Consider the following 54,179-nt stretch of genomic DNA (forward strand, 5'->3'; position numbering starts at 1 on the left):
TCTTCTAACATAGTTATGATGGTCTTGTGTCTTGCAGCCAAGATCCAAGCATTAAAGCTCTCAGCCATATTATTGTCAATGATGTCACACTTAATTTCAGTATTAAAGTGTACCTTACAGAAAGTGTGTTCCTTGTAGTAGAGTAAATCCTAAACAATCTTCTTACCCCAAAGCAGCTCTAATTTTCTCCTTAAATCTGCCTCAAATGTGCTTCTAGCACTGTCACACCCCATTTTAACTGGGTTGAATTTAGGAGTATGACGTATTGGTGATTCCTATTTGTTTTATTTAAGGAGTCGCCACCTAATTAATTTAACGGTGAATTAGGACACCTAGAGGTTAACTAAGGCAAAGTTAAAACTAAACCTCAATTAATAGTCTGCTTAACCAATGTGATTCTAGGTAAGAGCTCTATATTATCCTAAAGGGAAGGGGTTAGGCATCGTTTAGAATCCGTTAACTTACGGTTATCCGACCAAACTTAGGTTAATTAATTAAGATTAAATACGGTGCTTAAATTTTAAGAAAATGACTTATAATGCTACTAATGTTTCAAAAAGGAAAATATAAGTTGTTTAAAATAAGACTTATACATATTGCTAAGGCTTTAAATAATAAGGCTATTAAAATAAAATTAATACTTTGCATAAAAAATCTTAGAATATTATTTGAAATAAAGTTTACAAACGTTACTAATAGTTTAAATGAAAGCAGGATAACGAAAATGAAATTTACGAAATTACATATAAGTGGAAGAAGATGCAAGTTTATGCAATATTTTAATAAATATTTAAAACGAACTAAACGATGAGGTATTAATTGACTTTAAGTTTTAGAAGTGTGAACGAGATTTTGCTCCGTTGACTGCCTTTCGACCAAAAATATGCATAATTTGGATAAAACCTTAAAAGATTCTACAAAATATTCTTTAGTTCTTATTTGCGTGCCAGTGGTGTTTTAAAATCCCCAAGATAATAAAACATAATTCCTTTAACTCAAAATATGAATTTCATGCTATTGAAAATCAATTATTCTACAAAGTATATATTATAAATACTACAAATAGCTTTAGTATAAAGATAGAAAATGAAACTTACGGGAACTGATTATTAGTTTTCCTTGGATTAACTAACCGTTATTAAACTAAACCCCACTAAATCTCCTATAATTCGTCTAAGCTAAGAGACCAATAAAATAAAGTGTTAGTCAAAACAACATAAGTTAAATGCGATAAATGCAGAATAAAAATAAAATAGAAGCCCAAGAAATATAAATAAATGGGTTCCGCCCCATTTGGAGCTGCTTCGGTCCGCTCGCTGCTGTTGGGTCTCGGCCCAGCGGAAATCTTAGAAACTGCTGCGGATGCTGCTACTGTTCCTGTCTATTGGGCTTTGGCCCAGAATGTGTTTCTATTTTTTCGCTGCGGATAGATGGGCTGGACACAGGGAGAGTAATTCACATTGGGCTTTTAGCCCAAACCGAATGTTGGGGGGAAATGAGTCCCCCGGACTTGTAGCGACGATCATGCATAAAACAAGAGAAAAAGAATTAATATCTAATCGAGGGGTAAGGTCAAACACACAAAATGAGACTCAAAATAGATCAGCGGGTGAGTATATGCCGTGTATATCCAAAAATGAAATAGAGACACAGAGAAAGAGAATGGCTTAACGACCAAATAAATAAGGATACTAGGAAGGTAACTACAAAGAAATAATCAAACATGTTCAAATGTGTTTCTACACTTGCTGAACCAATCTATTATGAAACAAAGTGTGGCAAACCCAAATTCGACTGGCTGGGATGAGTAAGAGATGAAGGAAGAATGCCAAACATAGACGTATGATTAAACAGGGAAACCAATTAGCCTTAGTTCAAACCAGTATATTCATTTTTCAATATCCAAACAAATGAGTGAACCAAACTGCCCCCAGATCTAATTCATTATTTAGTTGGAACCCTTCTGACAAAAAAAAAAGATTTACCATAACAGGAGGGAAACGACTTGAATATAGAAAGGAACTTATACATGGTCATTAGCTAAAAATGGTAAATATACAGAATCAAAGTAATTTAGGCACCACACCACAATACAAGAAACCACTTATGATTGAAATCATGACTCAACTACTCGCATTTTAACCAGTCCTCCATTATTCCCTACTGATTCAGACATTATATTTCACCAATTTCTCCTATCTTTCAAATGATGGCCATACAGATCAACCTTAACATGCTCATTTCAGATTCTTACAACATACCAAGTAAAAAAAAACACTTAACTGATTTCATACAAACTCAGGAAGGTAACATCATGCATGAAAACCATAGCAAATAAGTTTCTTTCGAATCAGTGGAATGACCAGGTCATGGTAAGAAGACAAAACTCAACAAATTTGACACTTCCTTCTTTTAAATATAGAATCCAGACAAAAGGGACAGAACTGAGTTTAAATACTTGTATCCCTTTAAAGAAACATATTATGAGATTTTCATATACTAAAACCAATAGTGAATTAACAACATAGATCACTGACACTGACTAGACTGAAATCATCCAAAACAAGACTTTAATAAACCTGAATGACCTAGACAGGTTCATGTTGATTCAAGTTGGACTCAATTGAACAAACATAAACAATTAGAAGACAACAAGTGGTTATACATGCTTAACTGATCATTAACCAAATTAATTAGGAATGAAAACCTAGAATGAACCTATAAATGCTTCTAGCATGATTCCCACATATAAACCAGATGCAACAGATTCACAATTCATACAGATTTTAAAATGAACATCTCCTAAAGGTATATACTCATATGATTCACAACAATGCTCATAAATGAGCTGAAACAGATTAGACTCAGCAGGATTAGTGACTGAACATCAATGAATGCAATGAAACAGAACACTTTCAAACAGGACAGATTCATATAGATTCAGATTCCTAGGAAACAACACTTAAACAGGTTCTAATTTTCTAATAACTAATCATTCAGATTTATACAGCAGTACGCAACTTGAACAACTAGCATGCTTAACTCACACATTTGAATTAGATTAAAACCAAACTGCCATACCTAACATGCATAATTGTATAAATAGAATTTATTTAACAACTAAACCATCACAAATAGGAACTAAAACATAATCAACCAAACGAATCACATGAGTAGTTTAAAACACTCAAACAACTGCTGAAAATAATTTAAGGGAAGGAAATTTACCTTCTTCGGGTGTAGCGAAGTGAGGCGAAGGTCTCGATATCCCTCGAACACTTCAAAACTTAGTTCCCAGAAATAAAAGAGATGGATAAAAATCAAAATTTTGGCTTAGAGTATGTTTAGCAACAAAACGAACACCTTCCGTTTTCTATGGAATTTTAGGCTAAAAGACTTAAATTTTTCAAAAGGGTTATTGTGCGGCTGAGAGCTTAATTCTTAGGGGGATTTCCTGAATTCCAAAATCCTCAGTGAAATAAATACTCTTATTCAATGATGCAAAGATAAATGAAATGCGTGTGCGTAAGCTGGTAAAATACTGAAATGATAAAAGTTGTGAACTATAATAATAATAATAGTAATAATAATAATAATAATAGTAATAATAATAATAGTAATAATAATAATAATGATAGTAACTGTAATAGAATAATGAAGTGCCGGTATTGATAAGAGGCTAATAATTTAGTACAAAAATAAATATATGTATTTTTAATTTTCTAAAAAAAATATTAGAAGCGCAAATAGGTATTTCGGAGGAGAGGCGGGACAAAATTGGGTGTCAACAAGCACATCTCCAGAAAATCAGCCTCCTTTCAAGGCCTCCCCAATCTTTTGACTTGTTTGCAAGGATGTGTCTAGCACATTGCCTCTGCTCCACTTTGTCGCACCCCATTTTAACCGGTGTCAAAGTTAGGAGTATGACATTTTGGTGATTCCTATTTTTGTTGTTTTAAGGAGTCGCCACCTAATTAATTTAACGGTGAATTAGGACACCTAGAGGTTAACTAACGCAAAGTTAAAACTAAACCTCAATTAATAGTCTCCTTAACCAGTATGATTCTAGGTAAGGGCTCTATATTATCCTAAAAGGAAGGGGTTAGGCATCTGTTATAGCCCGTACTTTGTACGTTTGGATAATTCAGAGTCGTCGTGGGAAGTTAAGGGCGAAACCAATTTCAAAATTATATTAATGCACAAGTTGTTATAAATATTATTTATGACTGTTATTAGTATGGAAATATTGTGAGAGGCTAAGGACAAGAAGAGAAATTTGCAAAATGGCCTATGGAAATATTGCGGAAAGAATAGGGGCAAAATGGGAATTTTGCAAGGTCCAAGAAGTTCATGAAATGGCCATGTTGGCTGTGTGACATGCATGGTGCATGTCCAAATTTTATTAACTATAAAGGCTATTTGTGAATTAAAGAGAAGAAGGGGTCAAAACTTGCTTAAGAAGACAAATGGTCTTCCTTGACCAACTTTAAAGGAAAATTCAAAAAAAAAAATGAAAATGAAAGAAACCTCTAGAGAGGGGCATGTGCCCCTCACATGTTGGGACCTTACATATATATATATGATTAAGTCTTGAAAGGAAGGCAAAATTTTCATTTTAATTCTAGAATTTTCAAGAAAAAGGAAACAAAGAAAGAAGGGGAGCCACCACCATGGCCATTTCGGCCAAGCTCTCCAATTTTTGCCCCTTGAAATTTTGCTCCTAAAATTATTTTCTTGTGGTATTCCTACTAATTCAAGGGTCCTCTACAACGTGGTATAATTGTTTCGGAAGATAGGCCATCCGTTTCATTGTTTTCTGCACTTTGGTTGAGTAAAGAAGTTGGGAGGAAAAGGTAAGAATTAATCCTCTTTTATATGTTATAAATGGTTTGTGTATGTTGTGGTATGTGGAAATGGAAGAGAAGCATGAAAACATGCATGTTGGAGGCTTGGCCGTGTGTGTACATGTTGTGTAGGAAACAAAAATGGAATAATTTTTATATGGTAATATGATTGTTGTTGATAAGTATCCTATGATGAAAATGAGAACTTGATGATTCGAGTTGGAGTTGAGATTAGTGTGTGTAGCCGTGTGTGTGTGTGATGTGTAGAAATGATGAATTAAGTGTATTTAGCATGATTATGTGTTGTTGTGATGTGCAAAAAAATGGATGAAAATTATGGAATGTGTGTGTTGAAGGGCTGGCCGAAAATGGACTGTTTTGCATGTCAAAGAATGAACTAATTTTATTTAGTATGTTTGGGTTGTTGTGTTGTGGATTATGTGATGTAAATGAGAGCTTAATGATCTAAGATGGTGTCGTAATTGTTGCGGGCTGTTTTTGGAAGCCAATTTGAATCAAATGTAGTTTCTTGTAATCATGATAATAATGTTGTTAAAGTGTGGTTTGTTGGTGTAGTTTGTGAAGTTTGAAGAAAGAAATGTGTTGTGATGGTTCCTATGGAAGTTGGAAGATTTCGGGTTCCATGGTGCATTGTTGGGTTGTTTGAAAAATTGTGTCAATTGTTTAATGCATTCGTGAATATTGTTTGAATGGTCTTGGATTAGTAATCGAATGCATAAACGTTGATATTAGTTGGAATATTGTGAACGTTGTCGGATTATGTAAAAAGAGCGTTTAATGTTAGAATGTATTCTTGAGTTGATTATTGATGCCATAGCTTGGTTGTTGGTTGGGTTGTTGTTGAATTGGGCCGAGCCATATTCTCGGGGTTGGAACATTTACAGGGGAGATGCTGCCGAAATTTCGGCAGAATATAAATGAATGTATTGAAAGGGTGAGGCAAGTACTTGACGAAGGAACTAATGAATGGATGAACTCTCTTGCATGTAGGCAAACAAGTTGGATGCACAAGCGTAACTAGTTGGTCGCGGCACAGGTATGTAAGGCTTACCCTTTCTTTCTTTGGCATGTCCTAGAGCCAAGTAAGGTATAATGTGATATGCTGCCTTGGGGTAACTCTGTTCTGTGATGCTGAGTCTGATTATGATTCTAATTCACTTCTTGACCTGAGTTTGTGATCCTAGTTCATCCTTTGATATAAGTATTTCATATAAGTATTTTGATATAAGTATTTTGGTACAAGTATTCTGATATACGTATTTTGATATAAGTATTCTGATATAAGTATTTTGATATAAGTGTCTTGATATAAGCATTTTGATATCAGTCTTCTGATATAAGTGTGTCGATATGAGTATTTTGATATAAGTATTCTGATGTAAGTATGCTGATATAAGTATTCCGATATAAGTATCCTGATATGAGAATTCCGAAATCAGTATCCTGATAAGAGCATTCTGATATGTTTATTCTGGTTCGAGAACTTCTGTAAGATTTAATGTCCCTAACTTCCGTATACGATCTCGGATTGCTCTGAAATGTTCGAAGAGGTTTCTGTATCAAGACGTCTATAATTTTCTTATACGTAAGTATGGTTCCAAAATCTCTATTTGATCTAATTCGTAAGGACATCTGAAGGTGTCTGATATGACTATGATTCTGATTCCCCGAAAAAGGCTTCTGAAACGCTTATAAAGCGTTCTGTACTTCGAACACACGTAACTTTCTCATACTACGTCGGATTGACCTGAAATCTGTTCCGAGCCCCCAGGTATCGGTAAGTATACTGGTCTGTCGAGTCTTGATTCCTATGCATGTGGTTTCTCACGACTCTGCTCGTGCATGACTCAATGTATCTTTCACTGCGTCCCGGGCCAGGTTCTGTTATGTCCTCGTGTGTCCGCTACGATATGATTCACTGCGTCCCGGGCCAGGTTCTGTTGTTGTGCGCATTCCTCTGCATTGTTCACCCCGTCCCTCATAGGCGGGCCGGGCTCTGTTATATGGTATGATGATATGGGGTGGTGGCCAGGATGGCATATGATCTGTCTGTTCACCGCGTCCCGTACTAGAGGGGTCGGGCTCTGTTACCGCACCCCTCACTGGAGGGTCTGGTTCTGATATATGCATATATGATACATGAATTTGATATATGATGATTCTGTTTACCGCGTCCCTTATCACAGGGCCGGGTTCTGTTATACGCATATGTGACATACGATTCTGAGTATTCTGTATGTTCTGACATCATCTGAGTATTCTGTATGTTCTGCATTCCGTCCGATATATGACATCATCTGTACGTTCTGTATTCCGTCCGATATATGACATCATTTGTGCGCTCTGTATTCCGTCCGATATATGACATCATCTGTACGTTCTGTATTCCGTCCGATATATGACATCATCTGAGTAATTTGTACGTTCTGTATTTCGTCCGGTATATGACATCATCTGAGTAATCTATACGTTCTGTATACCATCCGATATATGACATCATCTGAGTATTCAGTACGTTCCGTACTCCGTCTGACGTATGACCTTATCTGTGCGTTCGGTACGTGCCACACTCCTTCTGACATCTGGTATCGGTATGTGCGATCTATGTCAGGAAAGTAAGTATGTCGGCATTCGGTATGCTCTGTATGATTTTCTTATGCTCTGTATGATTTGTACGGTCTGTATGATCTGTATTGGTCGGTATGGTCTGTGTCGGTCTGTATGGTCGGTATTGGTCTGTATGATCTGTGCCTGAGAAGTAAGTAATTCGGCAATCTGGATAATATGCTCACCCTTGGTACTGTTTGTTTCAATTATGGTTCTGTTTTCTGCATTCCATGCCTTACATACTCAGTACATATTCCGTACTGACCCCTGTTCTTTGGGGGCTGCGTTTCATGCCGCGCAGGTACTCCCGGACGAGATAAGGACACTATAAAAGATATTTCAGCAATGGTGGCGAACTCCATTTGCTCCTGCAGGACTGCCAAGTCAGGGTATAGTATATGTGTTATGGTTTCTGTATGATGTTAGAGGCTTTGCAGACAGCGTCGTGGGTATGGTGTGTCAGTCTGTAAGCGGCTCCATCAGCCGATATGTTGGTCTGTGTTGTGTATTGAATTGTGTATGACTACAGATTTGTTCGCTTGGAAGATTCGAGAAGGAAAATTTCTGAAAAGAATATTTCTGAAAAAAAAAAATTGCTATGTATTTTATCTGCTTTGATTTAAAAGTTTGGCGTAACTTTATGTGCAGCAAGAGTCTGAGGGTTCGCTCGGCCCTAAGTAAGGGTCGGGTGCCCATCACACCCTAGTAAGGTCGGGGTGTGACAGCATCCTTTAGAATCCGTTAACTTACGGTTATCCGACCAAACTTAGGTTAATTAATTAAGATGGAAATTCATATAAAAGAGGACTTTGAATGCCATTTTAAATAAACTCGTAAATATTACTAAGGCTTTAAATCAAATGCTATTTAGAAATAAAACTTATAAAAGATAGTTTGCATAAAAGAGGATTTTAGAGGCTATTTAAATAAAGCTTAAAATGTTGCTAAGACTTCATGTGAAAGTAATAATGCTGTCGTTTGAAATAATACTTGTAGAAAATATGATGCGTTACATACAAGAAGATTTTAAAGGCTATTTAAAATAAGACTCGAACATGCTAAAACCTTGAATGAAAAATGTAATAATGTTCTTAAAAAATAGGACTTGCAAAAATATAACAACTCGTCTATAGCAAAATGTGAACTTTAGACAAAATTTTGTATTATATCAATATGGTGATGTAAAAATACCTAAACTTATTTTTCTTTAAAATGTGATGGATAGGGTATGAGTTTTCATTCTTTTATATTAACTATACTTGGATAAAAGAAGTGTATTATTGGATAAACTTTGAAAAATTATTCATAGAATGTATTTGAACTTATATTTGCATATTAATGACGTTTTGAAATGTTTAGATAGTAAGAATAAAATATGACTCCATTAACTCAAAGTATATCGTCATGCTATTTGCAAATTAATAAATAAAATAAATAAAATAAATATTAGATGCTATAATATAGTTTTGACATAAAAGAAAAATGAAGCTTATGGAATTAACGGGTCTTTCTTAAGTTAACTACCCTTTCACTAAAAAACTAAGTCTCATATTAATATAGTAAGGTTCATTTGACTAAGGAAACGAACAAGTAAAGTGTTAGTTGCACAAATACAAATCAAAACATGAAATGAAATAAAGGGGCGGCAAATGATATTAAAATGGGCTCAGCCCACTTTAGGCATGCTGAGAAACTGTCACGCTATTGGGCCTTAGCCCAGAATTTTTGTTTCTTTTGTTTTGCTGCGGACTGGCTGGACGCGGAAAAGATTTCGTTGGGGTTTTAGCCCAACACCGGATGTGGAGGAAGAACGAGCCCCTCGGACTCGTATATGACGGTCATGCATAAAAATGAAAGGGAAAGGATAGATTTCATGCTTTAATTTATGCAACAACCAATCTGAAACCATAGCTAAAAAACGAAATTAATTCACGCACCAGTAGATCACTGAACTAGGGAAACATCAAAGTCAAAAAGAACAGAACTGAAGTAAAAGGAGAAGGAGAATTACAGACCCACAATCAATGATCTAAAAAAAAGACTAAGCCAATCATAGTGAACTCTTAACAGATCCAAGCTAATCCCGAAACAATGAAAGGAACCAATAGTTGCGTGAATGAATAGGATTCAAAATTCTCTATTTATGACTGAGCCTAGATATGTGCATACAACCAATATGTCAATTTTGGCAAAGAGAATGTCATTTTAGGCAACAAAGCAGGGAGAGGATGATCTTCCATGTTAAGCAAGAAAACAACACATTCTGGTTCAAAGCACTACATGATCGACAACCCATAATCTTTTGGAATAAGTTTATCCACTTAAACTAAACTCATTTTAAACTTATATGGATTATTAAGAAAAATCCATAAACTATTCGTGCTTCGCAGGAAAAGGCCAAGATTCAGCTAGAAATAACTATAGAACAAGACTAATTCATGCTGAAGCTAAACAAATAAACCATAACTAAAAATGCTGGAATTAAAACAGGAAACTGAACTGCACAGAACATGGCTTAAACTGTATAAAATGAATCAACATAACGCAGAAGCATATCTAACTAAACATGACTCTAACTTAACCTATAAACACACGACCACACATTAAATCGTTAAAACTGAAATCCACTAAAGGAAGAGTAGCTCACGTACTTAAGCAAACTAAACTACATTATCATACTTAAACACGCTTAATCGCACAAACAGACCAGGCTAAGACATAGTCATGATAAACAAACTGAATACCTTAAATCTACTGAACAACAAATGATACCAATAAAATCAATTACCAAATCTGGAAACTAAACCACATTAAACATGAATATCTAAACAATTTAACTACTTAAACGAAACCAAACTAACTAGAACAGGAATATGTGTAATGCTACCAAGCCAAGCTAAGCTGAAAATAAGCCACTGAGATAGCAATCATGAATGAATACATAAACACCTACTGAGCTACCAGACTGAAATTAATTGACTAAAGAAAGTGGTTTTCATGCTTAAACAAACTAAACTAAACAATCATACCTAAACATGCTTGACCACGTAAACATGCTAACACAGAAACAGATTTATTTATCGAACTAAAATAACTTAACTAAAACTAATATACTTGAATTATGGAACAATAAACCAAAAAATAACACAGAACAACAAAGACGCAACAGAAAATAAAAAAAAAGAATGGAGAATTACCTTCTTCGGGCGCAGCGAAGTGAGGCGAAGGTCTCGAACTACCTCGAACAACAAAAACTTCGAATTCGCATAGATTCGAACCAATATCCGGGGTAAAGGAAACCAAAAAAAAAAAAAAGAATTTAGATCTTTTCGACTCGATATTTAAAAAAAAATACTGCAACTTCCAATGGAGCTAATATTTTAGGGATTTTATGGAAAATGGAACACCTATTCTTTTCAAAGGATTTCGGGTTTCAAGACTTAATCCCTTCCCGATTTCTGCGATTTCAAGCCTTAATTTTCAGGGGGTTTCTCCGTCTAAACAAGCTGTTCTTGGGGACCTTTTGAATCAAAGATCCTTTCTTTCTTACGGTAATTTCCTCAATCAAAATACGGACTGAGTGCAAGAAATAGTTTGGCTTCTAAGTTTGAATAAAAAAAAAAACTCATTTTAATTAACGATATACCGAGGGTGCTTAATACAAAAATGTGTGATTATTAGGACTCGGGTAATAAAATTATATGATGCTATAATAGCCGTGCAATAATATTTTTGAAAATCCACCGTAAAATAAATACTATTATTTAATTATGCAAAGATAAATGCGATGTGTGTGCGTAAGCTGGTACAATGTAAAAAAATTATGAATTATAATAATAGTAATAAATAATAATAATAATAATAATAATAATAATAATAGTAACTGTAATAGAATAATGAAGTGCCGGTATTGATAAGAGGCTAATAATTTAGTAAAAAATAAATATATATATATTTTTAATTTTCTAAAAATTTTAGAAGCGTAAATAGGTATTTTGGAGGAGAGACGGGACAAAATTGGGTGTCAACACACTTCTGGTAGCATCTCTTTTATAGTGGCAAGAAGCCCCTGAAAAGGAACAGTTTAAATCAGCAAAGTGTAACAACAAATAATAACATAAACAATATAAATCAAGAGTTTAGTACCTTCTGCATAAATGAAATGACTGTGTAACCAGTCCCATCCCCTAAGTTCATGTCTTCAATCAATAGTTTCATAAATCATGCCCATGTGGTTTTGTTCTCATACTCCACAATAGCCCAAGCAATTGGCAACATCTGGTTGTTGCCATCCTTAGCCATAGCTAGGAGTGGGCATGGTATGGTATATACCGATTACCATATCGAAACCAAACTTTTTTATACCGTTGTTTTGGTATTATGGTGTTTGGTACGGGATTTGGTATGCATTTTTAAAAAGTTCGGTATTCGGTATTTATAAATAATATACCAAAATACCGAATACCATACCGAGGTATATAGTTACATATACAAGTCATATATATTAGTATTTTAATACTAAAAAATATATAAATAAGTATTAGTACAAAATTAATTGTTTAAACGTTGAAATTTTGATTAATCTATGTTAATTGAAATGCCCTTTTGTGTAATTGATTTACGAAGGGGATTAGTTGTGCTTCTTTTGAATATATTTACATGTGTAAGGTGTTGGTACAATATAATTGAGACGTTTCTTGAATAGCCGAAGTCGTAATTATCTATTATATAAGTATATGTAGGTCGAAATCGAACAAACTATGATTACCAATTTACCGTACCGAAAAATATCGAAACCGAACTTAAAAATACCGAACCATACCGAATTAATTTGGTATGATAATGGTATAGTATTTTTAAAAATCAAAAACCAAAATTACCGTACCGAACCCCTAGCCATAACAACTAGCAGTTGCCTTTGCTACAACCCTTTAAGAAACAACCATCTAACCCAATGCATTTTCTACAACCACTCAAAAATGACCTTTTCAAGGCATCAAAATAGATGTAGAGACCTAAGAAGCAAGGCCTATCATCTTCAGCAAATTCTGTAGTAGACACTTCCACCACACAAGTACTTCCAGGATTTGTTCTCAACACTTCATCTCTGTAATCAAGTATTTTTCCAAACTCTTTTACATGATCACCCATGATCTCTAGTAAAACCTTAGCTCTAGCTCTCCTAACAGTGAACCTGCCAACATGTACACTAAGTTCTTTCCTAATTGCCTCTTGGAGTTTACAAATTCTGATGTTTGGTTGTTCAGTAATTCTATCTTTGTAGTGGCTGGCTAGGTACTTAGAATTGCACATATAGTTCCTTGTTGTTAGAACACATTTATGTTTAGGATGATATGTTTTGATTTGAAAATTCTTGGTTGAATTGTCCAGTTTAGCATAAATTAACCAAGGACAACCATCCCTACATGTGACCCTCACCCTTGTAGGCTCATTGACAAACTTATCTAGCTGAATATGCTTTTGAAGTGAATATATAGTCATAGCATCTCTAAACTCATTAATACTCTGAAAAATCATACCAAGCTGCCATACTACCTTCTTACATGAAAGGTCAAACCTTATGTATTTACTTTCCCTTTCTAGGTTTTAAGGTTACCCCCTCCTCAACATCATCCTCATCAGATGTACAACTATATGCATCAGAATTAAAGTAAAAAGGTTCATCACCACCTACCCTTCCTTCCAAACCTCTATTGTTAGGTTCTGTTTCATTAAATCCTATGTCTTGTTCAACTTCACCTAAAGGTACATCATTAGGGTTAGGTTGCCCCATTTTCTCTCTTCTAGTCCTTCTCTTATAAGCCCTCCTTTCAACCCTAAATGTTCTAACTTCCTCATGTACATCAGATCCATCATCACCATCTGGACCATCAAATACTGCCACATGGTTAGATTCTACATCAGATTCAAAATTAGAATCTGTTGAGTCAGATTCATCATCAACATGGTCACTACTTACTTGATTTGCATTTTCACCATCTACAGGTTCAGTTTGTTAGGGTGAATTTTCAGCAGCTTCAGTTTGTGGCGTTGAAGAATTAGTGTGAAATTGAGAGGGTGAAGTAGTAGTGGCTGGAGTTTCAAGTGGTGTATTTTCAGTGGCTGGGATCTCATTAGGGTTGCTTTGAGAACCATTTGGTTCACATTGGATACCCTCACCAACTTTATTAAAAGCATCACTTTTTGTTTGGTTGTTGGGAACAATATATTCCAATGGCAATGAAGGCACATGTGGTTCATCTACCATGTGGCAGACATAAACCTCCACAATGTCCCCATCTTTCAAACTTAGGGAAAGGTCAAAAATATCCTTGTCACTAAGTATATCTAGAAGAATGTCACTACCAGGGGGCTTCACCTTAAAAGCACAACTTGGACTATATCCTAATTCCTTTATGTAGTCCCTAAGCTCAAAATATGACAACCTATCAACATCAACATCTAAGAATTCTCTACAATTACCACCCTCATATCTTGGCACACTACTAAAATCAAATACCCCACCATAAAACCATCTCAAAGTAACATAAATAAAGTCAGTCATACCTGAAAGTTACAAAGCAACAATATTTAACAAAACCCCTAGCAAGCAAACTATATTAGTAGAGAAATATACTAAAAAATACACAAAAGAAAAAAACCCTAACCTGCAAAATCGCGACTGATACCTTTCTTTCGACTGATACCTTTCTTGAGAAAATCAAACTTCACCCAAACTTGAGAATGCAAAAACGACCCTAGAATTCACTAAGTATTACGCGAATTAGTGTAAATGGTGGAAGATCGATTGAAAATCGATGACAGAGAGGAGTGAAATAATATTTTGGTTTAAGTTTAGGTGGGTAAACGGTAAAAGGAGTGTAAAATGATGATTTGGAATTTTAAAAAGCGTGTTTATACACTTCAGTTTAAAAAAATGGGGGTCACTAAATAATACCCTCTTAATGGTCACTAAAATACTGAAAAAATAAGACGGGGGGGGGGGGGGGGGGGTTATAGGTCACCCGTAAAGGTTGTGTGCGTCATAATTAATCCGACTAAACGTTGAGGGGCATTTGACGATTTTCTCATATAAAGACTACAAGCATTAAATTTGAAATCTTTACAAGAAATAGAAGCAATAATGAAAAATGGATTAGAATCACCAGCTGAAAAACACCAATGCATGTCCTAGCCTACAAATTAGATTAATAGGAGTAACTTAGTTATCTAAGAGTGGATTAGCAGTCCTTTAAGAAGGGAAGAAAAGGACCATTTTTGGGATTTAATTATGCTAGTGATAATCCTCATTCTTCAATTATTATCTCGAGGTTTTCTTATTAACAACAGACAATACTTTGCACTAAACGATATAAGTAGGAATTAAAAATGCTATTGATCGATGATCTTGCTAATTCTTCAATTATTCACTACAAGATAGAAGACATTTGGTAACAATTTTTTTTTTGTTGCCATAGATAGGTTATTGTTGCAAAAAATACTTTTGGCAATAACATTTTTTTTTTGTTGCATAAACTTTTTCCAACGGCTATTATTGCAACAACTTTTTTTTAGCGGCAAAAAGTACTTTTTGGAACAATAGTTAATATTATATGACAACAAAAAAAAAATCATTTTTAAAAGATTCATCATATATGCCAACAATAAAATTAAGTTGTTGCCAAATATTGACTTTTACCAACTATATTATTTTTATTGCCACAAGAGGTGTTGCAATTTCTATACTTTCTTGTAGCGATTATCTTGAGGTTTTATTATTAACAAAGACAGTACTTTGCACTAAATTATATAAGTAGGAATTAAAAGTATGCTACAATTTTATTCCCCAAAGTTAGTTACTTAGTCTTAGTCTTTCATTATACTCCCTAAATACTTTATTTAGTCTTAGTCTTTCATTATCATTTAGCAGGTCGGTGAATTGTTTATTACAAACTGCATTAAATTATATACCCTTACTACTTAGTTTCTAGTTTTATTTAGCAGGTTCATAAGTAATTTATCAAATTAAAATAAGATGAGTTTGAGCTTGTAATGTTTACTTTTGGTAATAAATGAAGTCAGTTACCCAAAAAAAAAAAAAAAAAGAGTTTGAAGAAATCAATATAGACAAAAAGATGGGTATGAATTGCTTATTACATACTTTCTAAAAATATATTCCCAAATTACTTTAACTAGTCTTGGTCTTTCATTATTGTTTAGCATGTCTGATGAATTGTTTATTACAAACTGCATTATACTGCTCAGTGGTTGTCTTTATTTACTTTTAGCAGTAGGTTGACAAATAATTGATCTTATTAAAATGAGATTAGAGTTTGAATAGATCGATATAGACAGGAAGATTCATGCGGTACACTTACTTATTTGAGTTTGGGTCGTAAACATTACTTTGAGCCTGTTTGGATTGGCTTATAAGTTGGCTTATAAGCTGTTTTTAGTTTTTTTGAGTGTTTGGCTGGCCAGCTTAAAGTCATTTTATGCTTAAAATAAGCTCAAAAAAATAATTGGACTCATTTGACTTAGTTTATCTAAAGCAGCTTATAAGCTGAAAACAGCTTATAAGCCAAAAAAAATAAGTTTAACTACCCCAACTTATTTTTTTCAGCTGGTGCAAACAGCTTTAAGCTGTAAGCCAATCCAAACGGGCTCTTTGTCAATGATGAATTGTTTATTATGGTTCACGCTTTATAAGAAGTTGACCAATAAACAGGCCTCAACAGTAAATACATATCGCGACAATCAACTTTTCTTCAGTACATCTCACCTTCTCATTATCACTCACATCTCATCAATACTTAGCAGCCTTTTCCATTCACAAATATCACTCAAAAAATACTTTGTAACAATGGCTGGCTCACAGGAACTTCATATTGGTCTTCTCGTAAGTCCAGGTTTGGGCCATATCATCCCCGCACTAGCCCTCAGCAACCGCCTCGTCACCCGCCATAACGTCTCTGTCACCATTTTCGCTATCACCTTCGGTAGCTCTCCAGCGGAAACAGAGATTCTCACATCCGCCAAAAAGTCAAAGGTGATTGATATAGTTGAAATACCAGCTGTAGATATCTCGCACCTTATTGATTCCAAAACAAAATTGATTACTCAAATTTGCATTCTTGTACGCGAAACTTTACCTGTTGTTAAGACTGTGATATTTCCTAAGAAGCATACTCTGGATGCTCTTGTCGTTGATGTTTTTTGCCCTGAAGCTTTGCCTATTGCAAAAGAATTTGGGTTACCCAACTATGTATTTATTCCAACGAATGCTTGGTTTACTGCTTTGACCGTATACTGTCCTGTTCTTGACAAAGAAATTGAGGGACAATATGTAGATCAGGACGAACTGTTGAAAATCCCAGGTTGCAAACCGGTTCGACCTGAAGACGTGGTTGATCCCATGGTGGACCGGAACGATCAGGATTATCAAGAATACCTGAAAGTACATGGGAAAGGGTTCTGTTTGTCGGACGGGATCTTGATGAACACTTGGGAAGATGCGGAGACCCGTTCACTCAAAGCGCTTAGAGAAAATGAAATATTGAAAGCAATCGTGAATTCACCGGTTTATCCAATTGGACCGTTAACGAGACACGACCAACAAATCATAGAAGGGAGTGCTGATGATAGGAGTTTTGTGCTAAAATGGTTGGATCAACAAACTCCTGATTCAGTGCTATATGTATCTTTCGGGAGTGGTGGGACCATGTCGTCAAAACAAATAACTGAGTTAGCTTTTGGATTGGAGTTAAGTCAACAGAAGTTCATTTGGATAGTGAGGCCACCGTCGGAGCATCGTGCAAACGAGTCGTTTTGCACGACAGGAAAAGGGGATGACGGCACTCCTGAGTACTTGCCTGAAGGTTTTCTAACACGTACAAAAGATTTTGGGTTGGTGATTCAGATGTGGACGGATCAAGCGGAAATTTTGAGCCACCCATCAGTTGGGGGATTTGTGACACACTGTGGATGGAATTCAATTATTGAGAGTATAACAAATGGTGTGCCAATGATTGCGTGGCCGTTATACTGTGAACAGCAACTAAATGCCACTATGCTCACGGAGGAACTTGGAGTTTCTGTCAGGCCAAAGGTGCTGCCAACAAAGAAAGTTGTGGAAAGGGATGAAGTAGAGAAATTGGTGAGAACGGTAATGATGCAATGTGAAGAAGGAAATGAATTGAGGGAAAATGTGAAGAAACTGAAGATGAGTGCAGAGAAAGCAATAAGTGTAGGAGGCTCCTCTCACAATTCAATGTGTGAATTCCTCAAAGACATTGAGAAGAAAATTCATGGTTACAAGGAAAACATGTCTGAGGAAACTTCCTAAAAAGGGTAAGCAAGCATGGTCAAGCTGCTTAAGTTCATTAATGTTGTATTTTTCACTTTCTTTTGAATAAGCAGGCAAGAGATGATTGGTAATGGCTATATCTTTGCGGTGGATATTGGTCTATGTTAAGCTTTATATGTGATGTAATTTACACTGTGGGCTTCTCTTAATATTTGTAATAAACCAAACTCATTGCTTGTAATGATATTTCTCCATTCACCCTTTCTAAGCAATATACTATATCTTTATAATTAATGCATATTTGTATGCGGTAAAAGAAAATTAAAGAACTATAAGCACTATTACTGTCTAATTAATGTATGTAATGATCTTGAGACAACATGAATGACTAAAATCAGCAAAAGATTACAGAATTTTGAGTGCTTAATTAGCATATAGCATGAAGTCGGCAGCCATTTTGTAATTCTTAGAAGATTTAACTTATATATATTGATAATATAAAAAAGCTTTCCATTGTCAGTAAATTTTAGAATGTTGTAATAGGTAATATATATTATTTTCATTCTACATAGAAACTTCAAACTGTACATTAGATTTCAATGCGCTTTAACTAATTTGAGTACTTAACAGCGGTGAGTTCATAAGAAGCACAGGAATTGTTCAAACTGGTTGGTACTAGGACATAAGCGTACATGGCATATAGAAAGGGCCCCAGTATGATACTCCTCCTGTCACGTTATTTGATTGACCGCGTAGTTTAAGAAAGAAAAGAACGACTGAGTATTGAAATTTAGGATCTAAAACAAGTTATATATTTATTAAAAGTAATAGAGGATTTTAAAATTAAAATTATTTCTAAATTAAGTGTGTCAGAGACGGAATGTTGCCAGCGTCAAAGAAGCTCCTTTGACACAAGAAACAAACAAATTAGAGCGCATGAAGTGGTGTAGCATCTTAAAGTATGATGGGAAAAGGGTCAAATATACCCCTAAACTTTGCGAAAAATGTCTAGATATGCCCTCCGTTTAAAGTTTGGCTCATTTGTGCCTCTGCCGTCCAAGTTTTGGCACATATATACCCCCGAAGACGTTAAATGCCTTGTTGGAATTTCCCAACCAGTTAATTATTATTTTTAAAAAAATCTGAAATAGCCACATGGCATTTAAATTTAAAAGACCCTCCCATTTAACCCACCCCTCCAATACCCGACCCATAAAATAACCCGACATCGCTGGGTGAACCACCGTTTCTCCGCTCCTCCACCACATCGCCGACATCTCACCTTCCTCAATCAAGTTTCAGCCATAGAATCACCACAAAAACATAGCAAAACCACCGCCAAAAATAGCCACCAATGACGGCCGATTCTCCATCACCACCTGAAACCTCCATTGACACAGTCGTCAATTTTATTCTCCGGTTAAATTAGAGGTATTTCTAGTCAATTGATTCAACAGAAAACTACACCAATCCATTTCAATCAAACAAAAAATCTCAACAATCAATTATCCATAGAAATCAAGTGAAGCATGACTTGAAATAGTGAGAAGGGTAGAGATGGACCTCAAGTTGCTTGTTACTTTGCTTCAGTGAACTAGGACCGTAGCTCGACTAGAAATACCTCTACCTTAACCGGAGAAGAAAATTGACGACTGTGTCAATGGAGGTTTCAGGTGGTGATGGAGAATCGACCGTCATTGGTGGCTGTTTTTGGCGGTGGTTTTGCTTTTTTTTTTGGTGATTCTATGGCTGAAACTTGATCGAGGAAGGTGAGATGCCAGCGATGTGGTGGAGGAGCGGAGAAACGGTGGTTCACCCGGTGATGTCGGGTTATTTTGTGGGTCGGGTATTGGAGGGTTGGGTTAAATTGGAGGGTCTTTTAAATTTAAATGCCATGTGGCAATTACAATGCCATGTGGCTATTTCAGATTTAAAAAAAAAAAAAAAAACAATTAACTAGTTGGGAAATTCCAGCAAGGCATTTAACGTCTTCGGGGGTATATATGTGCCAAAAGTTAGACGGCAGGGGCACAAATGAGTCAAACTTTAAACAGAGGGCATATCTAGGCATTTTCGCAAAGTTCAGGGGTATATTTGACCCTTTTTCCAAGTATGATTGAAAAACAACTAGATACAGACATACATTGCACAGAAAGAACCAGCCTTCAATGAAAGGTCCCTTTCATACTTAGATTCCCACCTCCAAGTTGACAACTCAAGCAGCCTTAAAAGTCAGTTCCAGTGAGAGCAAATTCTGCAGGTCTTGCTGGACTCCAAATATGGCACTCCGTATAAAGCAATATAAGCTCGATTGAATTGATGAAATAAAAAAATAAGCTAAGCTCTAAATTGTATTTATGTTTCGATAATTTCACACTGATACAATTTTCATATGAGGAGCTAGCAGAGCTTGCCAAATGCAGATAAACAGGTTCCATTGGTTTTTTGACTATGTCACATTCTGGATTTGTATGGCTCCAAAGCAGCTCTCAATAATCAACTCAATCATAACTTCATTTTAATGATCACTTGAGCATAGAAATGTACAGCTGAGTCAATAAGAAGCTCCTAAAATTGAGTTCTCATTTATAGAATTTACAAGTGACATCCAAGTAGTATGGCGCAATGCGGCCTATCTTACACACAAGAGTTGATGTGATGACTGGACCATAACTGGGAACTTCCCGGATATGAAGATATAAGAATTCATACATATTCCTAATCCTTCATCTAACTTTAATCTCATCAATAGCTCAAGCACGTGCTGCTTTTTTGCTCCCAAGAGTGAGCTCTAGGTCATCTACCGCAATTTCATATACTCTCTCACCTTCCCATGCCATAACTTTGCCACATCCAAAATCAAATTCACAGCCACGCATCCTTTTAGCTGATTCTCCACAGCCAAACTCTACATGCCCATTCAAGGCGTTTAGGAGAACATTCTGTTGAGAAACCGGTTTAACAAGGTTAAAAGTAGGCGAAGTTAGAGCCACCATCCGGGAGCTAACCCAGTGAGCAAAATCAACAGGGGAGGCATCAGACTCGTCACATTCCGGAATTGTAGCCGGTTTAGATTGTTGGCGCCGGGTAGGACTTGATGGTGCAGAAGCAGCAAACATTGGATGACAGAAAGAATGCAATGCACTCGCTGATAGAGATTCCCAGAGTGGTTTAGGCTTTGATCTCTGAGTAGGAGAAGAAAGAGGGGGGTGACAGGGGCACTGCTAGAAGAGGGGATGGCAGCTAAATTACGGAGAAAAGGGAGTATATATGATGGGGGATTTCCCTCACACCTAGAGGGACTCGGAAATGAAGATGATGTAGGGCTGACATGGTAAGAAGGTGCTGGACTGGGGAAGGAGGATGACATGGGGCTAGGCTGAACTGAAGAACATGCACTGATATTCATCGAGGCACCAGCAATCTCGGAAGGTGGAGGCTTGCAGCCCTGAGTTTGAGAATATTAACAGAAATTAGCATATAGTCGGAGTAAATGGTTAGAGCAACATTCCAATTATATTAGTAACATTCTTTCATCTAGATAGTTCAGTCCACAATTGATGGTATACACAAACATAAAATCAGAACAGATGTACAGAAAATCTATTGAAGCTGGAAAAGATTAAAGTCTTAAACTAGAGATCTGAGCAGAAATTTCAGCACTTAATGGGAAGCTAAGAATCACAGCAAATTGGGAAAGATATGCATTTCTCTAGCTCCACACTAGGGCAAATAGAAAAAAAAAACTTCAGTAGACTTGTTAAACTACTGTACAGCTCAAAGACATACCAAAACACAAATCAAAACATACATATACATAAAAGTTGGAAGTGGCAGATCCAAGATTTCACTCAAATGGTTCGGAGAAACAACAAAAGCTGAATATAAAAAACAACCCGCAAGGGTGGCTCAGTTGGTTGAGCATGTGGCTTTCATAATGGAGGTCTTAAGTTCGAAACCTTCTGCCTACGACAACAACGGATTTGCCTTCTGGGTCGAGCTCGTCGCACCGGGCTTACCTAGTGCGGGTTACCTCTCCTGTGTGGTTTGCGAGCTATTGCACAGGAGCTGGGTTTACCCTGTGCGCACCCGAAGGGTAGCGGCTGCGGGTTCCCATGTCATCAAAAAAAAAAATGTTGTCCCTGGGAATCGAACCTAGGACACTTCCTGGATCGCTTGAGCTAACCTTTTACATTTGTTCGAGGTATTAAAAAGTGATTATGTGTATATAAACAAAGAAAATATACCCTATATATACAATGTAATTTTTTGCCGAACACCCTCCCACCCTTTAAATCCACCCCTGAAAGTTGGAACCTAGAACAGAAACACAGCAAATCTTCAACAAAGAAATCTCACCCAGCAGATCGATCCTCGAAGTTATATAATAGAATTTCAATCAAACAGTAGAGAGAAAATAAAAATATCTAAGACCAGATTACCAAACTTTTTGTAACAAGACTCAATTCTTCATGTACTTGATTTAAAAGATTACTACTACTTTTTATTTCACCATTGTAAATCCACCACACAAACCAACATAAAAATGTAAATCGGGAATGAAAAACTAAGAACATCACTAAAAAGTTAAAGATGTCACCTTGCGATAAGTAGTGCCATCTTCTTCAACAACCCAACCAGCTTGCATGCAAAGAGCTTTCAAAACCTCATTATTATCACACTGTTTGGGAAGTTTAATGTTACCTGAGCTCTCAGACCAGCAAATATTTTGGCGGCTATAGCCCTTCTTCTTCTCTCTCTTCTCTTATTGTTTTCCCTCTCCTTCCACGACGGTAACCTCCCTGATGATCCGCCGGAGGCCGTCATTCCGATTCTTTACCGGCGACAGCTCTTCTTTGTAGTATTTTTACGAAGAGAAGAAGAAATGGGAAAAGGGAGAGAATGGTCACTAGGAGAAGAAAGATTTGTTTATTGGAAATGTGGAAGAGAGGATTGTACTACTTGCCTGGATTCTCTTTTCTTTCTCTCTTTCGTGTAGTTGACCATTAATAAAAGAGTTCTCTGTTCACCATGGACGATATAGGGATGATTGCACTACAGTATTATGAGAAATCTGTGAGCAAAATATTTCATATTTACATCAAATCTAAAATATTTAGGACTGGTTGGCCAGGTGAATTATTCACTTTTATTCGAATTTTTTTTTCATATTATTTGAAAATCAACAGTTGCTTATTAAAATTATATTTGAAATTTGAAAGACATCTAAAGTCCTATTTTCACCTCTCTTTTTTTCACTTTTAGTTTTAAACCATTACGTTTATTTTTCTTATTCAAATTTTATCCTAAATATTTTATTTTTATAAAAATGACCCCATTTATATCAGCCACCAAACTGTTGCATGCTTTGCTACCCATTACCAATATTCTGAACTTCATAGAACAAAACTTGACACTCTTTGGGGTTGATCAATTTGAAAGAAAAATAAAATAAAATAATAAAGATTAGAGTTGACGAATGTGATTTGGATAGAGGAAGAAAATTATAAGGATGACAAATTCGGACAAATTAGTCAAATTTGGGTAATTTACTAGTTTTAAAAATTCGGGGGTATAAATCATATTTCATATTTTTTTTAGAAAAAATACATTCAAACTATTAAATATTATTTACAAAAACTATTATCAAACACAAATCCGTCTTCAACTCCAATAACAACAACAACAACAACAAACCCAGTATGATCCATCTTCGACTTCAATTTCAACTTCAACTTTTAAATTTTTAAAAATATTTGGTTCTATGGCCAAACGCCTACTTAATACCTACACAACTCTATAAATACAAAATATTTTTATGTATATTGTTTTTGTAGATTTTTTTATAAATTATTTATAGTAAAATGTTTTGTCTCATCATTTTAGTTCTTTGTTTTGGGTCGTTCGGGCGGTGCAAGGATGATTAATCCAACTTAAAGTTTTGACTCTGAAAAAGCATCTAACAAGTACCAGAATGGCATCTTCTATATCCATTTATAATTTGAGTATAACAAAATAATTTAATTCAAGAATTATATGAATTAATATGATTAAGATAACATTAAGAATGAACTACTAGATAAAATTATAAACCTCCGCTCTTACAGGTGGCTTTCACACGTGCAACATAAAGAGCTTAGGAGAAAGAAAGGGATAGGGACAACTTGCGTTGTTAGTAACAGCTAACACGTGAATTTGGTCTCACTCACCTCATTATTTTAGAATTTACCACTAGCACGCCGCTCCACCCCACAGGTCACTAATCACCATTGTTGTACCTATAGGTTGAAATCCACTTCATTATTAAAAGTTGGCACGATCGAAAACATCGTCTAGTTGTCTAGTAATAGACGAATGAATGATTAATTCAGATACGATTATTGATTTCTCACATAATGTTTTATATTCTCGTCGGGAGAACTTTGAACACAATTATCCTTCATCAATTATGGGTGCTCGCAAAAATTCATACCACTAAAAGACTTGTACATCTATAATCAATTTGAGATAGTAAAGAGTTGATGCTTCCCATTAGATTATTCCAACTCCAATGGACCATAGCCAATACCAGTATATTATTTCACGTGTGGCTTAGTGTGGTAAAATTTCACGGATATCTTATTTGGACATGGTTATACTTTTATGTGGTACGAATTAACTTGAATGGTGATTTCGAAATCCGCAATTATTGTCTTCTTTTTACCTTGATAGGAATGTACACCGCCACGTGGGTCACTATAATTTAATACTCCTTCTCTTCAATTTTACTTGTTCACGAGGGATTTTGTATTCATTAAAAAGCAATATTAATGATGTATAGATTTAATGAACTTGAAAATGAATTGATGAATGAGTAGTTAATGTTAAGGGTAAAACAAAAATAAATAAAAAAATATCTTTTTCTTGATATATTAAAGTGGACAAATAAAAGTGAAAATATATCTTTAGTAGACAAGTAAAAGTGAACGGAAGGAGTATAAGAATATTGTGTCTAAGCCCAAAAGCTGTTGTTTCCATTCGAGCCATTTCAACTTTTCTCTTGTTCTTCATTACCAGCAGAGCCACATGCAGAGTTGAAAGTTGAGATCGTGATATAACTAGATTGTCATATATGAAAGTCAAGCTCGGAAATCAGTTTATTGAAAGAAGAAAAATATCTCTTCTTGCGTCAATTTATGGACCATTTAAGACGTTGACGGACTTTAATTTTATGTTGGCTGAATTGCATATTGAGCAAATGAAAGTTAAGAGTAGAATTTCTCCAAAAGGATATCAAATTCGAATTTGAGCTAATGTGACGGAGCTCGATCCATACTTAATAAAGACTCTCAAAGATGGAGACGAATGACGATACACAAAATTGGTCCGTAATGATTGGTGTATATTCAAGATGATATCTTAAATATATTGCTTATTGAGTGATTTTGGTCCTTTTATTAGTTTATAATAAATGAGTATTTTTTGTCTCTATCAAATATTTAATATTTTCTTTTTGTTAGATTTAACGAGAATGGTCAAAAGAAAAAGGATTTAACATGAACTCACATTTGGGGTGCAATTTTTTGAGTTTCTAATATGGTCTATGTCTAGGGTCTAATGCAACTTTTTGAGGTATTAAAAATTGGTGTATGGTGGAGTGTGATGTTGTGATTTTTGAAATTTGACAAGAATTTTCTACTTTTTCCAGTTAAACCTTCTTTCCCTACAGTTCTCGCTTTCTGCCGGCCAGAGTTTTGTCGGAGTATAACAGGGCTTACTTTCGACAAACTTAGAGCGCAAAATTTCTCAAGAGTATATTTCAGAGGCCATTTTGAACTTACTCCTAACGATAAGGGACCTTTTTGTTATTTTATCCAAAGATGTGATTACTGAAATCAATAACCAAAAAGCTTCAGAGAAGCCTAAAATGTTGGCATAAATTCGTAATATCTCCTTACAAGCAGAAACAGAAAAATATTTTTCAGAGATAAAATTAGCTTTATTAAAAAAAATTAAATTTGTCAATTATCCATTTTTAATTTAACCCATTTCTCTCTCACGCTCTTCTTTCTTAATCCTATTATGAGATACATAATGTTTGGCCCAATGCACTAACTGTATAAAAAAAAATCCTGATAACAATTTAAAATCATTTATCTTTTTACATTATATTAGACGCAAAGTTAATTTTCTGTCTCTTTATATAATTTGACATATAAAAACACTTTTTTAAAAAGTATTGGTTGTACATAAGCTGTTAATCTAGTACTAACAAAAAGATTTTTAAATGATGTCACCAAACACAACAGGGATTGCTCCAAAGTACTTCATTTGAGAAGGAAAAAAACATTTCAAAACCTGGTATCTGCAAGCCTTGAAGATATTTTAACTTATGTTAAGGACCTAAACATTGCATTGCAAATCTGGGATCTTTAATTGAATGCTTATTACTACTATATATATATATATATATATATATATATATATATAAGCAAACTTAGGGACTTTTGTAGTCCTCACAAGAATTTTTATTTTTTTAAAACTTTTTAATTAATTACTTTTAGGTCCTAATCTTATTTATTTAAGTCATTTTTTTTTTGTTTTTTGTTTTTAAGGTCTACTTTTCAAAAGCTATCGAACCTCCTACCTCATTTTCCATGTTCTTTGGTTTTCTGTTTGGTGCTCGATATCCGCATTTGAGCCTAATTAATCCAGATAATTCGCACTGTATCGCGCCTATTCGGGGGAAGCACTCCCTCCAAAGATTTTTTTCATATCCATGTTCGAACCCTTAATTCCTAATTAAGGGAGGAGCAGTTTCATCCGCTGCACAAGTTAAATTATGTATTTGTCTTAAAAGTTCATTAACTATGTATAAATTATTTATTTAGAACTAAATAACTTCAGAAAATTATGATACATAACTTATAAATGTCAAATTCTGGCTCCACATTTGATTTGAAGTAAATAATTTCATCAAAATGGAAGTTAAAATATTAAAGGAGTGGAATGAAAATTTTGCTTTCATGTATTGAAAATATACTTATATGAAATTTAATTATTACTAACGTAATTACCCACTTGTGGGACTACAATGGGTATATCATGATTGTTGTTGTTGTATACTTGTACTAACACAAATTATATTTCTTTAATGAAAATATCTATTTTTATATTTTGAATTTGAGTCCGGGCTTAGCACTGACCTCACATAACTAGTAATATTATAAATATCAATTAATGTGACGTTATTATTCCAAGGTTTAATTTTTGCAATGCGGTTGGAAGCCTCCAAATGTCAACTAAGAAGTAGACGCGCAGTTAACTTATTACACGTCAGGTTTTGACTTTGTGAAAAAACACTCCAATTTTTGTCTTAAAAGATTTGCGTAATCTCAATCCGTTACCAGTTCCAATCCAATCTCACCAAACTCACCCACTAAAACATCCTTACTTCTTTCTTGCTTTCCAAATTTATACTCATAAGATAAAGAAATAAAAAATAAAAAAATTTGCCCTGTCCTTTTCCTGAATCCTTTACGTATTCTTATCAGATATTTACGTTTGATGGATGTACATATAGTACTATATAATACTATATCTATGTACTGTTTTATTTGATTATTGAATATTGTATGGTAAGTAGATCTCAAATCTTCATTTGGGGTTGTCCATCCAAAGATGGAATATTGCAGCAAATAAATAGTCATTAACTTTGGTATTAATTGATGGGGTTAAGCGCTAGAGCTTCCAGATTTCGGAATTCTGTTTTTCCAACTAAATCTCTGCTCCCCAGGCACCTTTCCACCATGAGGTCAGATTTCATTCTTTATTTGCATATTTATTCTACTTGTTTGTGTTTATGTTTCAAACGGGTTTAAATGGGATGAAACCATTATTGGCCATTGCATAAACGATCCAAACTAGTTTGTTTTTCTGTTCCACTATGTGGTTGTTGTTTAGTTGAGATTATTAATTTCTTTATGGTTTTCGAATTCATTATGCATGTCCATACATTGTTACTTCCTCTGTTTCAATTATGTAGCGGTTTGACTGAGTTTTGAGTTTTAAGGGAGAATTAATGACTTTATTATGGACTTATGAACCTTAGAACTTTTGGTCTTAAACATATGTAGTGACATGACTATGGCGATCAGAGGATGTTATTAAGAATAAAATGAAAAGTTTAAAGCTAAAAGAGTTTCAAAATATAGAAATATATCACTCTTTTAGGAAATAAATTAAAAGAAAGAGTGTTATGTAACACATGGAGTATTTATTTATCACGTTGGACCTTACTCTCCTCTGTCAGCTTTTGTTTGGGGGATTCAGATATTTCTTCCGATTATAGTATTGGATTAGTTGTTCCATTAAGGTTGCTGCTTCCTGTTATTTTCTTTTAGGTGTTAATAAGAGTTGATCCTTGGATGTTGTCCACGAGGTCTCTCAAGAATTGGAAGTTTTGGATGAGAGGATTTCGCTCAGTCAGTGAGACACTCTCTTTTAGTTGATAGATTGAAAGATTTGTATGTGAGATACCAGTGTTGATCCTTAGAGTAAGGGGTGCGAATGAAAACAAAGGTAAAAGTTTTAATTGATCATTAAGTCTGGAGTTGATGAAGTTAATTGCTACCTAGGAAAAACAATTATCTCTTCATTAGTGTTTATATGGCAGAGGGAGTATGGAAGTAAAGCAAGTGATACTGGGATCAGCAGATAAGTAGCTTGCAAAAGAGGAAGAAAAGCTCTTACTTAGGTTTACCTGCCAAAGGGAAAGTTTCAACTCCATTTGAGTTGAAGTAGATGCAATTGAATTACCCAACTTTTTAAAGACAAAAGTGATCTAATTTGTGAAATTCGGACAAACTTGTAAAACTAAAACACAAAATGAGTTTTAAACTGAAGGTAATTTGTCTTCAGGTGAGGAACACAATGCTGCTGCTTTGCTTGGTTAGTCACCATGTATCTTTCCTGTATCTGTTGAATGTTATAATCTTTCATACCACTGCTCCTCTGGGTCTTCTCATCAAGGGTAGAACATATTGCACTGTGATCCTGTAGGTAATCTGGTTTGATGTTTTTCAATGAGAAGTCAATGCAACATCTCCTTTGATGGAATTTATGGGATTGATTCACCTTCAGTATGCTGTTATAGAAAGTTCATCCGCTTTGAACGACATTGAGAAGGACAACCTCTTGATGTGTAGCTGAAACTGTGACTTTGGACCAATTTGAAAACCCCTTTATCCCCGAAAGAAATAAAGTTCATCCCTTTCAATCCATTTGATTTCTGGGAGAAGATTCTTCTTATACATTTTAGTGTAGCATCTGCATTTCTACTTTAGATTTTAATATGTTGGCCCATTACAGAACAAGGACAATTTTTGGGTTTTCTCTTTCCCTGATCATCATCAACATGGCTGCTATAATGGAGCGTGCTGATGAGAATCTCCTTCCAGCTGTTTACAAAGAAGTCAGTGAAGCTTTTACAGCAGGACCATCTGATCTTGGGTATCTCACATTCGTAAGGAACTTTGTGCAGGGGATTGCATCTCCAGTGGCAGGTATTTTAGTTTTAAATTATGACCGCCCCACGGTTCTTGCAATTGGTATCCTCTGCTGGGCCCTATCAACTGGAGCAGTGGGTGCAAGCAAGTATTTTATGCAGGTTGCCTTCTGGAGAGCAGTAAATGGCTTCGGTCTGGCTATCGTGATACCTGCTTTGCAGTCCTTCATAGCTGATAGCTATAAGGATGAAGTCAGAGGGACAGGATTTGGGTTTCTTAATCTAGTTGGTACTGTGGGTGGGATAGGAGGCGGAGCTATAGCTACAGTTATGGCTGGTCATGAATTCTGGGGCATACCAGGATGGCGCTTTGCCTTTGTCGTGATGGCAACTTTGAGTACTTTGATAGGATTCCTTGTTTTCTCTTTTGTTGTTGACCCAAGGAAAAAAGCCAGCGTCCAGCATGACAGGTAGTTGCTTATACCTTTTGTTGGTGTTTCTACTCTTTGGTTTTATTTTTGAGTTTTCATTTCTCATGCTAGGGAAGAATTGAGAGAGAAAGGCCGCTCAAATATCAATTCAATGTCAATTTGGATGGAGTCCTGGACAACCATGAAAACTGTCATCAAACTCCAAACGTTTCAGTTCATTGTTCTGCAGGGTCTAGTTGGATCCCTACCTTGGACAGCCTTTGTTTTCTTTACATTATGGTTTGAATTAATTGGTAAGTGGCCGGTTTTCAAGAATTAGTATGTCACATTTTCTTGTGCTGATAGACATGTTGTTGATTCTTTGATGGGTGTTAACTGCATCAATGGTGATCATGAACTTATGATGCAGGTTTTGATCATAATAGTGCAGCAGCACTTGTCGGTCTATTTGCCGCTGGATGTGCATTAGGATCCTTTTTCGGAGGAGTACTTGCAGACAAAATGTCTCGAATATACCCTCATTCAGGGCGTGTCATGTGTGCTCAATTTAGTTCTTTTATGGGCATCCCGTTCTCATGGTTCCTTCTTCGAGTTATTCCCCCGTCTGTAAGCAGCTATTCCACATTTGCTGTGACTTTATTCATAATGGGCCTCACAATCAGCTGGTGTGCGACTGCTACAAATGGTCCCATGTTTGCAGAAGTGGTGCCTTCGAAACACCGCACCATGATTTATGCTTTTGATCGTGCGTTTGAGGGTTCATTTTCTTCTTTTGCTGCTCCAATTGTAGGGATTCTCGCTGAGAAAATGTATGGTTATGATGCCAAGTCTGTTGATCCAATATTAGGGTCTGCAAGAGAGGCTTTAGCACTGTCAAAAGGCCTCTTTTCAATGATGGCTGTGCCTTTTGGTTTATGTTGCTTGTTTTACACCCCTTTGTATTGGACATTCAAGCAGGACCGTGAGGATGCAAGACTTGCTGCTGCAAAAGAAACAGAGATGATATGACAATCCCACGCTTTTCATTTCTTTGTTAATTCTTTCTTCTTGGATTCATTGGGCCCATCTGGCAAGTTCAGTTCATTTGGATTTGGAGTTTCTCTCTGTGACCACTTTGATGAAATGCTGCTGCACTACTGTAGGCCAAAACAACAGTGTTCCCATCTAATTTTGCAGAGGTGTCATCGGTGGCAACACCAGGACAACAGATTAAGTCTCCATTTCACTAATCTCACCTAACAGATCATACTCAAAAGTCAAAAATGTATTGGTGCTGAAACAAGCAGACGACTTTGCCGTACAAAGATATGCCAGCCATCAGGTAGTCCAACACTGAAGTAGCTGCTTCTGCAATGACAGGCTAGAATAGAGCGATGAGGGACAGGGTTTGCCTGTTTGTCTATGATACATGTAAATCCTTCCATTTTTTGAAGTTAGAAGAAAGCGACAGAACTATACGATCCTGTTGGTGTTACATCTAGATATTGAAGTTGAAAATTTTGATATAAATACTAAGCTCTGACATGGCATGTTACGCTCTTGCAATTTAAACGGAAGTTAGATAGTTAAGTTTGTTCCAACTTCTCTTCTACATGGCATAGCAAAGTTCTCTCTTCTTAGACGCTGCATTTGTCGTCCATATTGTCTTTCCATTGGTCTTCTTTGTGTTCATGACATGCTGTTCAGCAACATAACAACCATTTCTTTTTCCAGATGGAAATGAGAAGAACTTCCAACTTGAGTACTAATCAATTAGTATATCTTTCTTTGGTGTCCGTGACCGGACCAACGTGCACTTTTGATGGATATCTGTTACGATCAAGATACAGATAAAACTTTATAATCTTTGTTAGGTACATCGCTGGCTAGTTTTCTCATTGGAGCAATTCACTTCCTATTATATGTTCAATTAGTAATGTAAATTTATCGTTCAGCCAAGAAGCAGCACCAAGCAGACATCAAGAATGAGAAAAAAAAAAAAAAAAAAGGAGAGCAGATTTTCCAAATACCTAAATAATGCAATTTATTTAAAGAATATTCGCATATGGATCCATGTCGAAGAAGTTATAGCTAAAATTATATACTCCATGAAAATCAAACACTCAATAAGATGGCACAGCAAGTTTGCGGACACAATATACAACCCAGCAAGCCTCAAAATGATACAGCATCTGATCCAAAACACTATTGCCAGCATCAGGACAGCAGGCTATACGCATCGCGTGAAGCTTATATTGCCCACAGTTCCACCATGCATAGCCTTTTTCACATTTGATTTAAACAACTCAGGAGTATCTCTCAACACAGCAGCAGCCTCGAGATTAAGGGGATCCTCATGGTTTGGTTCCTGTACAGGTGTTGAACGGGATAAGTTGACTTTATATTTGTTGTATATATATGTGACAAACTAAGATGTTGCAGAGAAGCATAAATACCGTGAAAAGAAGATATAATCCGTAGATAATCGTGTTAATGTTGAGAACAGGCTTCCAATCTTCTCTAAGTACGTTGAGGCATACATTACCCTCCAAATCGATATTAGGATGGTATACCTGCATCTCACACAGAAAGCTCATGAGAATATTGTCTCTGGTGCATGTCAAAAAATATATAAGTGGAAAAGGAGGAAATATAGCTGTACCTTGGTCTTGCACTTGACTTTTGGTGGTTCATGTGGATAGATTGATGGAACCTGGAAAGAGAATAAAAAATTTCCTCCACTGCAACAACAAAACCAGGTTGTTTGGATGAGAATCAACATGATTGTGCAGTAATTACATTAACTGGAAACTGAGAATGCAGCCGCATGAAACAACTATGCTTAACACATACAAGTTCCAAACTCTATATTAAGGGGGGGGGGGGGGGGGGGGGGGGGGGGAGTATCAGCCATGCAATAGGAATTACTTACACATAGTATCCACCATCTGGCTGAATTTTAATCTCAAAGTTCATCAGCTTATCCTTCCCACCTGGAAATGATATTGTACAAGAACGGGGCAGGTTCAGCTCGGTAATGTCTGCAAAAAGTGAGTTGAAGTGGGTAAGTCTCAAGTGAGAGTGCTTTACCATAAAAAAGATTGAAAGGAAGTTTCATATCCCTATGGTTTCAAGAACTATGTGCCAACTAATAGAGCATCTAGCAAATCTTTCAATAGGGTGTTTCTATTGGATCTCCTAAAAGGTCTTGTCTGATTTAGTACATCTAGACTAGGTCTAGCCACTAAACTATCAATTGTCATAATTTTTCCAATTGAACAATGTATGGAGTTCCTTTTCTCCTCTGAGAAAATTTTCAAATTCATTTATATGTTCTTTCATCCTAATGTTCATGTTAATATCACCCAGTTTCTAGGTACTTCCATGCTGATTGCTGCATCAAATGCCATGTTGCTCCAATTGCTGATTTTAATTTTCAACAGAACCAATGCATGATGCTCAAATAAATTACTCCAAACAAAATTGCAAAAGATATTGCAGAAACAACATAAAAGAGTAAATAGACCAAGCAAAAAGATAATGTGATCAAAACCTTTGCGTAGACGCAGTTCTCCAGCAGTCTGCTTGTTACCAGGACCCGCACCATTGCCATTCGCATTGTCCTCTTTTTGCTTCTCTTTTACTTTGAACAATCTGATCATTTTTCCTAAAACAAATAACAATCAGTTCCATGAGCATATTTTTCCAGAAATAACTTGAATAGTGGAAAAGGAGTTCACACACTGTATTTTTGCAATGGATATATAAACAATGGCAATGATGAAAAGTTAAAGATGTCCAATTTTGTGTAGACCGCCATCTCTACTTAGGCAAAGTAGGGAATATATACCCGTCATGAATAACTTGTCGAAACCCCTTCAAAAGAAAAATAATGGAAAGGACTCCTACACGAAGAGCAATGTACTTCTAAGCATTTGTTACTCTTTTACTCTTCTAGTAATATAATGCTTAGGCGATTGAAACAACAGTATATTAACTTAACATGAACAAGTTCATGGTTTCGTATATACCTTTCCCGAATATATGATTGGGGAGACTCCTACAGCATAATTCAATGTACACACTTATTAGGGCAAACTTCTTAACTTTGTTTACAAATCAAGGTTCAATTTTTTCTCAAAATTTCCACTCATGGCGGTAAAGATCAATGTGGCTATCAACAAAACCATTACTAGAGTCCTAAATTATGTGGAAAAGGGATTAAAAATTAAACAGATAATTAAAAACTCAGTCTGATGTCAACAACATAAAACAAAGAACCAGTAAAGAAACCAAAACTTTTTCTATAAATATCCCCAATTCAGTATTCAGTTAATTATCTAAGAAAGAAACTAACCCTACCCCCCACCCCCACCAAAAAAAAAAAAAAAAGACATGTACACAACATAAAGGGTGGCTAAAAGTTCAATCTTTAAAAACAAGAACATAACGATGAAGCCTAACAGTAAAAGGGGGCGAATGTTAGTGACATGCAAAGAAAATTCCAGTTATCAAGACTTGGCAATGGTGAAAAAAAGAAGACACAAATCAAAAACCCTTAAATCCAAGAAACTAAACAGTGAGATCACAAACACAACTGGAACATAAAAGAAAAAGAAAAGAGATGAGTGATGGTACCTTTTGATTTTTGAAGAAAGCGCAGAGAGAAGTGAAAAACCTGAAACGGAGAAAAGTTGTTTTAGGGGAAGTAGAAACTCTCCATATATATAGCACACTGGTTTCTTTTATTCCCACAATCCCAAGGACACTCAACAACTTGTAGCCTTAGGCTTTGGTTATACAGACGTTTTCAGACCTCAAGGAGAAATATGAGTTATGTTCCATGTTGGAAAAGGAATATTATTACTGTTGGGAAATTTCAAAGGTTGAAAAGATTATTGGTATTTACTCCCTCCGTCTAAAAATACTTGTCGTGTTTTGTTTCTTGAGAGTCAAGCTGTTTGAAATTTAATTAATATTTTAAGATGTATTTTTTCACCATATTGATATGAGAAGAATTATAATTTATTTTGGAGTAGTTTTTTTAATCTTTTAATTATAATTTTAAAATATTAAATTAACATGATCCAAGTTAGCTTTGAAAATTAGTTAAATTAACTCTAGAAAAGTGAAACGTAATACTCACAATGTCTCAATTTATGTGATAGAATTCAGATTTCGAGAGTCAATAAGAAAATCTTTGACCGTGATTTATTCGTATGTCCTTTAAATATTTTAAATTGTTAATTATTGTGATTTATATTATTTTTTATGTAGTTTATAAATATGTAAATTATTTTTTAAAAAGTTTAAGGATTGTATGTCTGAATTCACGATCAAAATAAAGAAATTTAACTTTCGAAATCCGAACTGTATCATATAAATGGATATACGGAGTAAATACACTGGTACGGAAGAAGTAGCATGTTTTAATCCTTTTTAAAGTAGAACGGTAAAATCAGATCTTGTTTCCGCACCTTTTGATGACTTTTTATCATATATTTAGATGAAGATCAATTCCCGATGAAAATCGAAAATGATTTCTTCTCATTTCAACGGTATTGTTGCATGTTTCTTCCCTTGAGCAACGTATATTAGAATACATGAGCACAATATTTTCAAAAGGACTGTATAAATATTATTTAAAAAAATAAGTTGAAGAAAAAAAAATTATGAATGTTGATCATATATAGCTAATAATGTTGATCATATATAGCTAATTAAATAAAGGAAGTCTGTCTCACAGAAGTCATTTCTCTCATTGGGATTTTGATATATAGTTATGTCACTTTGCTCATAGTATATATCCTACATAACACCAAAAGCCTATATTGCCCACAGGTCCTAATTAATTTTGACTAGGTTAAGAAAAAAGCTCTCGGTGCACGTTAAGCAGGATAGCTAACGTACGCCAAAAGCTTCAATGGCACGAGGGAGGAAAAAGAATCCACCACCACCACCACCGCCGGAACCCACCTCGCCGAGAGATCCCACACCCACACCAATGAGAGATAAGAGCGACCGTACTGTTACGCCTGAATCGGGAGTTCCTCAAGCCCTAGCCCCCATTCACTTCGGGCAATGGATGGTGGGCAAAGGTAGTGCCCCTACTGTGCTACAAAGACCAAAATCAACGACGATAGGACAGCCACAAGGTACCCCGCTGAGCAGTCCTATCAGAGTGGAAACTCAACCAGATCCAAAAGTGACGACCCACCCACAGGTGACTCAAGCCCCAGAGCAAAAAGAAGAAACTGAGACGGTGCGCAAATTGACATTTTCAACAGGTTCAAGTGCGATTAAGAATATAGATGAAGAACGGGAGAGGATAAAACCCCCATCTCTAGCTGAGATTGTGAAAGGGAACCGCTCATTGGACCAAGGTAAGAAGCTTGACTACTTTCCGCCTACTATTAAGGATGGAATTAAAGTAGTGAAGCTTAATCCAACTGGAATTGAGGAACAAAAGGAAAAATGGCAAGATGCACTGGTGGGGTTTGTAGTGAGGGGGAACCCTACGTTTAAGGAGATGCTGAGGTTTGTGTATGGAGTCTGGAATTTTGTTGCTACACCGCAGGTTTTCCTACATACAGATGGCTATTTTATCTATCGATTCGAAAGTGAAGAGGACAAGGAAGCTGTGCTGGAAGCAGGACCGTATACGTTTAATAGTCGACCCCTGATTGTTAAGCAGTGGGAGGAGGACTTCGAAATTACAGAGGAGTCATCCAAGCTGCTCCCTATTTGGGTAACTTTCCCTAGTCTGCCCATACAATATTGGGATATAGAAAATCTTGGAAGAATTGCTAGTTGTTTGGGGAAACCTTTGTGCACAGATAAACTAACAGCTCGAGGGGAGAGAGTGTCATATGCTAGAATGCTTATCGAAATGGACACATCCCAACCTTTCCCTAACTCTATCCTAATTGAAACTCCAACAGGGAAAGTTCCAGACCAGAGACTTGACTATGAATGGTTGCCAAAATATTGTCAAGAATGTTTGCAAATAGATCATCATATGGCTACATGTAAGGAAAATCCTGTGAATCTAGAAAAACCAGCAGTGGAGCAAAGGAAGAAGAAGCGACAGAGATTCAGGCAGGAATGGAGATCAAGACATGATGACAATGTCCTACCGCAAAATGGAGTAGCAGTAGCTCCTCAGGCTAGTGGTGCTCCTGATGCTAATAATTCACACGCTGATAAGGCTGAAGGAAATATCCAGAGAATTCAACTTAAAGGGAAAACAAAAGAGGTCCATACTTCTCCATCCAAGGCAAAGAATACGGATGCTGCTGAATTGGAGCAATTCTGTCGCCAAAATAAGAATGTTGGCCTAAAAATCGCTGAAGGAAGAGAGGGTGACAAGGGGCAGGGAAGGGTGGTCACACACAACCCCCCATGATTTTTTGCTCATGGAATATTCAAGGGCTGAACAAGCCCTTCAAGCAGAAGGAATTGAAAACCTTCATGCTTAAAAACAAAGTAGATTTAATAGGGTGTTTGGAAACAAAGGTTCAGAAGAGAAATGCAACTAAGATTAAGAAGCAAATGGGTATGGAATGGGAGATATTCACAGACTATCCAGCAGTCCCAAATGGCAGAATATGGGTTTGTTGGAAGCACAAAAAAATTAGAGTTAGAGTTCTATACTCTGATTCCCAGCTAGTACACTGTACTGTAGAGGACAGAGATTCCTACTTCAAATGCACCATGACATTTGTGTATAGGCTTAACACTGAGGTTGAGAGGAAGGCACTATGGCACCAGCTAAGGAGTCTAAATGCTAGTATAAATGACCCTTGGGTGATCCTTGGAGACTTCAACACAATTCTATCTGTGGGGGATAGAATAAATGGAGCACCAGTGCATCCGGCTGAACTAATTGATTTTCAAGACTGTGTGGAAGATATTGGAGTGGGACAACTAACTAGAAGGGGTTGTCACTACTCATGGTGTAACAAGAGGGATGCCGGGGGTAGGATTTATAGCTCAATTGACTGGATCTTTGGCAATCCCCACTGGTTCATGCAATATAATGATCTCACGGCCTTATATCATACACCAGAGTGTTCGGACCATTCCCCAATTTTGGTAAACACTGAGGTTAGTAGGCAGAATTTAAAGAGGCCCTTCAGGCTGTACAATGTGCTGTTGCAAAATCAGCAGTTCAAGCAGCTTGTTGAAACCACATGGCAACAACATATACCGGGGTATGCAATGTATAGAGTATGGCAAAAGCTGAGACTAATATCACAGAGGGCAAGGCAGATGAATAGAGAAATGAATGGGCTGGATACAAGACTAGAGGAGTTGCGAAGCCAGTTAGAGTATATACAGAACCAGCTCAGCACAGACCTTTACAACACTCAACTCATAAATGCAGAAAAAGAGGCCATAGTACAGCTAGAAAAATGGTCTAATATCCATGAAAGGGTACTCAGACAAAAATCGAAGGCAACATGGATAGCATATGGGGACTCCAATACAAAGTTTTTCCATGCATCCCTCAAAGCCAGACAAGCTAGAAATAAAGTTGCAGCAATCAGCAATGATCAAAAGGAAACATTTACTGCCGCAGCACAAATACAGAGTGAATTTCTGAATTTTTTCACTAACCTTCTGGGAACAAGACAAGCAGAACTTCCTAGTATCAATGTGGACATAACAAGGGATGGACCTTGCCTCACACATGAGCACAGAAGGGAGCTTGTTCAGGAGGTTACAAGAGAGGAAATTCTAGTGGCTCTCAAGGACCTGCCCCTAGACAAAGCTCCAGGAGAGGATGGGTTCCCTGCTGAATTTTTTAAAGACTAATGGAGCTTAGTAGGAGAGGATGTAATAGAGGCTGTCCTAGACTTCTTCTGTAGTGGGGAGATGCTGCAAGAGATAAATTGTACTACTATCACACTAGTTCCAAAAGTCCCAAACCCCACATATGTCAAAGAATTTAGAACAATAGCCTGCTGCACGACAATCTATAAATTGATCTCTAAAGTTATCACTACCAGATTAAAAAAGGTGGTGGATTACTTAGTGGGACCCTCACAGTCATCCTTTATTGAAGGAAGGAGTATTCTTGACAACGTGATTGTAGCTCATGAACTGATCAAGGGTTATTCTCATAAAGGTGTTTCTCCTAGATGTATGGTGAAAATAGATATTAGAAAATCCTACGACTCAGTGGAGTGGTGTTTCCTACAGATGTTGTTGGTTGAGTTTGGCTTTCCTATGAAGTTTGTACAACTTATCATGGTATGTGTTACAACAGTAAGATACTCTCTGATCATAAATAGTGGCTTAACCCCACAGTTTCAAGCCAAGAAGGGGCTTCGGCAAGGTGACCCGATGTCACCTTATTTGTTTGTACTGGCTATGGAGTATCTCAATAGATCACTCAAGCAGCTCAGACGTATACCTGGCTTCAATTATCACCCCAGGTGTGAGAAAATGCAACTGATTCATATTTGCTTTGCTGATGATTTGTTGATGTGTTGCAGAGCTGATCAATGGTCTATCAGACTGATGATGGAAGCTTTTAGTCACTTCTCTGAGGTCTCAGGCCTTCAGGCCGACATGGAGAAAAGTTCTATCTATCTGGCAGGGGTAACTCAGGAAGTGAAGGATCAAATTGTGGATGAGATGCACTTCACTGTGGGTGAGCTTCCATTCAAATATCTCGGGGTTCCACTTTCATCAAAGAAGTTAAATATCCAACAATGTATGCCTTTAGTTGAGAAGATGGTGGCAAGAATTAAATGTTGGACCACAAAATTCCTTTCTTATAGTGGTCGACTACAACTCATAAAGAGTGTCTTATTCGAGATGCAAACATACTGGGCACAGGTATTTTTGCTACCAAAGAAAATCACTAAGCTGATCACTAGTGTGTGTAGGAATTTTTTATGGACTGGGACTGCTGATACATCTAGGAGAGATCTGGTAGTATGGGAGAGATTATATTTACCGGAGTCAGCTGGGGATCTCAATATCATAGATGTGTATCAATGGAATAGAGCTGCTATCTGCAAATTACTCTGGGCTTTGGCTGCTAAAAAAGATACACTGTGGATCCAGTGGATTCATAGTTTTTACATCAAGAAGAGAAACCTGAATGAGATGCTAACCCCACCACAAGCTAGTTGGCTTGTGAGGAAAATATTTGATGCAAGGGAATGGTTGAATACGACTAACACCTTCGCTACTCTACACAGCCACTGCCACAAAGGTAAATTTAGTATCAAAAAAGCATATCAATCTTTCCTACCTCAATGGCCGAAGGTGACCTGGAAAGGAATTACAGTGGGAGCAAGCACTATGCCAAGACATAAATTTATTACTTGGCTTGCTATTCAACGACGACTGGCCACTGTCGATAGGCTGGAGAAATGGGGCATTAAAGTGGATAAAAAATGTGTACTGTGTACCTCAGGCAGAGATGAGACTCTTGATCATCTGCTATTTGACTGTGCGTATTAATGCCATATTTGGCACTCCTTATTGAGGTGGATGGGTATTAACAGACAGATTACAAAGTGGGAAGATGAAGTCAACTGGCTGGCACAACAGATGAAACACAACCAAGCTAGAGCAGAGATATTGAAGTTTTTGTTTGCTGCAGCTATATACAATGTCTGGATCGAGAGAAATTGCAGAAGGTTCCAAGGGGTATCACAAGAAAGCTCACAACGGGTAAAGGAGATTGCCCTGCAATTGCACATCAAGGGCAACTACCAAAGGAAGTGGCAACTTATGTTACAAAAACTTAACAGATTTCCTGTTTAGAAATTAGTTTACTCTGTATAGGATGCAGTCGTATTCTTAGAACAGTCGAGGTATTTACTTGAGGTCCAGGTCCTATAGTCCAAAAGGAACTGGCGGAAATATGTACAGACACACTTGGTTGAATAAAATTTCCATATTTGACCAAAATTTTTTTGACTAGGTTTACTTACAGTAGTCTACGCGCAAGTATCAACATTGTGCACTTGATAATCTCACTTTTGTCTTGATATGATTGTTTGTGTGAGTGTGAGAATTCTCTCTTAGAGCCTATTTGGATGGGCTTATGCCTATAAGCTGTTTGCTAAAAAAAATAAGTTGGGGTAGTCTAGCTTATTTTTTTTTGGCTTATAAGCTGCTTTAGATAAGTTAAGTCAAATGGGCCCAATTATTTTTTTGAGCTTATTTTAAGCACAAAATGACTTTAAGCTGGCCAGCCAAACACTCAAAAAAGCTGAAAGCAGCTTATAAGCAACTTATAAGCCAATCCAAACGGGCTCTTAAATTTAAGGGTATCATATACTCATATCTAAGACTGGAAGCGTGGAAGTCATGTTTACATTATCTTGTGTTGAATTTATATATAGTATAAAGCTAGGCATAGTGTCATGATCCAAATTACGGATCGCGCGGACACCTACCGTATTGTCACCTAGTAGGCGAACACTTACCAATCAACCCATGATTCATAAATCGTCTTTACAAGCATGTAACCGCTAACGCAAGTACTAGGTGGAAAACATCATAACCCTTTTCATAAAATCAAGAGAAATTTTTTCTAATTTTCGGAATCTAGTCTAGACATGTACAAGAGCTTCTATAATACAAGGAATAGACTGAAAATAAAATGGCACAGCTTCTGCCTGGAATGAGATGAACAAAGCTGTAGGGAGATGTCCGTCAACCAACTAGTGAAACCTTCAGCAATAACCTGAAACATACCTACACCCCTAAAAGGCATGTAGCAAGAGTAGTATCAGTACACCACACATACTGGTAGGAATCATAGGCCGACTATGATTAGTTTACGCAATATAATGTAAAATTAAATAAAATAAACACTGTAACATTTCGCTTTTACGCGGTTTAAGGCATAAAGGCTACTACGAACTCGTTGGTGCTCTTTTGGACTTTTTTTTTTAAAGAGACGCCACCCAATTTTAGGAAAATTAGGAAAACCGAGGGTGAAGGGTTTATTCAAATACCGTGAAAAATCCTTCGTAATCCAGAGTTTTAGGTAAGGGTTCTGATCCCCTGGAGAAGGTGTTAGGCACCACAGTATTAAGGATCCGTACTATGCAGTTGACCTTCGAATTCCAATCTATGAGTATTTGCATGAACTGTCTGTTTACTGTTTATTCTCGCAAAAAACTTGTCACTTTGCTTGTCATTTTGAGAAAAGAATTTGAACACGTGCCCTTTATATATAGGGTACATAGATTCGAATTGATAATATCCGAATAAAATAATCTCCCTTAGTACACAAGCATGATGTATTTTTGTTTTGGAAAAATGAGTATAAAGTTGTCATCTTTGACCAAACAGAACTGCCCTCTTAATTCAACACTAGAAAAGACCAGAGCATATATTTTTTCTTTGTGATTAATGTGTTTCACTCTTGCAACATTCTGTGGTTTTGAAATATCGTTTTATTTAAAATTAAATTGTTCAAAATAGTCTAGCTAATTATCTATTTAACTTTTTCAAAATCATTACGCTAAATCCGGATTTTTGAAAATGATTTTGGGGACTTAAAGTCAATCTAAACAGCATAAGTATCGTTATGCTAAGACTACTAGTTCATACGATAAGGATTCCACTATGACATGAGTTTTTACAACTTTTTGTACAAATACACACAAAGCTCAAGATGAAGGAAAAACAAGAAAACAAAAAAAGGAAATGGAAAGGCCAGGGGCGTACCAAGCCGCATAGTTAGCCATTTTCACTCATGGCTGGACCTTCTGTGCGCCAAGCTATTTAATTTTGTCTTTACAAACTCGATATCTTTGGAGAAAGAATTTTTCTTATTGGGCCTGAGGCCCAATAGGCAGGCTGACCCCGACCATATGGTGAAGGGAAAAAAGAAAAAAAGGGAAACCGGTTAGTTTATAATTTTTTGAACTCATCACACTTATAACTTACGCACACATATATATCGAAACTTCTTACAAGTTACATAATTATGGCTTTTGATTACACTGTTGGTTTTACTTGTTATATCCCATATTTTCGCATGTTCGGAAAATTCGAAATAATTTTTGACTTGTAAGAAATAAGGCCATAATTTGATTTTTATTTAAAATATGTGTGTTGTCCATGAAATGTTGATATGAAAATATCGAGGAAGGCTAAGGGCAAAAATTGGAATTTCGGAAATTAGTTTCGGGAATTACAAAATAAGCCCCTAAATGAATTGGGCTAGAAAAAAAAATGAAAGACATTGAGGCCCAAAATTGGTGTTGGCCGGTTATGGAGGAGAAAAATGGTCCAAGCCCAAGTGCCATAAAAATCCAAGTCTAATAAGTAGCAACAAAAGGCCACAATTCTTCATTCATCATTGGAAGTTTCAAGAACAAAACAAAGGAGAGAGAGAGAGAGACCAACAAAGGCCATTCGGCCACTTCAAAATAAATAAATAAATTGTGGAGCTCAAATCTTTGGTTCAAACTCATCTCTTTTGAATTCCTATTAAGTTGGAAACCCTCTTCAATGTGATACAAATTTGGAGGCAAGAAAGTACTTTTTTTATCAAGTGCGAATTCTTGAAAAAGGTAAGAATTATACTCTTTTTATCTTGGAAGAATTTTATATATATATTGTAGTATATGGAAGTGAAGGTAAAGTATGAGAATTTTGTGTTATGGGTATGTGGGTGTGTGGCCGAAAATGGGTAAATGGAGAGGGATGATCAAAATTTTATTTATTATGTTAATTGTGTTGTAATGGCCTTTTAATGCAAATGGAAGAATTCTAGTTCTAGTTGGCATGACAAATTTGTTGTTAAGTTGTTGTCGGAAAGTATGTGATGTTATTATAGATTATGTAATTGTGAGAATGGAATTGTTAAAGTGCAAATTTCGGTTGTTGTTGATGAAATTGGAAGATGAAAAATGTGTTGTGAATGTTGTATCGAAGGTTGGAGATTTCGGATGAATTCTAGTCTTGATGGGATTTTTGTATATTTTGTAGAATGGTATGAAATGCCTTGAAATGCTTTTGAATGATCTTGAATTGGTAATGAATGTGTAAGTGTCGATATTGGCTTGAAAAATTCATAGTTGAATTGAATGTCGATGAATTATGTTGAAAGGAAGGTTACTAGTGTTGGAATGCATTTTAGATCGGTTTTTGATGTTATTGGTTTGGTTGTTGGTATGGTTGTTGATGAATTTAGCCGAGTTTAATTCTCGGGGATGTTGAATTTACAGGGGAGGTGCTGCCGAAATTTCGGTAGACAAATACTAATTAGAATTAAAATTTTATGTACTTGTAGCTAATTTTTGGAAATTGATAATATTATTGTAGATATTGGAGAGCCCGAGACTTTCGAGATTGGTAGTGAGCGATCGAGGTATGTGAAGCTTATCGTTCTTCCTTTTTGGCATGACCCTTATGAAATAAATGAATGGCATATATGTACGTTCTAAAGAAAATTCTACTCTTAGAGCCACTAGGATGGCCTATGTCTTTGATTTTCATGAACTAATCCATACGACTTGTCACATGCCTATGATGTTTGAAGTATTAGTCGATACGTTTCCGGATATGGTTTGAAAAATATTTGATATGGCCTAAGTTGGACATGTAAATTTTGGATATGTGCATATGATTCTAAGACTCCGTTTGAAGTACCCTATAAGGTTATTTGAAAGTTCCTTAATAGGAATGATACTAAATTTTCAGAAAATGACCTATGATGTATTTTTCGAAAGTTCGTAACTTTTGTATACTAATTCCGATGGACTCGATGCCTACCTTAAGCCTTCTAATATCAGTATGTATATGTATTTATCCGTCGAGTCTTGGAATTTATTTAAAATGTATATGCATATGGTTTCCGCACTACTCCGCTCGTGCCTACTACTATGATATCGTTCGCCGGATCCCGGGCCGGTTTTGTGATCGTGCGCACTATGTAACATTCGGCAGTATGATGTGTTACGGTTCCCGAGGCCTCGCTATAGCGACGGGTACCGCTTATATACGGCGTTATGATGTGATATGATACATGACATGTTCTGGCATTGTGATACGTTATGATGATACGAGATGTTCGGGGTTTGTACGGAGATCTGAAACTTTCTGGAGTATGATGTGTTGTGGCGCCAGCGTCGGCGTGGCGACCACGTTCCTGAGCCTTATGCATGATTTTTTTTATTTGCATGATATATATATGTGTGTCTTCTGTACAGATTTTGATATATTCTTCGGTATCCATATTCTGCACTCCTCACTTTGGTTATGATTCTGACTTCAGTATTTCATGCTTTACATACTCAGTACATATTTCGTACTGACCCCCTTTCTTCGGGGGCTGCGTTTCATGCCCGCGGGTACGGACGCTCGTTTTGGTGATTCTCCGGTATAGGATACATATTCTGCCACTTGGAGTACTCCTTTTGATCCAGAGCTCATATTTTTTGTACATATCTTCTGTTATGCATACTCTGTATATGTACGACTATTTGGGTACGGCGGGGCCCTGTCCCGTCATATTTGTTATGTTTTGTAGAGGCCTGTAGTCATATATGTGGGTCATGGGTCATGTTTGTTCGTTGTGATTATGATCTGCGTCTTAATGCGGCCCCATTTACTATTATGGCCAAAACGGCCCATTTGTCTGTATATGTGTATATATCTGGCGATGTGTATTCCGCCAATCTATTGGATTTGGATATGATGTTTCTGTACGGGCGACCGCTTAAGATGATATTTGCTTTCAGTACTTGCTTAAAATGATGTGTGTTAAGTTTGAATGAATTTTGGATATGTCGATCTGGTACGTAAGTCTATTTGGGTGTCCAAATAGGGCACCAGTCGCGGCCCACGGGGCTGGGTCGTGACATTACTGGTCAAGTCCTTCGCAACACAAAAGGAGAACAGTCGTCACCATTCGTATTCTCGACGCCGCACAAGTTCCAAAGGATTTCATGAACCCCAGGCATGGCTGGACGTCGAGGAGTGGCTAAGACCAGTCCCCACATCATATCAACTCCGCAGACCAATATAACCAAAGAATGCGTCAAAGCCCCATAATTATGCACGAGTGTCACCACATATGGGAACAATTTATTTTGCAAACAATACTGAGAATAAACTCAAGGCCATAGTAGGAAAATCAAACAGGCGTGACAACACGATGACACAAGATAACTAGACAGCTCCAAGAGGGAAACACTATAATCACAAGGAAAAGACCAAACACAACTGCCCTCTTTATCCCTTTTTTTATCTGTATATATTCTATATGTGACTGATATGCCTACTCTTATACACCTAATACCTCCATGATATACACATCATATGTGTATATCAAATGTATATCACATGCATACCTTTTCCTCTTTTTACTAACATGTACATGCTTTATGTGTCTAGTCTCTAAATCCTTATCCCTAAAGCCCATGGCCCAAGGAATCATTCAATTTCACCAGCATCCCATCAAAGATCTGAAATTTAAAAGTCCTCTATCTTTCGTCCCTTCTGAACCCCTCTATATGTACTTATAGTAAATCAGGAAATATACTTCTTGAATATCCCTGCCATTATCCTTTGTCCTCCCTCTCATAACCCAAGTATACCAGACCTTAAACTAAGGCATACTCAAGTCTAAACTAGTCAACTAGACATCTTGTGAGCTATTCTCATAAGTTAGTATTAGACTCCAATTTTTGGCAATTCATAGGACAAATACTAGAGTTCACCTAGCCTATTTTATTTCTCACATTATTAGACACTTCTTTATAGCAAAGGCATATTCACAAACAGGAAAGGCCATAGGAAAGGGTTGTCCATATTATTCAGTAAGCAACAATACAGATGCGGATACCATAATTCAAAAGAGGTCAAGTATAACATACACTGAACAAGATATAAACAACTTCAATGTTCAAAGGCAGATACTAGGCAACTTCTAAACCTTAGTCAAACCTCACAGGAAGAGAAGGTACACAAACAGGCATATAGAATTTATGTGCACTATAGTTCATACTATGAGCAAAAGGACATATACCAGTTATGTTGTCTAAAGAGAGGCTTTAAATGATTCTAATGGTCTTGTAGTGATCTAGCTCATGATTTGGGACTTACTCCAATGAAGCTACCCCCCCGGGCCCCCATAGGTCTAAACAATCAAGTGTGTACACAGGATTTATCACTCAGTTTTAGTAAGTCATTGTGGCAAGAAAAATGAATTCGGTTCCAACCTGTGCCCTCCCCCTTGGTCTAATGGGGAGATTTGTAAAATATTAAGGCATCCATGTAGGAGGCATGTGCCTCTACAAGCTTATAGGAGTGCCAAGATGCCTTTTATGTGTAGGAAAGGTTTTATGGACCAAGCTATGTCTGGCCCTCGCCCTTTATCCTCTCTCCAAGACATTCTTTAAAAGACTGCCCAACGTTGTAGCATCCCCTTTGGAAAGATACCACTTACGAAACAAAAGCTAATTTCACACTTACAACGTTTAGAAGAAATTTATGACAAAAGATATTCACAAAAATATTTAATAGCGAAAATAGGCCCATGCGAAAAAGGGTTGAAAGGGCGACATTTTTTTTTCCATTGTACCCTCCGAAAAATTTCTTAGATGAAATACAATATCAAAGTATCAATTTAAAATGGTAATGCCCTTCTCAAATAGTCAACACATTTAAGAAACTTCGTTTTGAAATTATATTTTCAAATCAACACCACTGTGGGTCCATAAGATACACAAAACTCAAACTTGCGATTATCACAGAAACTAGTATCTTCCTTTGTGCATAATTACAAGGCAAAATGTAAACCCGGTACATGGCATGACTTGGGTTGAAAGCACACCCTAAAATAGCAAAACAAGTCACCAAGTTCAAGCTACAAGCATATGGTCTTGTGTCCAACAAGCCTCCAAAATTTCATACATAAGTGTTACATATGGATCATGTACAAGTACACAAAATTTTACAAGACCTAGATGCATATGAAAATGTGATCTTCACTAAGACTCCCAAAATGTCTACTCCAAATGGCCATCTTCAAATCTCTTCTTGTACATTACCTACGATAGAAAACAACTATCGCTATGCATAAAGCTTAGTGGTGTATAAACTTTGAGCTTAGAGCCATTAGATTCCCCAATTCCCTTATATGTCGTAGGTAGCTCAATGAGATAAAAATAAATCAAGTAACCAAGTATATCAAAAGTACCAAATACCAAACCTTGAAGAGTTTCAAAATATCGATATCAATATTCGAAGGCTCAAGTGTCAAGAAAGCTTATAATTCAATTCAATTCAAGAGAGTTTGTCAAATAACCAATTTCGCCCAATATGTACGTCATGCCATCACACCAAGCACAATCAATATCAAGATGGACCGAAACCTCAAATCAAGAAGGGTCGTCACCTAATAATCAAGAGAATCAAGAGCCATGTTGAAAGTGGCTTTCCACTCGTACTTGAAAATGGACGAAAATCCATCATCAAGACGAAATGTAAATCCAAAGTAAAGATGGGTAAGATCTAAATCAAGAGGCATGCCGATATCGATGACAAAGTCACCGTAACAAGAAGGACAAAGTCCCAACAAGAATGCAAAATGACCAAGCAATCCGTACAAATGGCGATTTAGCGAAAGTTTTGCAATACTTGTGATAATAACCATACAATGATATAAGATGAAGAGTAGGGAAACAACCCATCAAGATACTTCAAAACTTCCAGAAATTAAAGATATTCCAAGTTTAAGTTTATACACAAACCTTGGCGTTTTACCACACAACAAGTTCTACCATAACTCGAGGAGTTCAAATCGTCTACGCCATAGACCAAACAAAGTCCACTTCGTCAAACAGTTCCTCTTAGCTTGTGCAAGAGCATATATACCTTAAATACAAAATAAAATATCTACTTAAGTTCAATGGTTTCAGCACGTCGAAACTAAACATGAAATCAGGGAAAATCACCGTAAACTATCAAAACAGGAATTCTGGACAGTACTACTGTCTTGTATTGTGGCTCAGTTTCAAAGGGGTAAACAGAAAAAATAGGTTTTGTGGCCTTAATGAAACTTGTAGATACATGTCTTGGGGTTTCAGAGAAATTTAAATCACTCCTATAGCAGTTTTGTACTACAAGATATGCTCAAAATACTAATAGTAGTGCATGTAGGGTTTGCAAAATAGAAATCTGGGCAGCACCTGCCCTGTACTTCATCACCCCTTTTCGGGTAAATACAAGCAAATGTGGGTTTTGGATCCTGAACGAAAGTTGTAGGGCTATGAAATAGCTTTCTGTAACATCTTGAATCACTTAAAACTAAGCTTTATACAAGGAGTTATGCTGAAAACACTAACAGTAGTCCAGTTCAAAAACGGGTTCGCAACTTACCTCAATAGTGTGGAGTTGTTTGGGGATCAACCAAAGTAAATCTTGATGATTGATTTAGAGGATGAATATTATGAGATGGGAGAGGTTTTGGTGTTTTATTTCCTTGGAGAAAAACGAAATTGGGGGGTGGTGGAGAGGATAAGAGCCAAAAGGATATATATCTTACTTGGGATAAGGATGAAAAATAATAAAATAAAATAAAAAGGGGATGCCCACTTTTATAAATATCTAATCCATTTAATAAATTACTAAGATAATCATGGTAGGAGTAGTTTATATAACTACACCATAACACTTCAAACACAAATATCGTCAAGCTCACATTCAGGAAGTGCGAAGTAAAATATACCCTTACTATTAAGATATGGTCAATCAAAAATTCAAGAGTTAGCTTACAAAAAATTCGGGGTATTACATATGCCATGTGGCCCAGTCTACTCATGAACCCTATTGACCATACCAAAGCCTACCATTGAAACAATTTCTTGACTAGGTTCTCAAATAAATTCAGGTGCACACAAGCCCATTCAGACAAAAATTTAGAAAGAGGCCCGAGTCATTTTTTCATTACTAAAGCCTCGTTAGGCCCCTATAAACTTATAGATTAAGTCAATTTGTCATGAAAGGATTTCTAAAGTCAACCTTTATTTTGACTAAGCCTCATAAGTTGATCTGAACATTCACAGGTTTTGTTATGATAGAAACCATTCCTAGCTAACTCACAGAGGAGCAGGTAAGCCAACATGGCCTAACAAATGCATTTTTGATCATACAGACAAATCCTCAGAATTCCAAGGGGTCTTAATAGTGAGGTAGGTTAGAGAAGCATATCATGTAAGCAATTAGTCGAAAGATCTGGGATAAGCCTTGATTCCTAATGATGGTTTTCCTCAAACATCTAGTCTAACAAGTCTTTAAACAGGAAGTTTTATAGCATAATTAGGTTCTCACAGCCACAAGCTCAATCAGTATCATCAAGAAAGCAAGTTTTGAGGAAAAAAAGGAAGATGCAGATGCACAGATTAATGAGAACAGGAAGCACCTGATCATAAGTAAAAGTAGACAACTAACACCAAGGTCATTACTTAGCCCTCTAATGGTATTTGACTTAAGCTATTTGACTTAAGCCATTACTAGTATACTTCCCAATCCTACTCCCCCACCAAATACCCAACTCAGATAACAACAACACAGACAACAATCACCTTAATTTAAAATCTTTTTAGAAGACATAGTGAAAATTCATGATTTAGACCTTACAAGTACCAACAGAACATTATCCAACTCTAGGCGCATGCCTTCCCCAGATGTGGTTAAACCTTCCTAATCCATCCAAGGTCCTTTGTGTGTCCCAAGACCATGATGAGAAGTTCAAAAGCATGGAAAAAGCCTCAGGGTCCTGAAAGGGAAGCAGGATAGGGTGGGTCATCACTTCCCCATCTCCTTTTCCTGAATCTCCTTTCAGTAAAAAAGGATCCTGGGCTCCACTGGTCACTACCTCCAGTTCATGCCCAGGCTTACCTTTTACTCTCTCAAGACCTTTCACTTCTTATGACCTTATCCTCATACCCAGTGACAAACACCAAAAAGAAACCTTGGGATGGTTTAGAATAGGTTAACATTATCATAAGACTACCACAGTTGGTTCATTAAGCCTTTTCCAGACCTTAAAGGTTTTATGACTAAGTCACCAACATGACCACTGTAACAGACCTAACATAAATGTTTAGATTAATAACACAAATTAATGTTCAAAGGCAACTTCAAACCAAGGTTCTAATTATGACATGATTTTTTGCTTTTTAATACCACACAGTATCTCAAAAGCATAAATGTCTTCTTTTAGGACCAACTCACACATGATAAAGCAAGATAGAACCAAATACAAGTCCCTTTGACTCCATAGATTCCTACATATCACCATTAGTCTCCTTCTTAGCCATGTCTACATTATTCATTTCTTACATTTTAATCCACCATATCCAAGAGCAGCACCTAACAAACTTATAAAAAGGCCTAGACAGACTTGCACCAAGACCTTCCCACCATTCCCATTTTTCTCTTTTATCTTCTTAATTCTCAAGTATTAGGTGATTAGCCTTGGAAAAAAGATGATTTTTTCTACACATAGCAAACACATAGATACTCCACACACGGTAAAACAAAACAGACTCACACACATATGTTTTATGTTAACCTGTCAATCCTTAAAGTTCTCTCTTAATACCATTTTTCAGGATTTGGCATCTCATTACTAAGTTAAAACAAGTATAACAATTATCACCACTTAACAGACCTCTTTTACTAGTTGGTTGACCATTTTAAACAAGATATAGACCACCTTAAGGCTATCCTGAGTTCAAATCATTTAACTGTGTCAAAGACCCTTCAAACCATCCTAAGTACATTCTTATTCGAACAAATTCCACTCAGAGGAAATTTCAAACAGGTCCTAATAGTCATTATCTAAACCACAATGTTACAATCAGGAGCAATCAGACAAATGTGGGACTAATGAACACCTTAACCATAATTCAGGTCAGAAATCATTCCTTAAGCCTCAAACCAAGCTTATTATTAATATAGAATAAAACATCAATCTTTAAGCCTTTAAACCAATCTTTAAGCCAAGCATACTACTAAATAGAACAAACAAGAATTAAACCAAGCACATTATTTTATAAACCTGTAAACTTCTAAACTAACCTTTAAGCCAAGCACAGTACCAAATAGAATAAACAGAATCAGACTAAGCACATCACTTAATGAACCTTTGACCTGTGAATTGACCTTTAAGCCAAGCATACTACTAAACATGAATTGAACCAAGCATGCTACTTATTAGACATGTAAACCTTTAAACAACCTTTAAACCAAGCACATTATTTAATAAACTTTTAATCCTAGTATAAACAAAAAAGTTGTTGTTTACAACATCAAATGGGCATATCAACAGTGTTGAACTACACTATAACTACACATAGAACACTTAATCACATCAAACTATAATTAACATAGATAGAAACTCAAATAAAAGCAACAAACTAATAAATTGTTACCTTTTTAAAGTGCAATCGGAGCAAGAATGGACTTGGATGCCTTCTTGTGCTTCCAAAACCAAACTCAGCCACTAAATACTAGACAACAGAAAAGAGATAAAAAAATTTAGAACTAGGAAAGACTCGAACTTTTCAGTTAAAGCTTTATAACACTGAAGAAACTCAAATCTTGAATAAAAACTCAAAGTTCAAGCTTTTTTAAAGTGTTCCAACTTGTTTTTTCAGTGAAGGATGGGGTTCTATTTATAGAACTCCAGACCTCATCTCAAAACTTACAACAATGATGTCGGACTTATGAATTTTCCATAAGTCTTCACTTGAATCAAGTATACACGGTCCAAATTTGAAAGAAAACAAAAGATCAACGGTCCATTCACTCTATACTACTGTAAAACGACAAAAAATATAAAGAAATTGCAAGTTTGTACCTTAAGGGGTCGTTTGGCCGAATTTCATGGAGAAAAGGACGAAGCCATTAATGTTTCATCCTCTCTTCTGACTTTCCCACATTATACGCTCCAAATGGTAATGGGACACGACGAGGAAAATCGGGGATGGGGTGCAATGGTGGAGGCGGCGCTAAGGTTTTGCCCTAGCCGCCTCCCCTTTTCCTTTTTTACAAATGAGACCCCTAGGGTCTGTAAATGAAATGAGGGAGGGGGATATACGTAAATCCCCCCCCCCCCCCCCTCTCTCTTGAAAAGTTTGATGGACAGGGTCTGGTCCATTATGGACTGGGCCTTTAAAAAAAAACGCATGGGCCTCCTTATCATATATATATATTTGCATATACATAGTGTATATATATGTATGGAGGGTTAAGGATAAATGGCCCAAACTGAAAAATGCCAATTATTAACCAATTAGGACTTAATTAATTTAAAACACGACTTGTTAAAACCATTTTGCAAATATGGCCCCAATAATTAATCAAATTAATTACCAAGGCAATTTATTAATTAAAAAATTATGCAAACACACAGAATCAGAGTTTGAGGGGTAAAATGGTCAATTCTTTTTAATTACTCAAATTACCTTGGACAATAGAATAAATTATTCAATCTAATTTTTCTTGATTTAATCCATTAAGTAAATAATTATTCAAAAAATTGTTTTGCTTTTGATTATTTTCAATAAAATATTCCATAAATGTCATATAATATCAATTAATTTTCACACAATTCATAATGTCCTAAAAATCTCTTTATCAATTAAAGGGGTGAAATATTATCCCAACTAATTTTTATAAAAATTATTTAGACCCTCTAAGATGCAAAACTTATTTTATTTGCCATCCAAGGACTCTGAGTAATTAAAATAAATTACGGGAGGCCAAAAATTAGGTGTCAACAAACACGTATGTTAATTAACGATTACTCTTATTAGCTATTCCCACTAAATAACAATGCACCATGACATTACTCATAGCCACTCTGTTACTATCGCTTATTTAATCGCAGGATAAGGAATAACATAACCCAACGGCCTAATGTATATCTCAGACTCTCAGACATTCATACCACGAAATAAGAAATTCGGACAACTTTTCCTATCGTAACTGATTTCACTCCCCCATTATTTCCACGATACAGAGACTTATTAATTAACTGGCAAATACAATGGTAATACGATTCTACACAGCCCCCGGCTACTATCTACTTATAGATTATTCCTTACAACAATTTTCAACAACCCATGAACAACGGAACTCCCAATTTAAGTATTCCATTCTTAGCCTTTCCTGACGTAAACATTAAATGCAAGGGAAACCGCAATTACTTTAATACGAAAGGTTCAACCCTTGAAATCTTGAAAGTGAATCATGCCTTGATGTAATGCCATAAGACTCACGCACCCCATCAACAGAATATATGTATATATATGTAGTTATATGCAAAAAGGAATTAATTACGGAAGTACAACGAAATAAACGTAATCTCTCACCAACCATGTACACATATGTTAAATAGTAATATTTTCCCCAAATAGCCATGACCTGCAGGGGACCCATGGTGTCCATGTACCACTCTTTCCAGAGCGAACCTCGAGCTATGAGTTCACAACAAGGCTACATCG

The 54,179-nt window shown here is 36.3% G+C and overlaps 3 protein-coding genes and 1 pseudogene across 3 annotated transcripts; 2 read left to right on the forward strand and 2 right to left on the reverse strand.

Moving 5' to 3' along the window:
* Nucleotides 1–16,203: 16,203 nt before the first annotated feature.
* On the forward strand, nucleotides 16,204–18,072 carry LOC132622667 (anthocyanidin 3-O-glucosyltransferase 5-like). The gene has a single exon (XM_060337320.1). The coding sequence runs from the start codon at nucleotides 16,336–16,338 to the stop codon at nucleotides 17,815–17,817; it is 1,482 nt and encodes a 493-aa protein (XP_060193303.1). The 5' UTR covers nucleotides 16,204–16,335; the 3' UTR covers nucleotides 17,818–18,072.
* A 2,268-nt stretch (nucleotides 18,073–20,340) lies between these two features.
* On the reverse strand, nucleotides 20,341–22,868 carry LOC132622668 (BES1/BZR1 homolog protein 2-like; annotated as a pseudogene).
* A 4,267-nt stretch (nucleotides 22,869–27,135) lies between these two features.
* Nucleotides 27,136–31,331, forward strand: LOC132621757 (uncharacterized). The gene is made up of 4 exons (XM_060336143.1): nucleotides 27,136–27,571; nucleotides 29,128–29,733; nucleotides 29,806–29,987; nucleotides 30,104–31,331. The coding sequence occupies exons 1-4, from the start codon at nucleotides 27,486–27,488 to the stop codon at nucleotides 30,700–30,702; spliced, it is 1,473 nt and encodes a 490-aa protein (XP_060192126.1). The 5' UTR covers nucleotides 27,136–27,485; the 3' UTR covers nucleotides 30,703–31,331.
* A 360-nt stretch (nucleotides 31,332–31,691) lies between these two features.
* Nucleotides 31,692–34,501, reverse strand: LOC132621758 (probable NEDD8-conjugating enzyme Ubc12-like). The gene is made up of 6 exons (XM_060336144.1): nucleotides 34,312–34,501; nucleotides 33,227–33,340; nucleotides 32,606–32,714; nucleotides 32,336–32,414; nucleotides 32,130–32,246; nucleotides 31,692–32,041 (listed from the first exon to the last, which is right to left on the reverse strand). Exons 2-6 carry the CDS (start codon nucleotides 33,333–33,335, stop codon nucleotides 31,904–31,906), a joined length of 552 nt encoding a protein of 183 aa, XP_060192127.1. The 5' UTR covers nucleotides 33,336–33,340; nucleotides 34,312–34,501; the 3' UTR covers nucleotides 31,692–31,903.
* Between the last annotated feature and the right edge of the window lie 19,678 nt (nucleotides 34,502–54,179).

This window comes from Lycium barbarum, chromosome 12 (assembly GCF_019175385.1).
Source record: "Lycium barbarum isolate Lr01 chromosome 12, ASM1917538v2, whole genome shotgun sequence".
Classification (NCBI taxonomy): Eukaryota; Viridiplantae; Streptophyta; class Magnoliopsida; order Solanales; family Solanaceae; genus Lycium; species Lycium barbarum.

Excerpts from the sequence above, each read along its gene's own strand:
- LOC132622667 (XM_060337320.1), top strand. The coding sequence starts at position 16,336 with ATGGCTGGCTCACAGGAACTTCATATTGGTCTTCTCGTAAGTCCAGGT.
- LOC132621757 (XM_060336143.1), top strand. The coding sequence starts at position 27,486 with ATGGGGTTAAGCGCTAGAGCTTCCAGATTTCGGAATTCTGTTTTTCCA. Across the intron at positions 27,572-29,127 it reads AGGCACCTTTCCACCATGAG|AACAAGGACAATTTTTGGGT; the intron begins GTCAGATTTCAT and ends GGCCCATTACAG. Across the intron at positions 29,734-29,805 it reads GCCAGCGTCCAGCATGACAG|GGAAGAATTGAGAGAGAAAG; the intron begins GTAGTTGCTTAT and ends TTCTCATGCTAG.
- LOC132621758 (XM_060336144.1), bottom strand. The coding sequence starts at position 33,335 with ATGATCAGATTGTTCAAAGTAAAAGAGAAGCAAAAAGAGGACAATGCG. Across the intron at positions 32,715-33,226 it reads AGAACTGCGTCTACGCAAAG|ACATTACCGAGCTGAACCTG; the intron begins GTTTTGATCACA and ends CACTTTTTGCAG. Across the intron at positions 32,415-32,605 it reads CCAGATGGTGGATACTATGT|TGGAGGAAATTTTTTATTCT; the intron begins GTAAGTAATTCC and ends TTGTTGTTGCAG.